This window comes from Pygocentrus nattereri, chromosome 20, assembly GCF_015220715.1.
Source record: "Pygocentrus nattereri isolate fPygNat1 chromosome 20, fPygNat1.pri, whole genome shotgun sequence".
Classification (NCBI taxonomy): domain Eukaryota; kingdom Metazoa; phylum Chordata; class Actinopteri; order Characiformes; family Serrasalmidae; genus Pygocentrus; species Pygocentrus nattereri.
Genome location: NC_051230.1, coordinates 32,087,875 through 32,159,963, shown reverse-complemented (window position 1 = coordinate 32,159,963; position 72,089 = coordinate 32,087,875). Strand labels below are relative to the sequence as shown.

The 72,089-nt window shown below is 41.8% G+C and overlaps 3 protein-coding genes and 1 pseudogene across 4 annotated transcripts; 1 reads left to right on the top strand and 3 right to left on the bottom strand.

The window, feature by feature from the left end:
• Nucleotides 1-9,610: 9,610 nt before the first annotated feature.
• On the top strand, nucleotides 9,611-11,744 carry LOC108440719. Its single transcript, XM_017719748.2, has 6 exons — nucleotides 9,611-9,653; nucleotides 9,745-10,101; nucleotides 10,208-10,255; nucleotides 10,359-10,472; nucleotides 10,703-10,734; nucleotides 11,417-11,744. Exons 1-6 carry the CDS (start codon nucleotides 9,611-9,613, stop codon nucleotides 11,531-11,533), a joined length of 711 nt encoding a protein of 236 aa, XP_017575237.2. The 3' UTR covers nucleotides 11,534-11,744.
• A 5,467-nt stretch (nucleotides 11,745-17,211) lies between these two features.
• On the bottom strand, nucleotides 17,212-23,874 carry LOC119261800 (class I histocompatibility antigen, F10 alpha chain-like). The gene is made up of 6 exons (XM_037531537.1): nucleotides 23,833-23,874; nucleotides 22,995-23,016; nucleotides 20,426-20,710; nucleotides 19,077-19,349; nucleotides 17,387-17,674; nucleotides 17,212-17,294 (listed from the first exon to the last, which is right to left on the bottom strand). The coding sequence occupies exons 1-6, from the start codon at nucleotides 23,872-23,874 to the stop codon at nucleotides 17,212-17,214; spliced, it is 993 nt and encodes a 330-aa protein (XP_037387434.1).
• A 5,445-nt stretch (nucleotides 23,875-29,319) lies between these two features.
• LOC108434251 (class I histocompatibility antigen, F10 alpha chain-like) lies at nucleotides 29,320-42,196 on the bottom strand. Of its 2 annotated transcripts, none has more exons than XM_037531319.1 (5): nucleotides 42,081-42,196; nucleotides 38,429-38,689; nucleotides 37,081-37,353; nucleotides 35,393-35,680; nucleotides 29,320-29,889 (listed from the first exon to the last, which is right to left on the bottom strand). In XM_037531319.1, exons 1-5 carry the CDS (start codon nucleotides 42,139-42,141, stop codon nucleotides 29,855-29,857), a joined length of 918 nt encoding a protein of 305 aa, XP_037387216.1. In that variant the 5' UTR covers nucleotides 42,142-42,196; the 3' UTR covers nucleotides 29,320-29,854. The 2 variants fall into 2 exon arrangements, with proteins under 2 accessions (XP_037387216.1, XP_037387215.1); XM_037531318.1 differs by lacking the exon at nucleotides 29,320-29,889 and adding an exon at nucleotides 34,560-35,300.
• A 5,575-nt stretch (nucleotides 42,197-47,771) lies between these two features.
• On the bottom strand, nucleotides 47,772-60,203 carry LOC119261750 (annotated as a pseudogene).
• Nucleotides 60,204-72,089: the final 11,886 nt, after the last annotated feature.

The following is a 72,089-nucleotide window of genomic DNA, read 5'->3' as shown; positions in this document are numbered from 1 at the left end:
CCCCTTTGCAGCTAAAACAGCCTCCACTCTTCTATGAGGACTTTATACATGTTGTTGGAGTGAGTCTGTGTGTAACGGGGAGCAGGGAGGCTTATCTGAGATAAGCGAATTTATTAGGGGCAAATCCAGGGTCGTAGTCGAGACAGTCCAGGTTCCAATAATCTACTCCAATCCGAGCCAAGGGTGGACAGACAGGACAAATACCACAATCAAACCAACAACACAGATTCAGACAAAACAAACAGACCAATACAACAAACAGAGACCACTACAACAAACAGAGACCACTACAACAAACAGAGACCACTACAACAAACACATCCAACACAAGGGCCCAACACAGGGCTTAAATACACAGGGATAACGAGGGTCAGGTGAAAACAATCAGGGGCGGAGTTACCAAACAAGGGGCAGGACTAGAACACCAAAACAAAGGCACATGGAACAAACCAAAACATGAGCACATGGACAGGACTGGGAGGGGCCAATTGTGACACTGTGAATGAAATAACACTGAATTAGACGCGTCAAAGTGAAGCAAATGCTACATCAAATTAGGACAAATTTTAAGCCATTTAAACTGAAGAATTACGTGAAGAAAGCTGCCACCCAGAAACAGAGTGAGGACAAAATCAGGCCTTTTCTCATATGTCTTATCTATTTGTTTTCTAAATGTGTTCAGAATGTGTTTCTTTTAAATGGAATGGACTGTAATGGAATACATTTAGTACAGTGTGTTCAGTATTCACCCATCACCACTTCAGTATTCCCGTGACCCAGAATGAAAAGCGGCTTAGAAAATGCATGTGTATGTGCATTTTAGTAGTCTTTTTAGTATTTAGTACTAATTTTTGTGTTTTGTGTTTTGTGTAATTGTTGTGATCTTAAATACATTTACATCAGATCATCATAAGGATAGAAAGAGAGTTGTTCTTTCTTCGGGAAATTGTGTTAGTTGCACTGTGCGGAATATTACTGTGTTGTTTTTTTTTTTACTTGTTAAAGAGAAAAAAATGTGCTGTCTTAATATGAACTGCCCAAGTATGTGAATTTTAAATAAAGTCTTAAATGCTTTTTATACTTTTTGTATTCATTTGTGTTCTTCACTGATCCAGACACTGATCTAGAACCGCAGCACTGCTCTGCTGTTCTTCACTGATCCACACGCCGATCATTGGAGATGCTTTAGTGTCTGACATCTGAAACATGGCCTCATTCCTGCAGATGTTTCAGCGAGAGCATTGAGCAGCTCATGAGACAACGGCTGTGCCCCTAGGTGGAGTTTGAGGTGGATCAGTGAATGCACGGCTCCCCTACTGACCAAATTTTATAGTGTTAAAATTAGGATGCCTTGAAGCTCTGAACTAAAGACTGAACTTAAAATATACTTCTGCCTTCACACGCATATGCGATCCCATTCTTAATCCATAGGGTTTCATATGATGTCAGCCCACCCTTTGCAGCTATAACAGCTTCAACTCTTCTGGGAAGGCTTTCCACAAGGGTTAGGAGTGTGTTTATAGGAATTTTTGACCGTTCTTCCAGAAGTGCATTTGGGAGGTCAGACACTGATGTTGGACGAGAAGGCCTGGTTCACAGTCTCTGCTCTAATTCATCCCAAAGGTGTTCTATGGGGTTGAGGTCAGGACTCTGTTCAGGCCAGTCAAGTTCTTCCCCACCAAACTGGCTCATCCGTGTCTTTATGGACCTGCTTTGTGCACTGGTGTGCAGTCATGTTGGAACAGGAAGGGGCCATCCCCAAACTGTTCCCACAAAGTTGGAAGCATGAAATTGTCCAAAATCTCTTGGTGCTGAAGCTTTAAGAGTTCCTTTCACTGGAACTAAGGGGCCGAGCCCAACTCCTTAAAAACAGCCCCACACCATAATCCCCCCTCCACCAAACTTTACACTTTACACGTGATTGGTCACTCCAGAGAACACGTCTCCAGTGCTCTAGAGTCCAGTAGCGGCGCTTTACACCACTGCAGTCCACGCTTTGCATTACACATGGTGATGTAAGGCTTGGATGCAGCTGCTCGGGAACCCATTCCATGATGCTCTCTACACTGTTGTTGAGCTGATCTGAAGGCCACATGACGTTTGGAGGTCTGTAGTGATTGACTCAACAGAAAGTTGGTGACCTCTGCGCACTATGCCCCTCAGCTCTGTCATTTTACATGGCCGACCACTTCGATCCTGAGTTGCTGTCGTTCCCAATCACTTCCTCTTTGTTATAATCCCACTGACAGTTGACTGTGGAATATTTAGTAGTGAGGAAATTTCACGACTGGACTTGTTGCACTCTTCATCTCTCTACATAATGATTCACTCATCTGTTCATTGTATTGATCTGAACTGAAGCAGCAGTGAATCAGGATCTTCTCTCTGACTGGATGTTGCTTCATTTCCTGTATGTAGTGATGAGTGATGAGCTGATGATTGTGTCTCTGTACAGTTCACACAGTGCAGGTGATGATTAGCTGTGAGCTGGATGACGATCACACCATTAGAAAGGACTTTTATTTTGTATATAATGGTGAAGACTTCATCAACTGGAATTTTTTGGAATCTTCAGGATAATTCAGCTGTTCAGTTTAGAGACATTCAGTGTGGTCTGGTGTGAAATGGTTGATTATAGAAACTCAGATTTCTTAGGGTGACAGTGGTGGTGATAGGAACCAGGAGTTGCCATGACTACAACACAAACATAGACATTTATTATTTAGTGGGGGGTGTCAGGAAAACAACAGTTCATAAACAAAAGACATTGTAGGGTTACATTGAAAATGTAGGGTTACAGGTATTGTTTATTTCTGTAGTATCAAAATTAGTAACCCAAGAAGCTTTTGGAGGCTCCCCATCCAGAGAGTGTTTTATGTGAGACCAAATATTCTCTATAGGGTTGAAATCTGGACTCTGGCCAGCCAAAACAATCAGTGAAAATGATTAATATTCTGGCCCATTTTTGTTGTACGGGATAGGACTTCCAACACACCTGCCACCAGCACTACTGTCATGTACAATTGTACGTTCTCCATAGTGAAAATTCACCAAAACCTTTTATTATCATTTCAGTAAACTTGATATTTCACTACATTTTACCAAGAACACTGCTGGCACATTCACGTAAATGGTGTAAATTAAGCAGTCACAGTATTTTACGAGTTCTATCTGACAGCGCAGCTTGCACCACCAAAATAATATACAGAAGGAAAGTCTCCAATCTGGTACTCCATCTTATCAGAATTGCTTAATAGTGAACTGCAGTTTCAGCCCTCATTAAACAGTCTACACTGCCTGTAGCTCCCGTAGCCCCAACAGCCCTCCACTACTGATAGGGGGTTGTAAAACCGCTCTGCTGAGAGACAATAGGTTCAAATGCAAAGACATCTTCAGGAATTTACACATAACTGTAGTTGATGGAGCGACCGATTCATTCATGTTTGTCAACATTTCAGAAATTTGCTCCAAATTTACTATGAAAAACCTTTTAATGGAAACCCAGCTATAGTTAGATCTTCCACCTTCCAAGACCTCTTTAACAAGTCAAGCCCTGCTCTCTCCTTTATAATAGAATAAATCCTTCACATCCCATTCCAAAACCTTGGGTATTAATCTGGAGTCTCCACTCTTCTGGGAAGCTTTCTACAAGATCTTGGAGTGTGCCTGTGCAGATTTGAGCCCATTCAGTCTAAAGAGTGTTTGTGAGGGCAGATGCTGGGCGAGAGGGTCTGGCTCACAGTCGACATTCCAATTCATCCCAAAGGAGCTCAGTGGGGTTGAGGTCACTGAGCTTGTGCTTGAGTCTATATACTTGTTAACAATAGGTGTGGCTGAAACACATGAAATCAATAATTAGGAGTGTCCACATACTTTTGGCCACATTTCTTTTGGTCCTGTGTGGGCAGTTATGCACTGACAGCATTTGTAACCAAGTATTTGTGGCAACACTTATGTAATAGCAATCGTATCACACATAAAGCTGTACACATAACAGAAAAACGAGGCTTTACAATGATAGTGGCGTATTAGGACTAATTATACCACTAGGTGTAAAACACACATCTGCATCTCTTGGCCTTCCAAATACAATATGCTCTTATTCAGTTTGACAAAAATAAAACCTGCCAACAGGGGGCAGTGATACTCTTATCTATATAGCCTAACTCTGCTTTAAAGAAGACTGGACTAATATTAAAGCCACCCAACAGACTGTCTTTTAGAAAGTTCCCCACCATCTGATTACCATCTAAAACTGTTAGAGATTCATGACTTGATGATTGTCTGTTTTTGGCTTTAAACTGTGAATGTAAAAGAAAAAAAAAATAGCTGTTTTTGTGGCTTAATTTAGCAATATAATAAAGAATACATAAACTATGCTATATTATATTATATTATTCTTCAGAATCATTGTCATGGGTTCAAAATTGTGGGACACCATTTCCCAACACGATGGCAGAATGACCCATAAATAGTTATAAATAAAAGTTATAATTAGTAGATTAATTTTCACAATCATTACACCTTCTAATAGTACATACTTTAGTAGCTTTATGTGATGCTGACATACTGCTTGTACGATTAAACTCAGTATTTGCCTGTTTGAAGATTTTTGACCTGTTTACAGGCTCCATCTTTAATTACTTCTTGTAAAAAGTAATTATGATTGAGTGACCCTTATTATATTATATTATATTATATTATATTATATTATATTATATTATATTATATTATATTATATAACCCATCCGTGCAGTGAAATACCACATACACACTAGTGAACGTACACACACTAGGGGGCAGTGAGCACACTCGCCTGGAGCGGTGGGCAGCCCTATCCATAGCGGCCACGGAGCAGTTGGGGGTTAGGTGTCTTGCTCAAGGATACCTCAGTCATGGACTGTCGGCTCTGGGGATCGAATCGGCAACCTTCCGGTCACAAGGCCGGTTCCCTAACCTCCAGCCCACGACTGCCCCAAATGCATAAAAGTCACATTTGCATACAGTGATTAAATACCTGCTTTCCGCCCTGCTAGATCTTCCCCTGATAACCGTAAAGTTATTATTGTGAAATGGAAGCATCTAGGAGCAACAACAGCTAAGCCACCAAGCAGTAGGCCATGCAAACCTACAGAGCGAGGCCACAGAGTGCTGTTAAGGCACAGTACATATAAATGGCCTATTGTCTGTTGCTTCACTTATCAAAGAGTCCCAAACTGCTGCTGAAACCAACATCAGCACAAGAACTATGCTTTGGGTTTATCATGAAATGGGTTTTTATAGCTGAACTGCCACTCTGAAGCCTAAGATCACTAAGCGCCATGACAAGCATCCGTTGTAGTGGTGTAAAGCACACTGTCACTGGACTCTGAAGCAATGGAAATGTGTCCTTTGGAATGATTAATCCCACTTCACTGACTGCATGATGGATGAATCTGGGTTTGGTGACCTACCAGAATGCAGAGTGCCAACAGAAAAGTTTGGTGGAGGAGGGATAATGAGCTGGGGCTGTTTTCAGCTCCTTAGTTCCAGGGGATGAAGGGTGATGTTAATGCTACAGCACACAAAGACATTTTAGATAATTATGCTTCCAACTTTGTAGCAGCAGTTTGGGGAAGAGCACTTTGCTGTTCCAGCCTGACTAAGCTCCTGTGCACAAAATAAGCTCCATTTGATGAGTTTGGTGCAAAGGATCACCAGTGGCCTACACAGAGCCTCCCCATCTCACTACTTCTCTTTTGACTGAATGGCCACAACTTTCCACCAACGCACTTCAAAATCTTATGGAAAGCTTTCCCAGAAGAGTGGAGGCTGTTAAGTTGCAGAAGGGGGAACAACTCCATATTAATGCCATGTTTTTAATGGATTTCCATATACCAAGGCCATATAGATTATTTGCAACTAAAAAAGAATCCGTGAACATAAATATGTGCAGCAAATCCTGTAGACTAGTTACAGCAGCAGAGCAATAAAGAAAGCTTCTGCACTGCTTTTTATTCTAGATGCTTGTGAGTGAAAGTTTACAGCAGTATATTTTGTACAAGCTTCTAGAGGCAAATGGCGAAAAATAGACTCGAAGCTTTGCTCTCAGTGAGATCAAGACCAATGACTCCCTGTAGAGCCAAATGTTGAGGAACAATTTCGCAGTGATAGAATCCAGCTCTGAAATGGTTAAAAGAGCTGTTTGAAGCAATTGGTAGCACCTTGTTTACTTTGTTTTAATCAGTTTCTAAGACATAGTGCTGATATTTTATGCTTAGTGTACATATGCACAGGGACGGATCTTGGTCTCATGAGGTCCCTGGGAATGTACGTCTTTTGAGCCCCGTAACACAGCCAAAAATCCTTCATAAAACTAGCCCTGAAAAACAAGCTTAATAAACAGGTTGCGATTGCTTACACTTGTTTTGCATCTGCAGTTGACAATCCCCAATCTTTGAATAATCTCAGGCCTTGTGCTCTGAGGTCCACCAAGGCCCCTGACCCCACTGACCCAGTCAGTAATCCATCCCTGCATGTCCACTTTTTCGAAGTGACTGGATTTTGTGCACAAGATGTCAATTAAAATGATATTAATCTCATGCAGCATGTTGACTGTACCGAGAGAGTATGAATTTATTTGGACTTTACAGCAGTGATGTTCACTTGCAGCTTTCACTTGCAGTCAAATAAACATCATGGAAGTCACATCTTTTACCTGTTGGGGTTCACAGCTTTGTATGCATGTGCAAACCTGTGTTTGTTTGTCCTTGCAAAGGCAGGTCATTCATGCACAAACCTCATCAAAGGTTTAATCAGAAGCCAGTCCCATCTGGTCCTGGACTAACAGCATGTCTTCTGCACTTTTGCACACTGTGCAACATGTGTGGTCTAGCCCACACATGTTGCATCAGAAACCTCCATACTGCTGCTTGACTTTTTTTAAAGCCCTGTTTCCTGTTTATTGATTGTAGCAGCCCACTTAAGGAGCTTTGAAGGGTCCACTTCACTTGTGCATTGCTACTATTTATGACTGTGGTCTACCTGCATTGTTACTTGTGATAACAGCACTTTTCTGTTGACCATAACTGAGCACTGAGCTTCAGCGAGATGGTATTTGGTCAGATTCTGTAGAAGAGAGTGACCACAGGTGTTTCAATGTGTCATTGGCCCTAGCTTTTCATTTGGCAGCCAAACAAATAAACAAACTGGAATCAGACAGAAATAAAAAGAATACACTTCAGTAAACAAGATGCTTTACAGACTCACTGCAATTAAACCATATTCAGGTACAAAATACAGAAAAAACTGAGCTGAACCTGATATTGTATCAGTTTTATGCCTCTATCTGTAATACAAAAGGGAACTACTTTTATTGGTGGAAGGATTTGCAAATACTGAACACATTTGGTACAAAGTTCAGGGATTCTGGAGGCTGGATGTTATGGTGGATAATATAAGGCCACGGTGATCTACTGGGCTCACCATCAGCTCATACCTATGACCAATCCATAGTCTTAATCTTAATAATAGTGTTTTTGTAATAACACTTGACCTTGGGTGTTCTCTTGCTTAAGTAAGCCTTGTTGTGTGTGCTGTCCATAGAATGGTATTTGGAATAATGACTGAGATGCCTGTCCTGCAGTAAAAACCAGCACAGACCAGCATAAATTCCATGCTCTGCTGCAGGCTTAGCTAGTCACCCAGTATGGTCATGCTGGTTGACCTACATACCAGTATCCACAACATATGCTGATTTTGGTGGTATTAACTTCCAGTGCTGCTGACCACTATACTACCACAAAACACATCATCACTGTGTATAAAATCTCGCATCTTTAAAAAGGTAACTTTACAGGGGAAAACATTCAGAACGTTTAATGGAAGTTAATGGAGAAACTATTTATTCCAAGTCATTTGGGACTATTTCTATTGGTTCATTCATTATGAAATTATAGTCATGTCAAAAAATGAAAAAGAAAACTGGAAATGCATGTTTTGTTTCATTTATGCTTTCTTGTCTCCCATACGCTTGCTAACCGGCGTACTGCGGCTTGATCAGGAGAGATGTTAGCTGTGTGGGCTGTGCGTTAACCACAAGGTCATCTAGCTTAGTTCACTCCTTCACACCTTCAATGTCTCCACAGTGATGTGTCACTACCTCCTCTTTCCATGGAGTTTTTTAGTGATGAGAAAAAAGGTAAATGAAAGAGAATAAAGACCATCTCCAGTCCACTACCAAGTCCTGTTCTTTTAGGTCCACTAAGATTCAGTCAGTGAATTATGGAATCACAGATATTTTTGACAGTGGGAGTTTTACAGTGCAGTTATTAAGCCACCGTTTGAGTTTAATCACTGTTCTGTTTTGTTAATGTACTGTTTATGCCCATCTGAGCACCGGAGAGCAAGATTAATGCATCATAGGAGGGAAAAATGCTGAAAAACGGCCTCCGAGAGACCTGCTTTGAATTTCTTCAAAGACTCAAAAAGGTGGAAGAAGTTGGGATTTTGGTTGCCTGTCTAGGGACAAAACTGAAATCCAAGCATTTTCATACGTTAGTATCCACAGATGGTTTGTCCAGGATTTTATGCTTTTGACAGGCACCAGTAGTGTACCTTGATGACGTGTAGAGGCCTGGTCTTGCAGAACCAGATGTGATCCCACGGCAACCCACAAGGAACTAAAATGTGTGAAATATGTGCCAACATGTGAGTTGTCTTGGCACCAAAATTCCAAATGTGTACATATTTTTATTTACATCTAAAATGTATGTACACGTAAATTGTTGTCAATGGAACAAAATTTTGTACCTCCATATTGATAACTTTACAATAGTGGAAAAAGGCTTGAATGGGGAGTTAATGGAACCAGGTTTTTCTAAGAAATTTTGGAGCATTTCTATTGTTCCTTTCATCATGAATTTTTAACAAAATGTAAAGGCCAACTGGTACTTACAAATATCAAAAAAACAACAAAAATGGATATAGGACTTTGTCCCAACAGCAACGATAAGTAGATTAAATACATGTAAAAATGTGTCAATTTATAATATGTATATATCAGAAATATAAATATATTGCTTTTGCATATGGGAAGAGGGTTTGTTGAAAATCAGATTCTAGCTTGCAGTAAAATCTTTTGTATTCCCCTCCCCTCCCACAGGCTTTGCCTCCTAAAACCTGCCTCAGATTCCTCCAGGACAATAAATAACACAACAAACATACTGCTAGCTTGCAACAAAAGTTCATTATTGTATGTAAAGTGTTTTCCGCACACACACAACTCTTTTCAGCCACGCTCATGTACGTCCAGCTTGTTGTCAGATAGACAATGACAAGCACACAATCACCCCATGTTGATCTGTACCGTTACATAGCAGTGAACTGATTTAGAAATGTTAAACTCAATTGGTTCCCACCTTAATAAGACCACAGGAGTCATCACAGCTGTTTCTAATGAAGGCGCACACACCACTGCAGACATCCAGCGTTAATGAACGATATAATGAATTATATATATGTATATGTAGTCATTAAAATTGTAGACACCTTGTTCAAGACAGTGTACAGGCCACGCCTTCAGCTATATAAAGCACTGCATTGCGTCCGTGTGTCTGGTCTGATAAGAGTGATGGGTTGTGATTCAGTCCTCGATCTGCTGCTCCTCAGTGCTGGTAAGTGTTTAAGCTGTAATGTTCATGTTTTATTATTAACTCCATACAGTCTGTGTGTTGTGTAGAGAGCTGTCTGTATTGTGCGTTGCAGGTTTACTGTCAGTGACTGGGGGCTCTCAGACCCTGTTAACACTGGTGGCTGAACCTGGAGATGATGTGACCATCTGGTCCAATCACACTCTGGATGAACCAGCTCATATATTCTGGTTCAGGCACACAAATGTGTCTGTTCCACATCTCCTCACCTGCCAACAGTACAAACTGTATTCCTCACCAGCATCCTGTAGTTTTATTCCCCAGAGCAGCCGAATGGTGATGACTGCGAACTCTGACAAAACGTCTCTCAGTATAACTGAAGTTAATTACACTGATTCAGGACTTTATTACTGCTGCATTCAGAGGGACATCTACATAACCTTCAGCAACGCCACCTTCCTACTAGTGAGAGGTAACTTTATACTCCAGGCAACTTTAAATAGCATTGCAATTGCACTTATATTTGTTTTACTTTTACTGTGAAGTAGAAATAAACAATATTGAACTTTGTCATACAGATGTGTCGTCCTCATTAGAGGGAAATGAAACACTCTTCAATAACAGAGGTTTGTCATCTTTAATTCTGTCATATTCTCCACTTTACTGTTACTATTTCAGCTTTACTGTTATATAAGTTCCACTATGTATGATGTTAATTTGTTTTTCCAGCTTCCAGCTCTTCAGATCTCTTCTTCATGCTGACCGTGGTCTTCAGTGCTGTCATCGTGATTCTCCTGGGTGCTCTTATCATCATTCTGAAGGGCAGGAAACAGTGCAGAGACGGTAGTGCGGACACTTTTTAATCTGAATTCATTCATTTAAAATGAGCATTTCTTAAAAGCAAACCAAGAAAAGTATCAGTGTGACTGAAATTCTGTCTATGAGTGTTTAAAGAAAATATCTAAACACACCGTATTAAAGTGTCCTTCACTTTAAAGATAAAAGCAGTCTAAAGATGAAAACGTATGTAAATGATGCGCAACTAAATGAGTTCTTATGATTTGTTATTGCAGACGCTGGATCTAAAGTGAAAGAAGAGAAAGAGGTAATTTTTGTACAGTATGTTGTGTGTGTGTGTGTGTGTGTGTGTGTGTGCGCGTGTGTGTGTGCATATATATATATATATATATATATATATATATATATATATATATATATTCAGTTATGAAAAGATACGTTTCTCCTGAGAAAGCTGGCTATTAAAACCATTGTGGTACCTTTGAAGAGACATTTAACTAATAATAATAATAGAACAATAGATACAAATAATAGCATAAGTAAAATCATCTAAAAGCAAGTAAAAATAAATAGAAACAGTGAAAATTGTGCCCTGAAATTTGCTGAAAAATTCCATATTTAAGTGTGTCTCGGTAGAAGATGTGTTAGCTTATTCTCACTTAGAAAAGACCAGTGTTGTTTAAACTTTTGCCACTAAAATAAAAAATACAAAGACATATTTAAAAAACTAAAATAAAATATATAAACACATTAAATTGTATACAAATATGTATTCTGAAAATACTGTAAACATGTGTAATGTGCACAAAATGATTAATTGTTAAGAAATTCAAGCAGATTGTACATAATTGAATCATTTTTATGTCAGTATATTATTTTTTAATTCCATTTATTTTCTTAACCAGTTTTAATATCACTAACACGCTTTATTTTAATGTATTCACTTTCTTTCTTTCTTCCTTATTAATTCTTGTTCTGTTTAACTGCAGGAGCAGGGTGCTGAACAGGTGAACTACGCTGCTCTACAGTTCCCCAGCAAGACAAACAGGAGGTCAGGGGGGCACAGTGAAGAACCCCAAGTCCTGTATTCTTCAGTAAGACATTAAAACTGTGTTTTAACACAACATGCTTCTATATTCTTCAGTGTTTGGAACAGTGTTACATAACTCATTATCATATGCAACTAAAGTTGTGAAAGTTTAGAATTAGTATACGGCAGCGTGCAAAAGTTTGTGCTCCCCCCGTCAAGTGACGTTGTTGATTAATAAGTGAAAATTCATCAGTGAACACGTTTTTTACAGTGAACACACTTAAATATGACATTCTTCAGCTTGTTTTACTGGAACTTATTAGAAAAAATAAAATAGAAAATATATTTTAATATAAAATCTAATTTGATAGATTCAGTAAATAAACAGTAACTGTATATTAAAATGTGCTGAAATGTGCTCAATATAGAGGGTGTGTTCATTTAGTGGTTACTGGTTGCCCACTGTGTTAGTTTGTGGTCAGTGCAGGAGCGAAAAAGTGAGTTATGTTTATGACCATTTTAATTCAGTACGAAAAAATATCTGTATATCTTAAAATATTAAAATCAGGCATCCCTAAACATCAGATGGACTGCGTATGTGTAGGTTAATGACTGAGTATAGAGTATCGAATCAGAAGGCCCTGATTAGCTCACTAAGATCAGTATTTTTAATATGGAATTAATAATTCATTAGCAAGGAGGACATGATGTATTTAATAATTAATAAGTGAACTGACAGTAAACTTTTTACATGGAGTGTTGATTAAAATGTTGTTAAATATTTGATTAAAAGTTAAATAGTGGAAAATCTGGAAAAGTACTTTATATATATATATAGATCATAATCTTTTCAAAACGATCTTCAAACATGTAGTAACTGTGTATTTCTTTATATTTATATAACTGTATATTTATAGATTTTAAACACAGTTGGGTATTTTGTCTATTGTTATTGACTAGTTTGTACAGAATGCTACATTATTATTTTTCATGCTGTTGACCTGCAGTGATTTACTGTAATATCTGGCACAGATATGAATGTAAAAAGTTCAAATGTCAGGCTGTAAGTTTCTTGTTTGCTGTAAATGATGTAGAGAATAAACGATCGACTGTGTGTTTAGTGCGTTTTGCTTGATCTCATGGTTCATTTCCGTTACTGCAAACCTCTCCCACATGTTTCTGTTGGTAATAAATCCTGTGGTCACATTTATTGATGAATATGAGATTTGCTTAAGTGACATCATGACAAATCATGACAATGACATGATTGGATAATATCATTTACATGGTTAACTTATAACGATGATAACTATAGAAATGTGCTATAGAAATTTCAGCTGTTAAAATGTATTTCTAATACAAAAATAAATAAATAAATAAACAAAGAAAGCAGTAAATGAAACTGTGTGTGTGTGTGTGTGCGTGTGTGTGTGTAAAAGGGGGCTGTCTAAGTGACGATTGCAATGGTTAGGTTATCCATAACAGTCCAAACGGTCGGTTAATCACATTGTGGGAAACATTTTAATAAACTTATTATAATGTAAAGGAATGTAGCTTCACACCCAGCCAGGCCATCAGCCCACACTATTTATAGAAAATCATAGCCAAGCACGTTGTGCATCAGGATTGAGCTCATTTTAGGTTGCCCAGGATGACAAACACAAACAACAGAAAAAAACAGAAAAAATCTTATTCACTGTTTGTTTGTTCGTTTGTTTGTTCGTTTGTTTGTTTGTTTTTTTAATAGGAAAAAGTAAAGCAGGTCAAAGCTGATCTTCTGGGTGCTTGGCTGAGGGTTAGGCCTTAGTAATGCACACATACCAAAGTCGATATATATTTTAGTTGAGTCTTAAGTCTCTGGGCTACTTATGGAAATAGCCAGATATTCCCAGAGTCCTAGATTCTGTGAGTCCTATAATCCCAGGGTCCTATATTCCTGCTCTCATATGTGTCCAGAGCCCATCTAATAGTGAACCCTGCAAAAAGATACACTCCTGGATAGTCTGTTATATAGTATATATGAAAGTAGTATATATATATATATATATATATATATATATATATACAAACTGCAGGCTTAACTGCCATTGTAAGTCGTTTGGCTTCTTTCTTTGAATTCGCTGCATGTCGCGCTTATTTTAGTCCACCAGATGAGACGTCTGGGGCAAAGTGGCCAAGTCAAACACGTAAGGTTGAAAATGAAAGTATGTTTACTGCGTTAAGGTTTGTGGTCCCAGTTCAGACAGTTTTTTCCTCACACTCACATTTCACAGGTCTTTCACAGAGTCCAAACTGAGTAGCGCTGTGAGTCAACATGTGAGACCAGTGTGACTGGAGTCCGAGTCCTGTGTCTGACACACACACACACACATAGCAGTCAGTAGTACACAGTCTTTGAGGTCTTCACCAACAAAATCAGGCATCATTTTGCATAGCATGCAACAAATGTTGATGGATGAACCTGGTTTAATGCTTAAACTACATCTCAAAAGGTTTACTGACGACTCAATACCATCACAACTTGATTAACATGCAGCACATCACTTTGTACCTGTGCTGTAAAAGCACGCACAATAAACGTATAACTCCAAGTAAAAGATCAGTTAGAAGCCCAATAAGAGCACAGAGTCACTATTTACAGAACATTCCACTGCTGTCATAACAAAACCATTTTTCAGTTTTTGATGTAATTAGAAAATGCCTGTTGTCCTTTACATTGTCTGTAAATTTCATGAAGAATGGCCCAAAAGAAACGGCCCAAAATGATCTGGAAAAATGTCTGGTTCCATTGACTTACATTGAAAGTAAAGTAGGTTTTTTCCTTCTCCTGTAAAGTTACTATTTTGGAAATATGAGGTTTTCTTCTGACGACAGCGATTTACAGAAATAACGTATATAAAACATTGATAGAGGGAAGCATAACTGGACGTTTCTACTCCCTACCGTGATTTTTTAGTCTCTATATTTATTAAAAACATGCCACTCTTTCTAAGGACATCTGAGGTCCGCTGCTTGGCCGATCTTTGCGTAAACAGTAGCAGTTTGGTGGCTGCTGAGTGTTAACCTCTGGCAGTTTTTCACAGCTTGCTGCGTACCTGTAAGTGTGAAAGTACAATGGGAAGATCAAAAAGATCCAACAGCAGGTCTCACCTTACAGAGAGCATCCTGTAGTACCTTAAAAAACCTGTCAAATACGTTTTAGAGTAAAGGTCTTACTTTTGCCTACCCAAAATCTTGTCAACAGCAGTGCTTTGGTGCAAAAGTAACCCTTACTGAAAATACACGTGGAATACATTCAGAGAAGATAACTCTGTGAATGTACGAGTGTAACGTACTGAACCTGGCTTTAACCCTAACCTTGAATTTAACCTCTACCCAACCCCTGAACCTGGCTTTAACCCTAACCTTGAATTTAACCTCTACCCAAACCCAGAACCTGGCTTTAACCCTAACCTTGACTTTAACCTCTACCCAAACCCTGAACCTGGCTTTAACCCTAACCTTGACTTTAACCTCTACCCAAACCCTGAACCTGGCTTTAACCCTAACCTTGAGAGAGGAGAAAGAGAGAGAGAGAGAGAGAGACACCAGGGGAGGGGGGGAGAGAGAGAGAGGAGAGAGAGACCAGGGGATGGGGGAGAGGGAGAGAGAGAGAGAGAGAGACATCACTATAGTTAGTTCAGGTTAAGCTGGAGTTTTGTCTGTGGCACCCAGTTCTCAGTGTCTCAAACAGGACAGGCCCGTCTTCAGGAGCTTCAGGTCAGCAGCTGGTCCTTCAGACTTTAGCAACCAAATACATCCAAACAGTTGACACCATGAATCCAATGCTATATGTTTATAGTGTCAAGCTGTGGCAATGATAAAGGAATACTGGGTGAATTTCCACAGCTCAGCTAAAAGGAAAAAGCTGACCAGGTTGTACATTTAGAACTAAACAAAAACATTGGTTCAAAAAAATAAATGGAGACTAAAAGTCAGAATTCATACAAACATTTTAATCACAAACATACAGTAATCTCAACACAAACTGCACTAGTAAAGAACCACTACAAATAACATCAACAAAGAGCAGAGAGGGGTCACAGAGCAGGACAACAGGCCCAGTGCTGAGGGGTCTTTGACTGCCTTGGGCCACAAATATTCACAGGAGTAAATAAAAGTGTTAGAATGTTATAACTAATAATAAAAGTTTCTATCATGTTTTAGAAGGTATGTGATTGAGCTTTTGAAATCCTGAGTGAAGTTCATCTTGTTACAATACAAAATATTCTACGTTCTGAGGGACATTAAGGCCAGTTAGGTTGGCTTTCAAAACAAATAAGAAAAATTCGTATGGCACATAAACACAACTGTAAAGCAGGGTTTATATTTTATATATGTTCAGCTTCATGTCAATAGCTTAACACTGTACGATTGCATAAAAAAGTTAACACACACTAAAGAGAACACTACGTAAAAAAAAAAGATGAATATAAATGAAAATAAAAATATATAATACTTTTGCTCAGCCCACATATTTTATTATAGAACATTGAATGCAGCGTTCTGTAAAGAGGATGTTCACTTATTTACACTTAACACAACAAGGGCTTTAACTGAGAATAAGGGAATGAATTGTGGGAGTTTAATACTAGGAGAGATGGTGGAGAGAGAGAGAGAGAATTAGACAGTAAAACAGGTCCCTCCCCACTAATACATCATTTATATCTCCACACAAGGAACTCATACAAGCTTATATCTGACAGGGACGTCACTAGGCAGCAAAAAGTGTGGAGAAAAGTGAAAGTGCAAAAGTACTGAGTTTAAACAGCTTATTTAATGAAACAAAGGAATTTACAGTGTAAACCAGGAAAAAAGTGTACGTAACTGATACCTATAAGGAGAAAGACAACACTTTTGTTAGTTAAAAATCTATGTACAATATAGAAATATATAGAAAAATGTCAGTTCTGTTATGAGATGCGCCTGATTTCATGAATAAAGTGAAAGCCTGAGATAATCACTTAAATACTATGGTTATGGTAATGCAGCAGTAGATGTGGTCATTACTGTAAGCGCCCATCTTGTCTGTATACACAAAGCTGAGTGATCATTAATCAGATGTTTTTGAATTATGATCATTGCATATCATGTTATTTTTGTTATAAGCTTTGTTGCGGCCCTTTTGGCTCTAGTCTCGTATGAGGAGGTGAGGAGAGGAGAGACAAACTGTGGCTGCCTAACCAATACTGAGCTCTGTATTGTTGCTGTTATTAGAATAAAATCCTCATTACAAAAACACAGCGCAGTAAAGCTTAAACCCTCAATCCATAAACCTTCCAGACTAAACGATCATAAAATCAGAAGTTCAGCCCAAGAAGATGATGCGCTGCTTCCTCTGACTCTCTCGACTGAGCATGAAGACTCAGACTTTAAGAGCTGCTGGATGATGAGGCTCCGTCAGAAGCTGTAAAACATGCAAAATATTTAAATCACTCAAATATTCATGAAAAAAGGCGTATAACCCAGCAAATCCATAAAGTTTAGAAATGTACACAAACATTTTACACTTAACCTTTTTAAAAATGTAATAAAAGCTTAATAGATAGTGTAATATCCCATTACATTGCTGAAAACTTATTACATTTACAAGATGATTAATACATATTTACACTATCCGTTCGGGGACAAACTGAAAAAAGATTTACCTAAAAATGGAATAACTGTATGCTACGAAAGGGATAAATGCACAGTCTACACTTTAAGCTCACGTGTTTATCCACATGAGAACTCCAGCCAAAACAATGAGCACGAGGAGCAGAACAGCCACGTGTGCACAAATGCTGATAACCCTCCATCTAAAACATGAGAACGTTTCATCAGTGTAGACTCTGTTAGTTGTATCATGAATACAAGGAATAACAGTAACTTAAAGACAGCAGGTTTGTACCTCCTGACAGGTCAGACACCAACAGCACCACCTGCTCCTCCAGGCTGCTGTGCTGAATGATGCAGGTGTAGTTGTGTCTGTTCAGCTCCTCAGGTGAGACGGTCAGAACGCTCCTCTTCTGGAAGGTTCCATCCTGGTTGGGCAGCGTCTCTCTGAGCTCCACGTCCTTATGCAGATCCTCTCCATCCTTCTGCCAGGAGATCATCACTGCTTTGGGGAAGAAACCTGTAGCATGACACACCACTGGAGAAGAAGAGTCCTTCTGAGACAGAGACATCTCAGGAGAGACTGGAGAGAGAAGGGGAGGGGAGGGGTGGGTCCATCAAACAATGCCACACTTAATTTAAATTAATTTAACTGACAATTCCTAATATTCAAATGAGTAGAAAACATGGTGCCACTTTAATTATGCATTTATTCTTCTTGGATGTTGTAAGCTCCACTAACTGAAAACAGCAAATTCCTACACTGGACACTGGTCTTTATCTTATACTATACTGGCAAAAGTATTCGCTCGTCTGCCTTCACATGCATATGATATAGGGTGAGATCCCATTCTTAGTCCATGATATGGGTTTAATATGTCAGACCACCCTTTGCAGCTATAATAGCTTCAACTCTTCTGGGAAGGTTTTCCACAACGGTTTGGAAAGTGTATATGGGAATTTTTGACCGTTCTTCCAGAAGCACATTTGTGAGGTCAGACACTGATGTTGGACGAGACGGTATGGCTTGCAGCCTGCGATATAATTCTTTCCAAAGGTGGTCTAATGGGTTGAGGTCAGGCAGGCCAGTCAAGTTCTTCCATACCAAACTGGCTCATCCATGTCTTTATGGACCTGCTTTGTGCACTGGTGTGCAGTCATGTTGGAACAGGAAGGGGTCGTCCCCAAACTGTTCCCACAAAGTTGGGAGCATGAAATTGTCCAAAATCTCTTGGTCTGTTGAAGCTTTCACTGGAAGTAAGGGGCCGGGCTCAACTCCTGAAAAACAACCCCACACCATAATCCTCCCGCCACCAAACTTTACACTCAGCACAATGCAGTCACACAAGTACTGTTCTGTTGGCAACCACCAAACCCAGACTCGTCCAGTGGATTCCAACTGCGCTTGATGTAAGGCTTGGATGCAGCTGCTTGGTCATGGAAACCCATTCCATGAAGCTCTCTAAACTGTTCTTGAGCTCATCTGAAGGTCACATGAAGTTTGGAGGTCTGTAGCAATTCATTCTGCAGAAAGTTGGTGACCTCTGCACACTATGCACCTTAGCATCCGCTGACCGCTCTGTCATTTTACATGGCCGACCACTTCGTGGCTGAGTTGCTGTCGTTCCCAATCACTTCCACTTTGTTATAATCCCACTGACAGTTGACTGTGGAATATTTAGTGGAAATTTCACGACTGGACTGCACAGGTGGCGTCCGATCACGGTACCACGCTGGAATTCACTGAGCTCCTGAGAGCGACCCATTCTTTCACTAATGTCTGTAGAAGCAGTCTGCAGGCCTAGGGGCTTGGCTTTATACACCTGTGGCCATGGAAGTGATTGAAACACCTGAATTCAATGATTTGAATGGGTGACTGAATACTTTTGGCAATATAGGGTATATTAAGATTTTTTTTATAAACGATAAACAACAGTTGGGTGCTTCAAGTAGCAGAGGCTGCAGTTACAGTAACAGTACTTTACCTTTCCTGCCCAGAGTGGAGTTGCCATATTCCACATACTTCCTTAAATAGTCGACACAGTCATTGTCCAGATAGTGCTTCCTGAAATGTGGATCTCCAGCAGCCTCCCACTTGAGTTTGGTACCAAGAGCTTTTTGATGAGCTGCAGTCCAGGTTAAAGTTTTCAGATCCAGAATGAGGAATTCTTCTCCATCATAATTAAACTGGAAATATCCTGTGACAGAGCCATTTTTATCTAGGTTACAGCCAGACCTCCTCAGTAAAGTATGAACCCCTACAGAGACACAAAAACAAAAAAAAACATTTCATACAGACTACACATAGTACTGCCTGGAAAGAGTCCTCACACCCATACAACCTTAGATTTTAAAAGTGTACATCATTGTAACATAGGGGCTAAAGCAGGTTGCAATAAGCAGATAGCAGATAAGAGGCTTTATTAAGGACAATCTAAACAACAGGCAGGGGTCAAAACAAGCAGACAATAGCAAAAGCAGACGCATGTTAACAAAATCAGGAGACAAAGCGAGAGTCAAAACAGCACTGGTGGAGCAACTCAGGTAGCTGGCACTGGATCAAAATGGGCAGCTAGCACCGGAGCTGCTTGGAGAACCAGAACTGTAGCCTTGCATGGAGTCCTGTGAGGAGTCAGCACAGGAGACCTGTGAGCTGGAACAGGAGCTGTCCGTTGAGAAGGAACTGGAATCTTCCAGGCACAAGAGCAGGGTCAACTCCAGCTTTGGTTGTCACCCCAATTGGGGTGATTAGAGGAGCCACCACAGGTTAGGCATCTCAGAGAACTACCAAAGGCATGGTACTTTGGGGTTGCATGATAAGGGCAGGCTTTCATGAGCCAGTGCTCATTCCATAGCAGAAGCCTTGGAACCCTCTACTGTCTCACTGGTGTTTTCCAGACCTCTGGGCAGGGCAATGGAACCCAGTGCTGGCTGGCTTGTGTTCTCCAGAGCTCTGGCTGGGGCTGTGTGAAGCCTCTTGATATACTCTCTGTAACATAAATGATGAAGCAGGTTGCAAAAGCAAAAGGGGTCAAAGCACAAGCAAGCAAAACCAAAAGGCATATCCGTATCAGCAGAACAAAGAGACAAAGCGAAGGTCAAAACAAGAAAATACAGGGATGTATGTGAGGCAGGTAACACGTCAAGGATCACCTGCAGGTGTGCAAGTGGAAGGAGCTGGGAAGGAGCTAGAAAAGAGAAAGAATAGAGCACATGGCTTACTACTGCACAGGCCTAGTTTGTGATCGTGTTACAGTGGTAAGAAACATGAATAAGTTTGAAGGGTTTAAGCTCCTCTTTACTGGTACGATCTGTAAGTGAAGGATTCGCTCACCATCTGTCTGATCAAACCTCTTCATTAAGATAGCCAGATTAGCCTTGAAGATCTCTTGAACTCGATCCTGCTTCTGTGTCTCACTGGTCCAGTAATCTTCACGCACATTCTTCTGCATCCACTCTGTCTTTGGAATCATCTTCTTGATGTTGCTGTCATAGTATACAAACTGCTCTTCATCCACCAGACCCACCACAATGTACTCTGGGAAATCTATTCCTGGGGTGGTTGCAGTGATGATGTATTGGAGGGAGTGGAACGCTGTTGAGACAAAAACAGTCAACACTGTAATTGGTAATCAGTGTTAGGGCTTGGAATATTATTATCTAAGGGTCTGAGGTGATGATGATGAGATGATCCATTTGTCTTTGACTTAACACAAAGCACTCCCTGAAGTCCAAGTAGAAAGAATCTCTACATGGTAGCTCTAAAAGAGTTCATTAGTGAAAACTGAACTAAGAAACTGTACAAAATTCAACAGCATAAACACAAACTGCAAATCTGTTATAGAAGAGGGAAAAGAAGATAGCGTTGAATTCAACATATCTAGCCCAGAGACAGAGAGGCTCAGCATTTGACACTGATATTCTGTGATTTAATGAGGCTGTATCATACAGCATCTTTTCTTATCTCAGGTTAGGAAATCTTAACTTTCTCTATTGAAGTCGACAATCAACTGTCACGTCTGTAACCTAGCAACCGACCATACACACACAGCTGAAAGACAAACACACAATCAAGTTAGTCAGACAGCTAACAATAGCTACCGTCACTGGTGTAAAGAAAGCCAAATAAAACTAAAAAACTGAGAGTTAATAATGTTGTGTCAGCTATTCGTGCTGTTTATTCAGAGCATCGCTGCTCTCAGTTTCAGTTTCATTACCCAAACACTTTAGCCGAGCTCACCAACGTTACTCCTCCTAATAAAGACATGTTCAGCTCCGTCTCCTCATCATTCACCACCTTCACTGTAATATTTTATCAATATTAACACGTGAAGGTGATAAGAGGGGACAGTGGAGATCGTGTCTGCAGGCTTTTCAACGCTGTTAGAAAAGAAAAGAAAAAAAAAGAGAAAGTCAAATCACCGTTTTCAGTGTAGATAAATGCATCATCATTATGCTGGATATACTGAACTGTGCTGTCTGTCACCTCATAAAACAGAAAAAGGTGGTCAAAACAGAAGACGCTCTACAGTTTATCTTAAAGTTAAGAAAGTATTTAGGATATTGTGGCAACTTGGGATGTTTCTGTAATACAGTTTTCTTATCCGGAAATAAGATTATAGACTTAAGAGCTGTTCTGTAATGGCCTCTGTCATAACTTCAGTATTAACTAATAAACTAACTAATAAAGCAGATCTCAAACAAGAATTTTCTGTAATATTGCCCCAGGATATTAACATCTCTTAAACGCTGGACGTTACTACCGCCAAAACCAGCCCAAGTTGTGTTTTAGGTGCTGGTTTGTTTTGGTTTTTTTTAGGTTTGTCTTTACTGGTATGATCTTCAATTAAGCATTCACTCACCACTTCATTATAATAGCTAAATTAGCTTTGAAGATCTCGAGCTCCTTCCTTTGTGCATCATACACATTTTGTCGTAGATCTTCAGGCTTGAACTGACTGCCCAATCGCAAGACTGACTGAGGAAATGAACGTATGACTTGGCTACATGGCCTGCAATATAAACCAGCCATGCGCAGCAACAAGTCCTGAACTGCTCCAGCCAGGCCTGGAACCACAACAAAGGAAACTCAAACAAACACTCCAAACATGCATTCGTTACAGATCATCTGATTGCGTGAAATATATACAGCAACATAATGGCAAAAAAATAACCTACCACTATTGGCTACTCGTTTAAAGGCTCAGCACAGTGGTGTCAAAGTCCCCCAGAATATCTGAATGTGTAGACAGCCAAGCTACACATATCACAGCTGCACATACAGGGGGATCTGACCCGCTCATCGCTTTCTGAGATTTTCTGGAGTTTTTATTCGATATTTTGCATGTGCAATTTAAATGTTCATGTTTACAATGTCATCCGTCTTACTTGTCAGTTAAGAAGTTTCAAGTTTTCCTTTGGCAGTATGTCTGGGATCACTGTATTGTTGTAGGATGAAGCACCGCCCAGTGTGTTTGGAGGCTTGAACTTGGGCTGATAGGATGTTTCTATACACTACAGAATTCACTTTATGGCTACTTCATTGTTGAAGATGAGGCCATGACAGCCATACCGGCCCAGGCCATAACACCCCCACCACCATGTTTCACAGATGAGGTTGTCTGCTTTAGATCTTGGGCAGTTCCTTTTCACCTGCACACTTGGTCACTCTGATACAAGTTAATCTTGGTCTCATCTGTCCACGAGACCTTTATCTACAACTCTGCACACTTTAACCTGGCCATCTGTTTTTTGTGTTGCTGGTTTGCGTTATGCAGTGTAGCCTCTGTATGGTACACCAATTAAAAAGCAAATAAAGGCAAAATAAGTCAATTGAACTAAAGGACGAAAACGAAAAAAGGTAGCCTTTTGTGTAGACGTTAGAAAACGATGGGCTGTAATACCTCCAGAGTCCACCAGCACTCTCTGAGAAACAACAGCGTAGATTATTTTTACCTACAGCTTTAAAGCGGTGCTGGAGCGAGAGGAAGTTCTCTGGAGGTTCTGGATGGTAAACAGAACGTCTATATTTGTGTTGTAGTCATGGTGACCCCTGGTTTCCATCACCACCACTGTGAAGACATCTTAAGACTCTGAATGGCTGTCTCTCGCTGAAAATAAATAGATAAGCTTTGCGTGTTTTTTTTTAATGGTTTGACATCACAAAGGATCTTAATGGTTTAGCAGGTGGCCAATTAGTACAAATGCATTTGATGGTTTCCTAATCGGATTTAAGTATTATACAGGAAAACTAGTTCTCTGTTAGATTCCATTAAGGCCAATTCCCGTTAGACGGCAAGACCCTCTCAGCAGGGTTTGGGTCGCAACCACATAATTAAGCAGAAATTTTGAAGAATTGGTGGAATTCCTCTTTAACAGTGCTACTGAAGCTTTTTAAAGATATATATTTAAAAACTCAACTGTAAAACAAGGGCACGCGGCACACTCTCAAGTTATTACAGAACTACGAGTTAAAATGTCCTTTTTCCAAACTAAAGCGGTGCAATTCTCCCACTTCAACCTAAAAGAGGAACGTCGAAAACAGGCTGACTTTCCTAAACGGCAGGCAGGGCTAGCTAGCTGCTCTGAGGAGACACCCAGCCACTTTAGCCTGCTGTTCACTGCAGAAAACCACGGCGGAGCACTCATTTACAGATTCATGCACTGAAATGAAACCTAATGTAAAATAAGGGCTGGAAAAGGAAAGGTAAGTTTTCCCCCCAACAGGCCTTCTGCGTTTACTCTCAGCACCAGCAGTGGGGCTGCCTCACACTTGAGTGCCATATGGACACTGTTCACCCCAGAACCTGACTTCACAGCCTCAAACAGCCGTGTTTTACTGTTACTGTCCATATTTATTCTGTGTGTATTCAGCTCAGCATAAACCAGCTGCTCCTACCGCAGAGCAGAGGCGCCAGGCCCTTTGTTTACAACCTGCAGGTCTGGACCAGCAGCTCCACTTGACTTACCCGCTTCTGCGCTGAGCAGCAGTAGAAGGAGACACTTCTGCACATGTTTATAGTCCATTAACCAGCAACGACGAGTATTTTGTACATGTAACAAATATCCTTTAGCCAGGATTACATGGTTGAGATTGCTTCATCCCAACAGGAGTTCCAGCAGTCCTCAAAGAAAAGATTCAGATTTATGACGGTTTCACCATCAACATTACACACAAAACTCAGACACGTGTAGGTTTACTGGTGGTTTTGGATGGAAAATAAAATGTGTGGTGTGGACATGGCGACCCCTGGTTCTTATGACCACCACTTTTTTTTTTTTTTTTTTTTTAAAGTTGGTAAATTTCTCTACACACAAATTATTTCACCAAATCACTCTGACTGTTTACAGCTTAACCATCGAATTATGTGGGAAATTTTGAAATGAGAAATTGGTGGTGTTCCCCTGTAGACTTAAGTTGTATCTGAATGGTTTAAAAGAGAAACTAATAATTAACATGTTACCACGATAAAGCAGTCTTTTCTGTTATGAAGCTGGTTGCTGGTCTTTACTGTTGGCTTTGGCGCCCTCTGGCGTTGGGTTTTATATTTATCCAAGTCTGACTGACTTAATGTCTTTCTACAAGATGACGTTCAGCACTTCCACTGTTCCTAAGTGACCATTTAAGAATCTCATTTGCTTAAGGAGGCTGACCAGCTAAAGTTTTAATCTTCACAGGTTGTTAAGTTACAGGTTACTTACCTGCTTTTATATTTAAAGAATCAGTTTATTGGTCATGACCCCACATTTTCTCTCAGGCACTGTGGGATCAGCAACAGGCAGCATTAAAAGACTGAACTGGTGGTGGATTAGAAACTGGAGGAACAGGTCAACAGAGCTTCTGAAGCAGTTTTAGTAAAAATCAACCACAATAAAACGGTTACAAAACAAACTTGACCACACCCGCCTACACAAGGAAACAAGCCAGCTACTCTACACTCCCCTACCCAGCATTCAATAGTGCTCTCTGACCTACAGAAGTGGACAGAGTGGACGTCTACATGGTGTGAATGTGTAGGTGGCACCTCTTCCCTGTTTGAAACCCCAGATCGTACAAATAATCAATCACATTGATCAAGTTGAAAGTAGTAAAAGCAGGTAAACCACCAAAACTAACACACCCCCAACACAAAAGCCTGAACCTACACCACAGCACACATTTAGGCCTGTCCAAGGTTCAGCCACCTTGAAGGCCTCTTTTAAAGCATAGGCTCCTCCCCCAACTACATGAGTCAGGCCTCTGATTGGTCAGAGGTCCTCCTCACATGATTGATTGCAAAGCAGGTACACCTGTTAAAATACATGCTTACTAACTGAGCCAGGCTACATTTAATGAAGAATACTAGAAAATAACTTTCGTAAATCCCATCGTCCTGTAAATAATCACTGCAGCTTGTCATTTCTATCACTATAGTTAGTTCAGGTTAAGCTGGAGTTTTGACTGTGGCACCCAGTTCTCAGTGTCTCAAACAGGACAGGCCTTCAGGAGCTTCAGCTCAGCAGCTGGTCCTTTAGACTTTAGTAACCAAACATGTCCAAACATTTAAAACCATGATCCCAAACAGAAACTCATTCAGTCCCAGTGAGCTTCAGAGTGAGTGGATGGCTCAGATCTACATCTGCAGTCATCGCTCAGGCACAGTCAGGGAGAAAGTATACTGTGTCCAGCTGTGGAGATCATAAAGAGAGAGCTGGGTAGATCCCCACAGCTCAGCTAAAAGGCCAAAGTTAAAATAAAAGCATCTGTTCAAATCCTCAATGATGAAGATACACCAAGAAAAAAATTAGCCTTAAAGTCAGGAGACAAATATAACATTTAATCACAAACATAAAGCATTGCTAATGTGAACAGTACAAATAAAGACCCATTAAAAAAAACAGACATGGCTTACACAGCAGGGCACTATATAACTAAATACGTACTGTTAATAAATATTACAAAAGTTTTATTTACAACTTCTGTACAATTGATTTTATGCATTACAATAAAATATTTATTGCATTATTCCATTCTGTTGAATATATTGCACATTTAACACCAATTTTGCTTGCAAAACAAGTCACAAAACAAATGTGTGGCTCAAAACGCAGATAAACCCAAATATAAAGTATCAAATTCTCTCTTTAACATCAATACAACTGTATGTAAAACTGCATTGTTGTTTCTAAGTGAAAGTAACATCCTCTACAGAGAACACGCCTCTACACGTTTTAATGCACTATTTAATTCAATGTTTGAAAAATTATAATGTCATTACTTTTGCTTTGGCTACATGTTGTTTTATTTTTCCTGATATTAAATTCAGTAAGTAAACAGTAATTGTGTATTAAAATGTGCAGAAGTCTGTCTCTGTAGAGGATGTTCCCTTATTTATATATGTTTCAGAAAACTAACAAAACGTGGAATTTAACTATAACTATAGATTAATGGACTGAAATATTTTACCATTTGACCATTTTACACAAGGTAGTGTTAGGAGTCTTGCCCAAGGAGAGGGAGTCTGAGGGCTGGTCTGACCTGGTACTAATCCGTAATCTGACACTGAAGAACATGTTTAGGCCCTGCAGGTTCTCTAATGGCACTGCTTAAAGTTAGGAGTGGGTGGTATACCAGGGAAAAGTGAACCGGTATGGCGTTTTCTCATTATATGAATTTTGCTGCTCTATGGATGCTGTAATTTACATTTACAGCATTTGGCTGACGTGATCATTTCACACAGGTAGGCGAAGGTAGTGTTAGGAGTCTTGCCCAAGGACTCTTATTGGTATAGTGTAGGTTGCTGCCCTGGTGGTGGACTGACCCCCAGTCTACAGTGTAGAAGGCAGAGGTGTTACCCACTACACTATACCGATCCCTGTAATACGGGTGTGCACACGGCGAACATTTGTCCAGATGTGGTGTTACTTTCCAAGTGTTTCCATTTTAACTCCTTTGTTTCGCTCAATTAGACAAAACAGATTAATCCTGTGACTCAGGGTTGCCAGATTTGCAGTTTTTCTGCCATTCATTTACTGATGCTATTATTAATGTTTTCACCTTTTTTTCTGTATTGTAACTATCAGATTGTTACTGTGTGAATAATGGAAAATACTGTGATATGAATAAGTTCATATTGCCCACTCCTACTTGAATTTGAGCCATTTGGTGAATCCACAATAAAGAAATAATATCCTGACCATGAAGACACTCAACTGAGTTGTAACACACATTGAAAGCACTTGATCTGCAACACTGCAAAAACCTCATATTGTGTAAGAAAGACTCTCTGTAATAAACCTGAAGACCTTTGGTCTTTAGGAGCTGATGGATGGTGAGGCTTCCTCAGAAGCTGTAAAACAAGTAAGACAATTAAACACTCAAATACACATGATAAAGAGATGCATAACCCAACAGTGTAATAATGCCCAGAAATGTCATACAAATTTAGCAATTTAGCACTTAACTAGTTCAAAAACCCAATAAGGTACAAACTGCCCCACAATTCAATACGATGTGTCAAGTAATAACGTAATAATATTTGTACTGTTAGTGTAATAACTTCCCATCCATCCATCCATCCATCCATCCATCCATCCATCCATCCATCCATTTTCTAAGCCGCTTCTCCATCAGGGTCGCAGGGGGGTTGCTGGAGCCTATCCCAGCAGTCTTCGGGCGGAAGGCAGGATACACCCTGGACAGGTTGCCAGTCCATCGCAGGGCAGACACACAGACACAGACAGTCACTCACACCTAGGGGCAATTTAGCACGTCCAATTGGCCTGATTGCATGTCTTTGGACTGTGGGAGGAAACCCACACAGACATAGGGAGAACATGCAAACTCCACACAGAGAGGACCCTGGTCACCCGGCCGGGGAATCGAACCCAGGCCCTCCTTGCTGTGAGGCGACAGCGCTACCCACCACGCCACCGTGCCACCCTGTAATAACTTTATTATGAAATTAAAATAAAATAATAATAACAAAATAAATAATAAAATAAAATTATTGGAAATTCACTGTCACTAATTTGAGAACAAAGTGAAAAAAGATCACCCTTAAAATGTGATGAATTCCCATTAATAAAAATGATTATATTATCTGTAAAAATATCACTGCTTAACTGTAGTATATAAGTGTATAAGTTTTTGGGAAATTATTACAACACCGGTTTCTACAAGACAACTAAATGCAAGCTGTGGCAATGATAAAGGAATACTGGGTGAATTTCCACAGCTCAGCTAAAAGGAAAAAGCTGACCAGGTTGTACATTTAGAACTAAACAAAAACATTGGTTAAAAAAAATAAATGGAGACTAAAAGTCAGAATTCATACAAACATTTTAATCACAAACATACAGTAATCTCAACACAAACTGCACTAGTAAAGAACCACTACAAATAAAATCAACAAACAGCAGAGAGGGGTCACAGAGCAGGACAACAGGGCCAGTGCTGAGGGGTCTTTGACTGCCTTGGGCCACAAATATTCACAGGAGTAAATAAAAGTGTTAGAATGTTATAACTAATAATAAAAGTTTCTATCATGTTTTAGAAGGTATGTGACTGAGCTTTTGAAATCCTGACTGAAGTTCATCTTGTTACAATACAAAATATTCTGCACAATATTCTACGTTCTGAGGGACATTAAGGCCAGTTAGGTTGGCTTTCAAAACAAATAAGAAAAATCCGTATGGCACATAAACACAACTGTAAAGCAGGGTTTATATTTTATATATGTTCAGCTTCATGTCAATAGCTTAACACTGTACGATTGCATAAACAAGTTAACACACACTAAAGAGAACACTACGTAAAAAAAAAAGATGAATATAAATGAAAATAAAAATATATAATACTTTTGCTCAGCCCACATATTGTTTTATTATAGAACATTGAATGCAGCTAATGCAGCGTTCTGTAAAGAGGAAGTTCACTTATTTACACTTAACACAACAAGGGCTTTAACTGAGAATAAGGGAATGAATTGTGGGAGTTTAATACTAGGAGAGATGGTGGAGAGAGAGAGAGAGAATTAGACAGTAAAACAGGTCCCTCCCCACTAATACATCATTTATATCTCCACACAAGGAACTCATACAAGCTTATATCTGACAGGGACGTCACTAGGCAGCAAAAAGTGTGGAGAAAAGTGAAAGTGCAAAAGTACTGAGTTTAAACAGCTTATTTAATGAAACAAAGGAATTTACAGTGTAAACCAGGAAAAAAGTGTATGTAAGTGATACCTACAAGGAGAAAGACAACACTTTTGTTAGTTAAAAATCTATGTACAATATAGAAATATATAGAAAAATGTCAGTTCTGTTATGAGATGCGCCTGATTTCATGAATAAAGTGAAAGCCTGAGATAATCACATAAGTACTATGGTTATGGTAATGCAGCAGTAGATGTGGTCGTTACTGTATGCGCCCATCTTTTCTGTATACACAAAGCTGAGTGATCATTAATCAGATGTTTTTGAATTATGATCATTGCATGTCATGTTATTTTTGTTATAAGCTTTGTTGCGGCCCTTTTGGCTCTAGTCTTGTATGAGGAGGTGAGGAGAGGAGAGACAAACTGTGGCTGCCTAACCAATACTGAACTCTGTATTGTTGCTGTTATTAGAATAAAATCCTCATTACAAAAACACAGCGCAGTAAAGCTTAAACCCTCAATCCATAAACCTTCCAGAATAAACGATCACAAAATCGGCAGTTCAGCCCACGAAGATGATGTGCTGCGTCCTCTGACTCTCTCGACTGAGCATGAAGACACAGACTTTAAGAGCTGCTGGATGATGAGGCTCCGTCAGAAGCTGTAAAACATGCAAAATATTTAAAATCACTCAAATATTGTAACGTATGAACAGAATCGCAGACGCTCGCAGGTAAAAGGGGAAGAGATTTATTACCGGAGGTAATCAGGAGAATCCCCAGAGGGAGAAAACATATATCCGAGTCCAATCCAAAGTCGTGACACAATTCAGTCCAGGCAGGCAGAGGTACACAAGGGCAAAACAATACACAAAACCGGGTCAGGAGTAGCGAGAAGTCGATACACAGGAAATATACTATAGTTATACCGCTCAGTAATTGCATGGAACAATACCTCGCAAAGAGTCCAAGTAAAGTCCCAGCTTATAAAGAGAGAAACAGGTGTGCAACATTAGAATTCCGGCGACTGTGATCGCTGACAGGTGTGGGGGAAGATCACGTGATCCTCCCTAGCATTCTGGGAAGTGGAGTCCGACTTCCCCGTTGACTGCGTGACAGTACCCCCCCCCAAAGAGTCCTGACGGACCTGACCACGGGGACGACCAGGACGACCACACCGACCACCACCAGGAACCAGGCCGGAGTCGCCAGAATGCCGGAACGACTGCGATCCTCGCATCCCAGACCCCAGACGGGCTGGCTGGGAGCAGGAGAGTCCCTTGCGTGGGCGGCCTCGTGGACGTGGGGCCGGGCTCTCCGGGTGCCGACTGTGAAAGTCCCGGATGAGACCCAGATCCAGCACATCTTTAGCCGGTACCCAAGACCTTTCCTCTGGACCATAGCCTTCCCAGTCCACGAGGTACTGCAATAGTCCACCACGCCTGCGGGAATCTAGCAGTCTCCGGACAGCGTATACCGGCGTTCCTCCCATCCACTCTGGTGGCGGTGGTGTAGTATCTGGTGTCGCCTCGTCCAATGGTCCTGTAACCACAGGTTTGAGTAGAGAAACATGGAAAGAATTAGATGAACGAAACCTTGGGGGTAAGTCTAGCTTATAAGTAACGTCATTGATTCTCTTCAAGATTTTGAAAGGTCCAGTGTATTTGGGAGATAATTTTTTACAAGTCCCCTCAGGACGTCTGAAGTTCTTGGTGGATAACCACACTCGATCTCCTGGATTGTAGGTGGGTGTTGGACCCCTGTGTTTATCCGACTGTACCTTTTGCCGACGAATAGCCTCTTCTATTCTGCAGTGTGTTTGTTCCCATACCTGCTCACTCCTTTTCATCCATTCATCTACCGCCGGAACATCGGTTCGGACCCCTGTCCAGGGAGCAACAGGTGGCTGGTAACCTAGGATACACTGAAAAGGGGTTATACCGGTCGTAGAGCTAATGAGGGAGTTTTGTGCTATTTCTGCCCAGATTAAATAGCGTGACCAGTCTCTGGGAATTTCATGGCAGAAGAGCCGCAAGAACTTCCCTAGTTCCTGATTAGCTCTTTCACATTGTCCATTCGATTCGGGATGATAACCTGAAGACAGACTGATTGAGACCCCCAAATGTTCAAAAAACGCTGCCCATACCTGAGACGTGAATTGGGGTCCTCTGTCTGAGATGATATCTTCCGGAATTCCATACACCCGGAAGACCACTTGAAATAGGGCTTCTGCTGTCTGAAAGGCACTGGGAAGGGCTTTGAATGTCACAAACCTGACTCCCTTCGAGAATCTGTCAATTATCGTCATTATGGTAGTGAATGTCTGTGAGACTGGCAAGTCTGTTACGAAATCGACAGCGATGTGTGACCATGGCCGGTTGGGAACTGGTAGGGGTAGAAGTCGCCCCGCTGGCAGTACTTTAGGTGTCTTGCATTGGGCACAAATAGAACATGAGGCTACAAAATTATGTACATCTTTGATCATGTCCTCCCACCAATATCTATTAATAAGGAGTTGTTGGGTGCGTGTTTCACCTGGGTGCCCTGATGTTAATGACGAGTGTGCCCAGGTGATAAGTGCAGTTCTGAAGGCAGGGGGTACATACAACTTCTCTGGTGGACACTGTTCAGGTATGCGAATGCTGGGGAGAGCTTTCTCAATCTCCTCGTCTATTCTCCAACGAATGGAGGATATCTTTACCTCGGGGGGAAGAATTGGGTGAGGATCCTCATCTTGCTCATGGTTGATTTGGGTGTGAAATTTCCGGGACAATGCATCTGCCTTGGTGTTGCGACTTCCGGGTCTGTAGGTGATACTAAATTGAAAGCGAGAGAAAAACAAAGACCACCTGGCCTGTCTGGCATTGAGCCTCTTAGCTGTCCGGAGATATTCTAAATTCTTATGATCCGTAAGTACAGTGAACGGATGATTGGCGCCCTCCAGCCAATGTCGCCATTCCTCAAGGGCTAATTTGATAGCCAACAATTCTCTATCTCCTATTCCATAATTTCTTTCTGTCTGTGATAGTTTATGCGAAAAAAATGCTATGGGGTGTAGTTTAATGGGAGACCCGGTCCGTTGCGACAGAACTGCTCCCACCCCGGTTTCAGACGCATCTACTTCTACTACAAAAGGCAGCTTAGGATCAGGATGAGCCAGTATCGGGGCTTGGGTGAAAGCTTTCTTCAAGTCTTGGAAGGCTCTTTCTGCTTGAGCATTCCAATTGAGTCTCTTAGGGTTCCCTTTCAGTAATGAAGTCAATGGAGCCGCAATACCACTGAAATTTCTAACGAAGCGACGATAGAAATTAGCAAAACCCAAAAACTTCTGCAACTCTTTTACGGATGTTGGTTGTGGCCTCTACCTTATGATCGTCCATAACTATCCCCTGTTGACTAATGATATACCCCAAAAAGACAACTGAGCGCAAATGAAATTCACATTTTTCACCTTTTAGATATAAGTTATTCTGTAGTAGTCTCATAAGCACCTCTCTAACGTGATGGATATGTTTGTCAAAGGAAGGTGAATACACCAGGATGTCATCAAGATACGCGATTACAAATTTTCCCAACATGTCTCGCAGTACATCATTAATGAACGCCTGGAACACAGAGGGGGCGACAGAGAGCCCGAAAGGCATAACTAAATATTCATAATGCCCCCTGGTGGTCAAAAATGCGGTTTTGAAATCAAGTCTATAGCACAATCATAGGGTCTGTGGGCTGGTAATTTAGTGGCATTCTTCTTACTAAACACCTCCTTTAAATCTAGATATTCTTGTGGGATTTTGAAGGGAGACTCAGTGTCTGGGCTTTCAATAGTGGTTGATCTAATGGCGATAGATGAATTCTTAAGACAATTTTTGAAACAGTAATCCGACCGTTGTGTAACAGTACGATCAGTCCAAGAAATGGTCGGGTTATGTCTTTCTAACCACGGAAGCCCAAGGATCACGTCAAAGTCAGTTTGATCTAGGATTAGGAAAGACAACTTCTCAGAATGCAAAGCACTAGCGTGTGTTTCAATAGGGATGGTGACATGGGTGATTGGCTGAAATCCCACAGGATCTCCATCTAATGCAGTAAATTCTAATGAATTCCGGAGGTTCTTGACAGGGATGCGTAGCTTCTCCACTATCTGAGCATGTATGAAGTTCCCCTCGGCTCCAGAGTCGATTAGTGCTGAAACGACAACAACCTTGGGGTGAAGGCACAACCTAACAGGTAGCAGTACAGATTTAGAAACCAGCCCCTTCGTGGGAATACTCACCACGTTAGCACGCGGAGTGAACTCCACGTGCTTTCCTGGGGTTGGTGCCTTATTTTGAGAGGTTCTCTTGCGACAGTCTCTGATGCGGTGACCAGGTTGTCCACAAAAAAAACACAACTGCTGGGAAAAATGGTGTTGCCTCTCTTCCTCTGACAACCGGGATGATTCACATACCATGGGTTCCGGAATCTCAACGTCCCTTGGAACCCTAACAGGATGTGATATGTTTCGTGGGCCTCGTGCGCTTCCCTTCTTCCTTCTGGAGTTCATTAAATGATCTAGCTTGATGGCCAGTGATATCAGTTGATCTAAACTCAATCCATCATCCTTACTGGCAAGCTCATTGAGAACTTCCGGGTTCAGTCCGTGTCTAAACATTACTAGAAGGGCCGTCTCATTCCAACCGCTACTGGCTGCGAGTGTTCTGAATTCCAGCGCGTATTCCACTACCAAGCGTGGGCCCTGACGTAGTTGGGTTAACAGTTCTCCGCTTACTTTTCCCTCATAGGGGTGATCAAAAACTAGTTTAAACTCCTTCAAAAAACGCTCATACGTCCATCCATTGAAGGCAGGCCAGCTAGCTGTAGCCCATTCTAATGCCTTTTCTGATAATCGGGACACCACGAAAGAAATCTTAGCTTGGTCTGACCCTACTGGCGAATTGTCAAAGAAAACTGAGCATTGCAACAAAAAACCTCTGCATAGATCAGGATTGCCTGTAAATTTATCGGGTTTACTAACCGGAAACGTTGTTAGGGTCGGCGTTGTCACTGGGTTAACGGGAGCCGTCCTGAGTGTCGAATCTGTCGGCTGCATTCCCCGAAGCTGGCTGGTCATTTCCTTGATGCTGTCTACAAGCTGTACCAACTGAGCTTGCTGTACTGCTTGTTGGTTAGTTAGGGACTCCAGTGAACTCGTTACTCCTGAGAGAACCTGCTGATGTTGTCCCAGAAGTTGACCCTGTTCCGTAAGTGCCCTTCGAAAAACATCCCCTTCCGCCGTCTGCATGGTAGGCGAGGTATTCTGTAACGTATGAACAGAATCGCAGACGCTCGCAGGTAAAAGGGGAAGAGATTTATTACCGGAGGTAATCAGGAGAATCCCCAGAGGGAGAAAACATATATCCGAGTCCAATCCAAAGTCGTGACACAATTCAGTCCAGGCAGGCAGAGGTACACAAGGGCAAAACAATACACAAAACCGGGTCAGGAGTAGCGAGAAGTCGATACACAGGAAATATACTATAGTTATACCGCTCAGTAATTGCATGGAACAATACCTCGCAAAGAGTCCAAGTAAAGTCCCAGCTTATAAAGAGAGAAACAGGTGTGCAACATTAGAATTCCGGCGACTGTGATCGCTGACAGGTGTGGGGGAAGATCACGTGATCCTCCCTAGCATTCTGGGAAGTGGAGTCCGACTTCCCCGTTGACTGCGTGACAAATATTCATGAAAAAAGGCGTATAACCCAGCAAATCCATAAAGTTTAGAAATGTACACAAACATTTTACACTTAACCTTTTTTAAAATGTAATAAAAGCTTTATAGATAGTGTAATATCCCATTACATTGCTGAAAACTTATTACATTTACAAGATGATTAATACATATTACACTATCCGTTCGGGGACAAACTGAAAAAAGATTTACCTAAAAATGGAATAACTGTATGCTACGAAAGGGATAAATGCACAGTCTACACTTTAAGCTCACGTCTTTATCCAAATGAGAACTCCAGCGAAAACAATGAGCACGAGGAGCAGAACAGCCACGTGTGCACAAATGCTGATAACCCTCCATCTAAAACATGAGAACGTTTCATCAGTGTAGACTCTGTTAGTTGTATCATGAATACAAGGAATAACAGTAACTTAAAGACAGCAGGTTTGTACCTCCTGACAGGTCAGACACCAACAGCACCACCTCCTCCTCCAGGCTGCTGTGCTGAATGATGCAGGTGTAGTTGTGTCTGTTCAGCTCCTCAGGTGAGACGGTCAGAACGCTCCTCTTCTGGAAGGTTCCATCCTGGTTGGGCAGCGTCTCTCTGAGCTCCACGTCCTTATGCAGATCCTCTCCATCCTTCTGCCAGGAGATCATCACTGCTTTGGGAAAGAAACCTGTGGCATGACACACCACTGGAGAAGAAGAGTCCTTCTGGAACAGAGACGCCTCAGGAGAGACTGGAGAGAGAAGGGGAGGGGTGGGTCCATCAAACAATGCCACACTTAATTTAAATTAATTTAACTGACAATTCCTAATATTCAAATGAGTAGAATACATGGTGCCACTTTAATTATGCATTTATTCTTCTTGGATGTTGTAAGCTCCACTAACTGAAAACAGCAAATTCCTACACTGGACACTGGTCTTTATCTTATACTATACTGGAAAAGTATTCGCTCGTCTGCCTTCACATGCATATGATATAGGGTGAGATCCCATTCTTAGTCCATGATATGGGTTTAATATGTCAGACCACCCTTTGCAGCTATAATAGCTTCAACTCTTCTGGGAAGGCTTTCCACAACGGTTTGGAAAGTGTATATGGGAATTTTTGACCGTTCTTCCAGAAGCACATTTGTGAGGTCAGACACTGATGTTGGACGAGACGGTTTGGCTTGCAGCCTGCGATATAATTCCTTCCAAAGGTGGTCTAATGGGTTGAGGTCAGGCAGGCCAGTCAAGTTCTGCCATACCAAACTGGCTCATCCATGTCTTTATGGACCTGCTTTGTGCACTGGTGTGCAGTCATGTTGGAACAGGAAGGGGTCGTCCCCAAACTGTTCCCACAAAGTTGGGAGCATGAAATTGTCCAAAATCTCTTGGTCTGTTGAAGCTTTCACTGGAAGTAAGGGGCCGAGCTCAACTCCTGAAAAACAACCCCACACCATAATCCTCCCGCCACCAAACTTTACACTCAGCACAATGCAGTCACACAAGTACTGTTCTGTTGGCAACCACCAAACCCAGACTCGTCCAGTGGATTCCAACTGCGCTTGATGTAAGGCTTGGATGCAGCTGCTTGGTCATGGAAACCCATTCCATGAAGCTCTCTAAACTGTTCTTGAGCTCATCTGAAGGTCACATGAAGTTTGGAGGTCTGTAGCAATTCATTCTGCAGAAAGTTGGTGACCTCTGCACACTATGCGCCTCAGCATCCGCTGACCCCGCTCTGTCATTTTACATGGCCGACCACTTCGTGGCCGAGTTGCTGTCGTTCCCAATCACTTCCACTTTGTTATAATCCCACTGACAGTTGACTGTGGAATATTTAGTGGAAATTTCACGACTGGACTGCACAGGTGGCGTCCGATCACGGTACCACGCTGGAATTCACTGAGCTCCTGAGAGCGATCCATTCTTTCACTAATGTCTGTAGAAGCAGTCTGCAGGCCTAGGGGCTTGGTTTTATACACCTGATGCCAGTGATGTGATTGGAACACCTGAATTCAATGATTTGAATGGGTGACTGAATACTTTTGGCAATATAGGGTATATTAAGATTTTTTTTTTATAAACGATAAACAACAGTTGGGTGCTTCAAGTAGCAGAGGCTGCAGTTACAGTAACAGTACTTTACCTTTCCTGCCCAGAGTGGAGTTGCCATATTCCACATACTTCCTTAAATAGTCGACACAGTCATTGTCCAGATAGTGCTTCCTGAAATGTGGATCTCCAGCAGCCTCCCACTTGAGTTTGGTACCAAGAGCTTTTTGATGAGCTGCAGTCCAGGTTAAAGTTTTCAGATCCAGAATGAGGAATTCTTCTCCATCATAATTAAACTGGAAATATCCTGTGACAGAGCCATTTTTATCTAGGTTACAGCCAGACCTCCTCAGTAAAGTATGAACCCCTACAGAGACACAAAAACAAAAAAAAACATTTCATACAGACTACACATAGTACTGCCTGGAAAGAGTCCTCACACCCATACAACCTTAGATTTTAAAAGTGTACATCATTGTAACGTAAGGGCTAAAGCAGGTTGCAATAAGCAGATAGCAGATAAGAGGCTTTATTAAGGACAATATAAACAACAGGCAGGGGTCAAAACAAGCAGACAATAGCAAAACAGACGCATGTTAACAAAATCAGGAGACAAAGCGAGGGTCAAAACAGCAATGGTGGAGCAACTCAGGTAGCTGGCACTGGATCAAAACGGGCAGCTAGCACCGGAGCTGCTTGGAGAACCAGAACTGTTGCCTTGCATGGAGTCCTGTGAGGAGTCAGCACAGGAGACCTGTGAGCTGGAACAGGAGCTGTCCGTTGGGAAGGAACTGGAATCTTCCAGGCACAAGAGCAGGGTCAACTCCAGCTTTGGTTGTCACCCCAGTTGGGGTGATTAGAGGAGCCACCACAGGTTAGGCATCTCGGAGAACTACCAAAGGCATGGTACTTTGGGGTTGCATGATAAGGGCAGGCTTTGATGAGCCAGTGCTCAATCCATAGCAGAAGCCTTGGAACCCTCTACTGTCTCACTGGTGTTTTCCAGACCTCTGGGCAGGGCAATGGAACCCAGTGCTGGCTGGCTTGTGTTCTCCAGAGCTCTGGCTGGAGCTGTGTGAAGCCTCTTGATATGCTCTCTGTAACATAAATGATGAAGCAGGTTGCAAAAGCAAAAGGGGTCAAAGCACAAGCAAGCAAAACCAAAAGGCATATCCGTATCAGCAGAACAAAGAGACAAAGCGAAGGTCAAAACAAGAAAATACAGGGATGTATGTGAGGCAGGTAACACGTCAAGGATCACCTGCAGGTGTGCAAGTGGAAGGAGCTGGGAAGGAGCTAGAAAAGAGAAAGAATAGAGCACATGGCTTACTACTGCACAGGCCTAGTTTGTGATCGTGTTACAGTGGTAAGAAACATGAATAAGTTTGAAGGGTTTAAGCTCCTCTTTACTGGTACGATCTGTAAGTGAAGGATTCGCTCACCATCTGTCTGATCAAACCTCTTCATTAAGATAGCCAGATTAGCCTTGAAGATCTCTTGAACTCGATCCTGCTTCTGTGTCTCACTGGTCCAGTAATCTTCACGCACATTCTTCTGCATCCACTCTGTCTTTGGAATCATCTTCTTGATGTTGCTGTCATAGTATACAAACTGCTCTTCATCCACCAGACCCACCACAATGTACTCTGGGAAATCTATTCCTGGAGTGGTTGCAGTGATGATGTATTGGAGGGAGTGGAACGCTGTTGAGACAAAAACAGTCAACACTGTAATTGGTAATCAGTGTTAGGGCTTGGAATATTATTATCTAAGGGTCTGAGGTGATGATGATGAGATGATCCATTTGGCTTTGACTCAACACAAAGCACTCCCTGAAGTAGAATCTCAAGTAGAAAGATCTCTACATGGCATCTCTAAAAGAGTTCATTAGTGAAAACTGAACTAAGAAACTGTACAAAATTCAACAGCATAAACACAAACTGCAAATCTGTTATAGAAGAGGGAAAAGAAGATAGCGTTGAATTCAACATATCTAGCCCAGAGACAGAGAGGCTCAGCATTTGACACTGATATTCTGTGATTTAATGAGGCTGTATCGTACAGCATCTTTTCTTATCTCAGGTTAGGAAATCTTAACTTTCTCTATTGAAGTCGACAATCAACTGTCACGTCTGTAACCTAGCAACCGACCATACACACACAGCTGAAACACAAACACACAATCAAGTTAGTCAGACAGCTAACAATAGCTACCGTCACTGGTGTAAAGAAAGCCAAATAAAACTAAAAAACTGAGAGTTAATAATGTTGTGTCAGCTATTCGTGCTGTTTATTCAGAGCATCGCTGCTCTCAGTTTCAGTTTCATTACCCAAACACTTTAGCCGAGCTCACCAATGTTACTCTTCCTAATAAAGACATGTTCAGCTCCGTCTCCTCATCATTCACCACCTTCACTGTAATATTTTATCAATATTAACACGTGAAGGTGATAAGAGGGGACAGTGGAGATCGTGTCTGCAGGCTTTTCAACGCTGTTAGAAAAGAAAAGAAAAAAAAAGAGAAAGTCAAATCACCGTTTTCAGTGTAGATAAATGCATCATCATTATGCTGGATATACTGAACTGTGCTGTCTGTCACCGCATAAAACAGAAAAAGGTGGTCAAAACAGAAGACGCTCTACAGTTTATCTTAAAGTTAAGAAAGTATTTAGGATATTGTGGCAACTTGGGATGTTTCTGCAATACAGTTTTCTTATCCGGAAATAAGATTATAGACTTAAGAGCTGTTCTGTAATGGCTTCTGTCATAACTTCAGTATTAACTAATAAACTAACTAATAAAGCAGATCTCAAACAAGAATTTTCTGTATTATTGCCCCAGGATATTAACGTCTCTTAAACGCTGGATGTTACTACCGCCAAAACCAGCCCAAGTTGTGTTTTAGGTGCTGGTTTGTTTTGTTTTTTTTTAGGTTTGTCTTTACTGGTATGATCTTCAATTAAGCATTCCCTCACCACTTCATTATAATAGCTAAATTAGCTTTGAAGATCTCGAGCTCCTTCCTGCTTCTATGCAATTTGTGCATCATACACATTTTGTCGTAGATCTTCAGGCTTGAACTGACTGCCCAATCGCAAGACTGACTGAGGAAATGAACGTATGACTTGGCTACATGGCCTGCAATATAAACCAGCCATGCGCAGCAACAAGTCCTGAACTGCTCCAGCCAGGCCTGGAACCACAACAAAGGAAACTCAAACAAACACTCCAAACATGCATTCGTTACAGATCATCTGATTGCGTGAAATATATACAGCAACATAATGGCAAAAAAATAACCTACCACTATTGGCTACTCGTTTAAAGGCTCAGCACAGTGGTGTCAAAGTCCCCCAGAATATCTGAATGTGTAGACAGCCAAGCTACACATATCACAGCTGCACATACAGGGGGATCTGACCCGCTCATCGCTTTCTGAGATTTTCTGGAGTTTTTATTCGATATTTTGCATGTGCAATTTAAATGTTCATGTTTACAATGTCATCCGTCTTACTTGTCAGTTAAGAAGTTTCAAGTTTTCCTTTGGCAGTATGTCTGGGATCACTGTATTGTTGTAGGATGAAGCACCGCCCAGTGTGTTTGGAGGCTTGAACTTGGGCTGATAGGATGTTTCTATACACTACAGAATTCACTTTATGGCTACTTCATTGTTGAAGATGAGGCCATGACAGCCATACCGGCCCAGGCCATAACACCCCCACCACCATGTTTCACAGATGAGGTTGTCTGCTTTAGATCTTGGGCAGTTCCTTTTCACCTGCACACTTGGTCACTCTGATACAAGTTAATCTTGGTCTCATCTGTCCACGAGACCTTTATCTACAACTCTGCACACTTTAACCTGGCCATCTGTTTTTTGTGTTGCTGGTTTGCGTTATGCAGTGTAGCCTCTGTATGGTACACCAATTAAAAAGCAAATAAAGGCAAAATAAGTCAATTGAACTAAAGGACGAAAACGAAAAAAGGTAGCCTTTTGTGTAGACGTTAGAAAACGATGGGCTGTAATACCTCCAGAGTCCACCAGCACTCTCTGAGAAACAACAGCGTAGATTATTTTTACCTACAGCTTTAAAGCGGTGCTGGAGCGAGAGGAAGTTCTCTGGAGGTTCTGGATGGTAAACAGAACGTCTATATTTGTGTTGTAGTCATGGTGACCCCTGGTTTCCATCACCACCACTGTGAAGACATCTTAAGACTCTGAATGGCCGTCTCTCGCTGAAAATAAATAGATAAGCTTTGCGTGTTTTTTTTTAATGGTTTGACATCACAAAGGATCTTAATGGTTTAGCAGGTGGCCAATTAGTACAAATGCATTTGATGGTTTCCTAATCGGATTTAAGTATTATACAGGAAAACTAGTTCTCTGTTAGATTCCATTAAGGCCAATTCCCGTTAGACGGCAAGACCCTCTCAGCAGGGTTTGGGTCGCAACCACATAATTAAGCAGAAATTTTGAAGAATTGGTGGAATTCCTCTTTAACAGTGCTACTGAAGCTTTTTAAAGATATATATTTAAAAACTCAACTGTAAAACAAGGGCACGCGGCACACTCTCAAGTTATTACAGAACTACGAGTTAAAATGTCCTTTTTCCAAACTAAAGCGGTGCAATTCTCCCACTTCAACCTAAAAGAGGAACGTCGAAAACAGGCTGACTTTCCTAAACGGCAGGCAGGGCTAGCTAGCTGCTCTGAGGAGACACCCAGCCACTTTAGCCTGCTGTTCACTGCAGAAAACCACGGCGGAGCACTCATTTACAGATTCATGCACTGAAATGAAACCTAATGTAAAATAAGGGCTGGAAAAGGAAAGGTAAGTTTTCCCCCCAACAGGCCTTCTGCGTTTACTCTCAGCACCAGCAGTGGGGCTGCCTCACACTTGAGTGCCATATGGACACTGTTCACCCCAGAACCTGACTTCACAGCCTCAAACAGCCGTGTTTTACTGTTACTGTCCATATTTATTCTGTGTGTATTCAGCTCAGCATAAACCAGCTGCTCCTACCGCAGAGCAGAGGCGCCAGGCCCTTTGTTTACAACCTGCAGGTCTGGACCAGCAGCTCCACTTGACTTACCCGCTTCTGCGCTGAGCAGCAGTAGAAGGAGCCACTTCTGCACATCGTGTTTATAATCCATTACCCAGCAACGACGAGTATTTTGTACATGTAACAAATATCCTTTAGCCAGGATTACATGGTTGAGATTGCTTCATCCCAACAGGAGTTCCAGCAGTCCTCAAAGAAAAGATTCAGATTTATGACGGTTTCACCATCAACATTACACACAAAACTCAGACACGTGTAGGTTTACTGGTGGTTTTGGATGGAAAATAAAATGTGTGGTGTGGACATGGCGACCCCTGGTTCTTATGACCACCACTTTTTTTTTTTTTTTTTTTTTAAAAGTTGGTAAATTTCTCTACACACAAATTATTTCACCAAATCACTCTGACTGTTTACAGCTTAACCATCGAATTATGTGGGAAATTTTGAAATGAGAAATTGGTGGTGTTCCCCTGTAGACTTAAGTTGTATCTGAATGGTTTAAAAGAGAAACTAATAATTAACATGTTACCACGATAAAGCAGTCTTTTCTGTTATGAAGCTGGTTGCTGGTCTTTACTGTTGGCTTGGCGCCCTCTGGCGTTGGGTTTTATATTTATCCAAGTCTGACTGACTTAATGTCTTTCTACAAGATGACGTTCAGCACTTCCACTGTTCCTAAGTGACCATTTAAGAATCTCATTTGCTTAAGGAGGCTGACCAGCTAAAGTTTTAATCTTCACAGGTTGTTAAGTTACAGGTTACTTACCTGCTTTTATATTTAAAGAATCAGTTTATTGGTCATGACCCCACATTTTCTCTCAGGCACTGTGGGATCAGCAACAGGCAGCATTAAAAGACTGAACTGGTGGTGGATTAGAAACTGGAGGAACAGGTCAACAGAGCTTCTGAAGCAGTTTTAGTAAAAATCAACCACAATAAAACGGTTACAAAACAAACTTGACCACACCCGCCTACACAAGGAAACAAGCCAGCTACTCTACACTCCCCTACCCAGCATTCAATAGTGCTCTCTGACCTACAGAAGTGGACAGAGTGGACGTCTACATGGTGTGAATGTGTAGGTGGCACCTCTTCCCTGTTTGAAACCCCAGATCGTACAAATAATCAATCACATTGATCAAGTTGAAAGTAGTAAAAGCAGGTAAACCACCAAAACTAACACACCTCCCAACACAAGCCTGAACCTACACCACAGCACACATTTAGGCCTGTCCAACGTTCAGCCACCTTGAAGGCCTCTTTTAAAGCATAGGCTCCTCCCCCAACTACATGAGTCAGGCCTCTGATTGGTCAGAGGTCCTCCTCACATGATCGATTGCAAAGCAGGTACACCTGTTAAAATACATGCTTACTAACTGAGCCAGGCTACATTTAATGAAGAATACTAGAAAATAACTTTCGTAAATCCCATCGTCCTGTAAATAATCACTGCAGCTTGTCATTTCTATCACTATAGTTAGTTCAGGTTAAGCTGGAGTTTTGACTGTGGCACCCAGTTCTCAGTGTCTCAAACAGGACAGGCCTTCAGGAGCTTCAGCTCAGCAGCTGGTCCTTTAGACTTTAGTAACCAAACACGTCCAAACATTTAAAACCATGAACCCAATCAGAAACTCATTCAGTCCCAGTGAGCTTCAGAGTGAGTGGATGGCTCAGATCTACATCTGCAGTCATCGCTCAGGCACAGTCAGGGAGAAAGTATACTGTGTCCAGCTGTGGAGATCATAAAGAGAGAGCTGGGTAGATCCCCACAGCTCAGCTAAAAGGCCAAAGTTAAAATAAAAGCATCTGTTCAAATCCTCAATGATGAAGATACACCAAGAAAAAAATTAGCCTTAAAGTCAGGAGACAAATATAACATTTAATCACAAACATAAAGCATTGCTAATGTGAACAGTACAAATAAAGACCCATTAAAAAAAACAGACATGGCTTACACAGCAGGGCACTATATAACTAAATACGTACTGTTAATAAATATTACAAAAGTTTTATTTACAACTTCTGTACAATTGATTTTATGCATTACAATAAAATATTTATTGCATTATTCCATTCTGTTGAATATATTGCACATTTAACACCAATTTTGCTTGCAAAACAAGTCACAAAACAAATGTGTGGCTCAAAACGCAGATAAACCCAAATATAAAGTATCAAATTCTCTCTTTAACATCAATACAACTGTATGTAAAACTGCATTGTTGTTTCTAAGTGAAAGTAACATCCTCTACAGAGAACACGCCTCTACACGTTTTAATGCACTATTTAATTCAATGTTTGAAAAATTATAATGTCATTACTTTTGCTTTGGCTACATGTTGTTTTATTTTTCCTGATATTAAATTCAGTAAGTAAACAGTAATTGTGTATTAAAATGTGCAGAAGTCTGTCTCTGTAGAGGATGTTCCCTTATTTATATATGTTTCAGAAAACTAACAAAACGTGGAATTTAACTATAACTATAGATTAATGGACTGAAATATTTTACCATTTGACCATTTTACACAAGGTAGTGTTAGGAGTCTTGCCCAAGGAGAGGGAGTCTGAGGGCTGGTCTGACCTGGTACTAATCCGTAATCTGACACTGAAGAACATGTTTAGGCCCTGCAGGTTCTCTAATGGCACTGCTTAAAGTTACGAGTGGGTGGTATACCAGGGAAAAGTGAACCGGTATGGCGTTTTCTCATTATATGAATTTTGCTGCTCTATGGATGCTGTAATTTACATTTACAGCATTTGGCTGACGTGATCATTTCACACAGGTAGGCGAAGGTAGTGTTAGGAGTCTTGCCCAAGGACTCTTATTGGTATAGTGTAGGTTGCTGCCCTGGTGGTGGACTGACCCCCAGTCTACAGTGTAGAAGGCAGAGGTGTTACCCACTACACTATACCGATCCCTGTAATACGGGTGTGCACACGGCGAACATTTGTCCAGATGTGGTGTTACTTTCCAAGTGTTTCCATTTTAACTCCTTTGTTTCGCTCAATTAGACAAAACAGATTAATCCTGTGACTCAGGGTTGCCAGATTTGCAGTTTTTCTGCCATTCATTTACTGATGCTATTATTAATGTTTTCACCTTTTTTTCTGTATTGTAACTATCAGATTGTTACTGTGTGAATAATGGAAAATACTGTGATATGAATAAGTTCATATTGCCCACTCCTACTTGAATTTGAGCCATTTGGTGAATCCACAATAAAGAATATCCTGACCATGAAGACACTCAACTGAGTTGTAACACACATTGAAAGCACTTGATCTGCAACACTGCAAAAACCTCATATTGTGTAAGAAAGACTCTCTGTAATAAACCTGAAGACCTTTGGTCTTTAGGAGCTGATGGATGGTGAGGCTTCCTCAGAAGCTGTAAAACAAGTAAGACAATTAAACACTCAAATACACATGATAAAGAGATGCATAACCCAACAGTGTAATAATGCCCAGAAATGTCATACAAATTTAGCAATTTAGCACTTAACTAGTTCAAAAATGTAATAAAACCCAATAAGGTACAAACTGCCCCACAATTCAATACGATGTGTCAAGTAATAACGTAATAATATTTGTACTGTTAGTGTAATAACTTCCCATCCATCCATCCATCCATCCATCCATCCATCCATCCATCCATTTTCTAAGCCGCTTCTCCATCAGGGTCGCAGGGGGGTTGCTGGAGCCTATCCCAGCAGTCTTCGGGCGGAAGGCAGGATACACCCTGGACAGGTTGCCAGTCCATCGCAGGGCAGACACACAGACACAGACAGTCACTCACACCTAGGGGCAATTTAGCACGTCCAATTGGCCTGATTGCATGTCTTTGGACTGTGGGAGGAAACCCACACAGACATAGGGAGAACATGCAAACTCCACACAGAGAGGACCCTGGTCACCCGGCCGGGGAATCGAACCCAGGCCCTCCTTGCTGTGAGGCGACAGCGCTACCCACCACGCCACCGTGCCACCCTGTAATAACTTTATTATGAAATTAAAATAAAATAATAATAACAAAATAAATAATAAAATAAAATTATTGGAAATTCACTGTCACTAATTTGAGAACAAAGTGAAAAAAGATCACCCTTAAAATGTGATGAATTCCCATTAATAAAAATGATTATATTATCTGTAAAAATATCACTGCTTAACTGTAGTATATAAGTGTATAAGTTTTTGGGAAATTATTACAACACCGGTTTCTACAAGACAACTAAATGCAAGCTGTGGCAATGATAAAGGAATACTGGGTGAATTTCCACAGCTCAGCTAAAAGGAAAAAGCTGACCAGGTTGTACATTTAGAACTAAACAAAAACATTGGTTAAAAAAAATAAATGGAGACTAAAAGTCAGAATTCATACAAACATTTTAATCACAAACATACAGTAATCTCAACACAAACTGCACTAGTAAAGAACCACTACAAATAAAATCAACAAACAGCAGAGAGGGGTCACAGAGCAGGACAACAGGGCCAGTGCTGAGGGGTCTTTGACTGCCTTGGGCCACAAATATTCACAGGAGTAAATAAAAGTGTTAGAATGTTATAACTAATAATAAAAGTTTCTATCATGTTTTAGAAGGTATGTGACTGAGCTTTTGAAATCCTGACTGAAGTTCATCTTGTTACAATACAAAATATTCTGCACAATATTCTACGTTCTGAGGGACATTAAGGCCAGTTAGGTTGGCTTTCAAAACAAATAAGAAAAATCCGTATGGCACATAAACACAACTGTAAAGCAGGGTTTATATTTTATATATGTTCAGCTTCATGTCAATAGCTTAACACTGTACGATTGCATAAACAAGTTAACACACACTAAAGAGAACACTACGTAAAAAAAAAAGATGAATATAAATGAAAATAAAAATATATAATACTTTTGCTCAGCCCACATATTGTTTTATTATAGAACATTGAATGCAGCTAATGCAGCGTTCTGTAAAGAGGAAGTTCACTTATTTACACTTAACACAACAAGGGCTTTAACTGAGAATAAGGGAATGAATTGTGGGAGTTTAATACTAGGAGAGATGGTGGAGAGAGAGAGAGAGAATTAGACAGTAAAACAGGTCCCTCCCCACTAATACATCATTTATATCTCCACACAAGGAACTCATACAAGCTTATATCTGACAGGGACGTCACTAGGCAGCAAAAAGTGTGGAGAAAAGTGAAAGTGCAAAAGTACTGAGTTTAAACAGCTTATTTAATGAAACAAAGGAATTTATAGTGTAAACCAGGAAAAAAGTGTACGTAACTGATACCTACAAGGAGAAAGACAACACTTTTGTTAGTTAAAAATCTATGTACAATATAGAAATATATAGAAAAATGTCAGTTCTGTTATGAGATGCGCCTGATTTCATGAATAAAGTGAAAGCCTGAGATAATCACATAAGTACTATGGTTATGGTAATGCAGCAGTAGATGTGGTCGTTACTGTATGCGCCCATCTTTTCTGTATACACAAAGCTGAGTGATCATTAATCAGATGTTTTTGAATTATGATCATTGCATGTCATGTTATTTTTGTTATAAGCTTTGTTGCGGCCCTTTTGGCTCTAGTCTTGTATGAGGAGGTGAGGAGAGGAGAGACAAACTGTGGCTGCCTAACCAATACTGAACTCTGTATTGTTGCTGTTATTAGAATAAAATCCTCATTACAAAAACACAGCGCAGTAAAGCTTAACCCTCAATCCATAAACCTTCCAGAATAAACGATCACAAAATCGGCAGTTCAGCCCACGAAGATGATGTGCTGCGTCCTCTGACTCTCTCGACTGAGCATGAAGACACAGACTTTAAGAGCTGCTGGATGATGAGGCTCCGTCAGAAGCTGTAAAACATGCAAAATATTTAAAATCACTCAAATATTGTAACGTATGAACAGAATCGCAGACGCTCGCAGGTAAAAGGGGAAGAGATTATTACCGGAGGTAATCAGGAGAATCCCCAGAGGGAGAAAACATATATCCGAGTCCAATCCAAAGTCGTGACACAATTCAGTCCAGGCAGGCAGAGGTACACAAGGGCAAAACAATACACAAAACCGGGTCAGGAGTAGCGAGAAGTCGATACACAGGAAATATACTATAGTTATACCGCTCAGTAATTGCATGGAACAATACCTCGCAAAGAGTCCAAGTAAAGTCCCAGCTTATAAAGAGAGAAACAGGTGTGCAACATTAGAATTCCGGCGACTGTGATCGCTGACAGGTGTGGGGGAAGATCACGTGATCCTCCCTAGCATTCTGGGAAGTGGAGTCCGACTTCCCCGTTGACTGCGTGACAGTACCCCCCCCCAAAGAGTCCTGACGGACCTGACCACGGGGACGACCAGGACGACCACACCGACCACCACCAGGAACCAGGCCGGAGTCGCCAGAATGCCGGAACGACTGCGATCCTCGCATCCCAGACCCCAGACGGGCTGGCTGGGAGCAGGAGAGTCCCTTGCGTGGGCGGCCTCGTGGACGTGGGGCCGGTCTCTCCGGGTGCCGACTGTGAAAGTCCCGGATGAGACCCAGATCCAGCACATCTTTAGCCGGTACCCAAGACCTTTCCTCTGGACCATAGCCTTCCCAGTCCACGAGGTACTGCAATAGTCCACCACGCCTGCGGGAATCTAGCAGTCTCCGGACAGCGTATACCGGCGTTCCTCCCATCCACTCTGGTGGCGGTGGTGTAGTATCTGGTGTCGCCTCGTCCAATGGTCCTGTAACCACAGGTTTGAGTAGAGAAACATGGAAAGAATTAGATGAATGAAACCTTGGGGGTAAGTCTAGCTTATAAGTAACGTCATTGATTCTCTTCAAGATTTTGAAAGGTCCAGTGTATTTGGGAGATAATTTTTTACAAGTCCCCTCAGGACGTCTGAAGTTCTTGGTGGATAACCACACTCGATCTCCTGGATTGTAGGTGGGTGTTGGACCCTGTGTTTATCCGACTGTACCTTTTGCCGACGAATAGCCTCTTCTATTCTGCAGTGTGTTTGTTCCCATACCTGCTCACTCCTTTTCATCCATTCATCTACCGCCGGAACATCGGTTCGGACCCCTGTCCAGGAGCAACAGGTGGCTGGTAGCCTAGGATACACTGAAAAGGGGTTATACCGGTCGTAGAGCTAATGAGGGAGTTTTGTGCTATTTCTGCCCAGATTAAATAGCGTGACCAGTCTCTGGGAATTTCATGGCAGAAGAGCCGCAAGAACTTCCCTAGTTCCTGATTAGCTCTTTCACATTGTCCATTCGATTCGGGATGGTAACCTGAAGACAGACTGATTGAGACCCCCAAATGTTCAAAAAACGCTGCCCATACCTGAGACGTGAATTGGGGTCCTCTGTCTGAGATGATATCTTCCGGAATTCCATACACCCGGAAGACCACTTGAAATAGGGCTTCTGCTGTCTGAAAGGCACTGGGAAGGGCTTTGAATGTCACAAACCTGACTCCCTTCGAGAATCTGTCAATTATCGTCATTATGGTAGTGAATGTCTGTGAGACTGGCAAGTCTGTTACGAAATCGACAGCGATGTGTGACCATGGCCGGTTGGGAACTGGTAGGGGTAGAAGTCGCCCCGCTGGCAGTACTTTAGGTGTCTTGCATTGGGCACAAATAGAACATGAGGCTACAAAATTATGTACATCTTTGATCATGTCCTCCCACCAATATCTATTAATAAGGAGTTGTTGGGTGCGTGTTTCACCTGGGTGCCCTGATGTTAATGACGAGTGTGCCCAGGTGATAAGTGCAGTTCTGAAGGCAGGGGGTACATACAACTTCTCTGGTGGACACTGTTCAGGTATGCGAATGCTGGGGAGAGCTTTCTCAATCTCCTCGTCTATTCTCCAACGAATGGAGGATATCTTTACCTCGGGGGGAAGAATTGGGTGAGGATCCTCATCTTGCTCATGGTTGATTTGGGTGTGAAATTTCCAGGACAATGCATCTGCCTTGGTGTTGCGACTTCCGGGTCTGTAGGTGATACTAAATTGAAAGCGAGAGAAAAACAAAGACCACCTGGCCTGTCTGGCATTGAGCCTCTTAGCTGTCCGGAGATATTCTAAATTCTTATGATCCGTAAGTACAGTGAACGGATGATTGGCGCCCTCCAGCCAATGTCGCCATTCCTCAAGGGCTAATTTGATAGCCAACAATTCTCTATCTCCTATTCCATAATTTCTTTCTGTCTGTGATAGTTTATGCGAAAAAAATGCTATGGGGTGTAGTTTAATGGGAGACCCGGTCCGTTGCGACAGAACTGCTCCCACCCCGGTTTCAGACGCATCTACTTCTACTACAAAAGGCAGCTTAGGATCAGGATGAGCCAGTATCGGGGCTTGGGTGAAAGCTTTCTTCAAGTCTTGGAAGGCTCTTTCTGCTTGAGCATTCCAATTGAGTCTCTTAGGGTTCCCTTTCAGTAATGAAGTCAATGGAGCCGCAATACCACTGAAATTTCTAACGAAGCGACGATAGAAATTAGCAAAACCCAAAAACTTCTGCAACTCTTTTACGGATGTTGGTTGTGGCCTCTACCTTATGATCGTCCATAACTATCCCCTGTTGACTAATGATATACCCCAAAAAGACAACTGAGCGCAAATGAAATTCACATTTTTCACCTTTTAGATATAAGTTATTCTGTAGTAGTCTCATAAGCACCTCTCTAACGTGATGGATATGTTTGTCAAAGGAAGGTGAATACACCAGGATGTCATCAAGATACGCGATTACAAATTTTCCCAACATGTCTCGCAGTACATCATTAATGAACGCCTGGAACACAGAGGGGGCGACAGAGAGCCCGAAAGGCATAACTAAATATTCATAATGCCCCCTGGTGGTCAAAAATGCGGTTTTGAAATCAAGTCTATAGCACAATCATAGGGTCTGTGGGCTGGTAATTTAGTGGCATTCTTCTTACTAAACACCTCCTTTAAATCTAGATATTCTTGTGGGATTTTGAAGGGAGACTCAGTGTCTGGGCTTTCAATAGTGGTTGATCTAATGGCGATAGATGAATTCTTAAGACAATTTTTGAAACAGTAATCCGACCGTTGTGTAACAGTACGATCAGTCCAAGAATGGTCGGGTTATGTCTTTCTAACCACGGAAGCCCAAGGATCACGTCAAAGTCAGTTTGATCTAGGATTAGGAAAGACAACTTCTCAGAATGCAAAGCACTAGCGTGTGTTTCAATAGGGATGGTGACATGGGTGATTGGCTGAAATCCCACAGGATCTCCATCTAATGCAGTAAATTCTAATGAATTCCGGAGGTTCTTGACAGGGATGCGTAGCTTCTCCACTATCTGAGCATGTATGAAGTTCCCCTCGGCTCCAGAGTCGATTAGTGCTGAAACGACAACAACCTTGGGGTGAAGGCACAACCTAACAGGTAGCAGTACAGATTTAGAAACCAGCCCCTTCGTGGGAATACTCACCACGTTAGCACGCGGAGTGAACTCCACGTGCTTTCCTGGGGTTGGTGCCTTATTTTGAGAGGTTCTCTTGCGACAGTCTCTGATGCGGTGACCAGGTTGTCCACAAAAAAACACAACTGCTGGGAAAAATGGTGTTGCCTCTCTTCCTCTGACAACCGGGATGATTCACATACCATGGGTTCCGGAATCTCAACGTCCCTTGGAACCCTAACAGGATGTGATATGTTTCGTGGGCCTCGTGCGCTTCCCTTCTTCCTTCTGGAGTTCATTAAATGATCTAGCTTGATGGCCAGTGATATCAGTTGATCTAAACTCAATCCATCATCCTTACTGGCAAGCTCATTGAGAACTTCCGGGTTCAGTCCGTGTCTAAACATTACTAGAAGGGCCGTCTCATTCCAACCGCTACTGGCTGCGAGTGTTCTGAATTCCAGCGCGTATTCCACTACCAAGCGTGGGCCCTGACGTAGTTGGGTTAACAGTTCTCCGCTTACTTTTCCCTCATAGGGGTGATCAAAACTAGTTTAAACTCCTTCAAAAAACGCTCATACGTCCATCCATTGAAGGCAGGCCAGCTAGCTGTAGCCCATTCTAATGCCTTTTCTGATAATGGGACACCACGAAAGAAATCTTAGCTTGGTCTGACCCTACTGGCGAATTGTCAAAGAAAACTGAGCATTGCAACAAAAAACCTCTGCATAGATCAGGATTGCCTGTAAATTTATCGGGTTTACTAACCGGAAACGTTGTTAGGGTCGGCGTTGTCACTGGGTTAACGGGAGCCGTCCTGAGTGTCGAATCTGTCGGCTGCATTCCCCGAAGCTGGCTGGTCATTTCCTTGATGCTGTCTACAAGCTGTACCAACTGAGCTTGCTGTACTGCTTGTTGGTTAGTTAGGGACTCCAGTGAACTCGTTACTCCTGAGAGAACCTGCTGATGTTGTCCCAGAAGTTGACCCTGTTCCGTAAGTGCCCTTCGAAAAACATCCCCTTCCGCCGTCTGCATGGTAGGCGAGGTATTCTGTAACGTATGAACAGAATCGCAGACGCTCGCAGGTAAAAGGGGAAGAGATTTATTACCGGAGGTAATCAGGAGAATCCCCAGAGGGAGAAAACATATATCCGAGTCCAATCCAAAGTCGTGACACAATTCAGTCCAGGCAGGCAGAGGTACACAAGGGCAAAACAATACACAAAACCGGGTCAGGAGTAGCGAGAAGTCGATACACAGGAAATATACTATAGTTATACCGCTCAGTAATTGCATGGAACAATACCTCGCAAAGAGTCCAAGTAAAGTCCCAGCTTATAAAGAGAGAAACAGGTGTGCAACATTAGAATTCCGGCGACTGTGATCGCTGACAGGTGTGGGGAAGATCACGTGATCCTCCCTAGCATTCTGGGAAGTGGAGTCCGACTTCCCCGTTGACTGCGTGACAAATATTCATGAAAAAAGGCGTATAACCCAGCAAATCCATAAAGTTTAGAAATGTACACAAACATTTTACACTTAACCTTTTTTAAAATGTAATAAAAGCTTTATAGATAGTGTAGTATCCCATTAAATTGCTGAAAACTTATTACATTTACAAGATGATTAATACATATTTACACTATCCGTTCGGGGACAAACTGAAAAAAGATTTACCTAAAAATGGAATAACTGTATGCTACGAAAGGGATAAATGCACAGTCTACACTTTAAGCTCACGTCTTTATCCAAATGAGAACTCCAGCCAAAACAATGAGCACGAGGAGCAGAACAGCCACGTGTGCACAAATGCTGATAACCCTCCATCTAAAACATGAGAACGTTTCATCAGTGTAGACTCTGTTAGTTGTATCATGAATACAAGGAATAACAGTAACTTAAAGACAGCAGGTTTGTACCTCCTGACAGGTCAGACACCAACAGCACCACCTGCTCCTCCAGGCTGCTGTGCTGAATGATGCAGGTGTAGTTGTGTCTGTTCAGCTCCTCAGCTGAGATGGTCAGAACGCTCCTCTTCTGGAAGGTTCCATCCTGGTTGGGCAGCGTCTCTCTGAGCTCCACGTCCTTATGCAGATCCTCTCCATCCTTCTGCCAGGAGATCATCACTGCTTTGGGGAAGAAACCTGTAGCATGACACACCACTGGAGAAGAAGAGTCCTTCTGAGACAGAGACGCCTCAGGAGAGACTGGAGAGAGAAGGGGAGGGGTGGGTCCATCAAACAATGCCACACTTAATTTAAATTAATTTAACTGACAATTCCTAATATTCAAATGAGTAGAATACATGGTGCCACTTTAATTATGCATTTATTCTTCTTGGATGTTGTAAGCTCCACTAACTGAAAACAGCAAATTCCTACACTGGACACTGGTCTTTATCTTATACTATACTGGCAAAAGTATTCGCTCGTCTGCCTTCACATGCATATGATATAGGGTGAGATCCCATTCTTAGTCCATGATATGGGTTTAATATGTCAGACCACCCTTTGCAGCTATAATAGCTTCAACTCTTCTGGGAAGGTTTTCCACAACAGTTTGGAAAGTGTATATGGGAATTTTTGACCGTTCTTCCAGAAGCACATTTGTGAGGTCAGACACTGATGTTGGACGAGACGGTTTGGCTTGCAGCCTGCGATATAATTCTTTCCAAAGGTGGTCTAATGGGTTGAGGTCAGGCAGGCCAGTCAAGTTCTTCCATACCAAACTGGCTCATCCATGTCTTTATGGACCTGCTTTGTGCACTGGTGTGCAGTCATGTTGGAACAGGAAGGGGTCGTCCCCAAACTGTTCCCACAAAGTTGGGAGCATGAAATTGTCCAAAATCTCTTGGTCTGTTGAAGCTTTCACTGGAAGTAAGGGGCCGGCTCAACTCCTGAAAAACAACCCACACCATAATCCTCCCGCCACCAAACTTTACACTCAGCACAATGCAGTCACACAAGTACTGTTCTGTTGGCAACCACCAAACCCAGACTCGTCCAGTGGATTCCAACTGCGCTTGATGTAAGGCTTGGATGCAGCTGCTTGGTCATGGAAACCCATTCCATGAAGCTCTCTAAACTGTTCTTGAGCTCATCTGAAGGTCACATGAAGTTTGGAGGTCTGTAGCAATTCATTCTGCAGAAAGTTGGTGACCTCTGCACACTATGCACCTTAGCATCCGCTGACCCCGCTCTGTCATTTTACATGGCCGACCACTTCGTGGCTGAGTTGCTGTCGTTCCCAATCACTTCCACTTTGTTATAATCCCACTGACAGTTGACTGTGGAATATTTAGTGGAAATTTCACGACTGGACTGCACAGGTGGCGTCCGATCACGGTACCACGCTGGAATTCACTGAGCTCCTGAGAGCGACCCATTCTTTCACTAATGTCTGTAGAAGCAGTCTGCAGGCCTAGGGGCTTGGCTTTATACACCTGTGGCCATGGAAGTGATTGAAACACCTGAATTCAATGATTTGAATGGGTGACTGAATACTTTTGGCAATATAGGGTATATTAAGATTTTTTTTTATAAACGATAAACAACAGTTGGGTGCTTCAAGTAGCAGAGGCTGCAGTTACAGTAACAGTACTTTACCTTTCCTGCCCAGAGTGGAGTTGCCATATTCCACATACTTCCTTAAATAGTCGACACAGTCATTGTCCAGATAGTGCTTCCTGAAATGTGGATCTCCAGCAGCCTCCCACTTGAGTTTGGTACCAAGAGCTTTTTGATGAGCTGCAGTCCAGGTTAAAGTTTTCAGATCCAGAATGAGGAATTCTTCTCCATCATAATTAAACTGGAAATATCCTGTGAAGAGCCATTTTTATCTAGGTTACAGCCAGACCTCCTCAGTAAAGTATGAACCCCTACAGAGACACAAAAAAAAAAAAAAAACATTTCATACAGACTACACATAGTACTGCCTGGAAAGAGTCCTCACACCCATAACCTTAGATTTTAAAAGTGTACATCATTGTAACATAGGGGCTAAAGCAGGTTGCAATAAGCAGATAGCAGATAAGAGGCTTTATTAAGGACAATCTAAACAACAGGCAGGGGTCAAAACAAGCAGACAATAGCAAAAGCAGACGCATGTTAACAAAATCAGGAGACAAAGCGAGAGTCAAAACAGCACTGGTGGAGCAACTCAGGTAGCTGGCACTGGATCAAAATGGGCAGCTAGCACCGGAGCTGCTTGGAGAACCAGAACTGTAGCCTTGCATGGAGTCCTGTGAGGAGTCAGCACAGGAGACCTGTGAGCTGGAACAGGAGCTGTCCGTTGAGAAGGAACTGGAATCTTCCAGGCACAAGAGCAGGGTCAACTCCAGCTTTGGTTGTCACCCCAATTGGGGTGATTAGAGGAGCCACCACAGGTTAGGCATCTCAGAGAACTACCAAAGGCATGGTACTTTGGGGTTGCATGATAAGGGCAGGCTTTCATGAGCCAGTGCTCATTCCATAGCAGAAGCCTTGGAACCCTCTACTGTCTCACTGGTGTTTTCCAGACCTCTGGGCAGGGCAATGGAACCCAGTGCTGGCTGGCTTGTGTTCTCCAGAGCTCTGGCTGGGCTGTGTGAAGCCTCTTGATATACTCTCTGTAACATAAATGATGAAGCAGGTTGCAAAAGCAAAAGGGGTCAAAGCACAAGCAAGCAAAACCAAAAGGCATATCCGTATCAGCAGAACAAAGAGACAAAGCGAAGGTCAAAACAAGAAAATACAGGGATGTATGTGAGGCAGGTAACACGTCAAGGATCACCTGCAGGTGTGCAAGTGGAAGGAGCTGGGAAGGAGCTAGAAAAGAGAAAGAATAGAGCACATGGCTTACTACTGCACAGGCCTAGTTTGTGATCGTGTTACAGTGGTAAGAAACATGAATAAGTTTGAAGGGTTTAAGCTCCTCTTTACTGGTACGATCTGTAAGTGAAGGATTCGCTCACCATCTGTCTGATCAAACCTCTTCATTAAGATAGCCAGATTAGCCTTGAAGATCTCTTGAACTCGATCCTGCTTCTGTGTCTCACTGGTCCAGTAATCTTCACGCACATTCTTCTGCATCCACTCTGTCTTTGGAATCATCTTCTTGATGTTGCTGTCATAGTATACAAACTGCTCTTCATCCACCAGACCCACCACAATGTACTCTGGGAAATCTATTCCTGGAGTGGTTGCAGTGATGATGTATTGGAGGGAGTGGAACGCTGTTGAGACAAAAACAGTCAACACTGTAATTGGTAATCAGTGTTAGGGCTTGGAATATTATTATCTAAGGGTCTGAGGTGATGATGATGAGATGATCCATTTGGCTTTGACTCAACACAAAGCACTCCCTGAAGTAGGAATCTCAAGTAGAAAGATCTCTACATGGCATCTCTAAAAGAGTTCATTAGTGAAAACTGAACTAAGAAACTGTACAAAATTCAACAGCATAAACACAAACTGCAAATCTGTTATAGAAGAGGGAAAAGAAGATAGCGTTGAATTCAACATATCTAGCCCAGAGACAGAGAGGCTCAGCATTTGACACTGATATTCTGTGATTTAATGAGGCTGTATCGCTACAGCATCTTTCTTATCTCAGGTTAGGAAATCTTAACTTTCTCTATTGAAGTCGACAATCAACTGTCACGTCTGTAACCTAGCAACCGACCATACACACACAGCTGAAACACAAACACACAATCAAGTTAGTCAGACAGCTAACAATAGCTACCGTCACTGGTGTAAAGAAAGCCAAATAAAACTAAAAACCTGAGAGTTAATAATGTTGTGTCAGCTATTCGTGCTGTTTATTCAGAGCATCGCTGCTCTCAGTTTCAGTTTCATTACCCAAACACTTTAGCCGAGCTCACCAATGTACTCTTCCTAATAAAGACATGTTCAGCTCCGTCTCCTCATCATTCACCACCTTCACTGTAATATTTTATCAATATTAACACGTGAAGGTGATAAGAGGGGACAGTGGAGATCGTGTCTGCAGGCTTTTCAACGCTGTAGAAAAGAAAAGAAAAAAAAAGAGAAAGTCAAATCACCGTTTTCAGTGTAGATAAATGCATCATCATTATGCTGGATATACTGAACTGTGCTGTCTGTCACCGCATATAAACAGAAAAAGGTGGTCAAAACAGAAGACGCTCTACAGTTTATCTTAAAGTAAGAAAGTATTTAGGATATTGTGGCAACTTGGGATGTTTCTGCAATACAGTTTTCTTATCCGGAAATAAGATTATAGACTTAAGAGCTGTTCTGTAATGGCTTCTGTCATAACTTCAGTATTAACTAATAAACTAACTAATAAAGCAGATCTCAAACAAGAATTTTCTGTATTATTGCCCCAGGATATTAACGTCTCTTAAACGCTGGATGTTACTACCGCCAAAACCAGCCCAAGTTGTGTTTTAGGTGCTGGTTTGTTTTGTTTTTTTTTAGGTTTGTCTTTACTGGTATGATCTTCAATTAAGCATTCCCTCACCACTTCATTATAATAGCTAAATTAGCTTTGAAGATCTCGAGCTCCTTCCTGCTTCTATGCAATTTGTGCATCATACACATTTTGTCGTAGATCTTCAGGCTTGAACTGACTGCCCAATCGCAAGACTGACTGAGGAAATGAACGTATGACTTGGCTACATGGCCTGCAATATAAACCAGCCATGCGCAGCAACAAGTCCCTGAACTGCTCCAGCCAGGCCTGGAACCACAACAAAGGAAACTCAAACAAACACTCCAAACATGCATTCGTTACAGATCATCTGATTTGCGTGAAATATATACAGCAACATAATGGCAAAAAAATAACCTACCACTATTGGCTACTCGTTTAAAGGCTCAGCACAGTGGTGTCAAAGTCCCCCAGAATATCTGAATGTGTAGACAGCCAAGCTACACATATCACAGCTGCACATACAGGGGGATCTGACCCGCTCATCGCTTTCTGAGATTTTCTGGAGTTTTTATTCGATATTTTGCATGTGCAATTTAAATGTTCATGTTTACAATGTCATCCGTCTTACTTGTCAGTTAAGAAGTTTCAAGTTTTCCTTTGGCAGTATGTCTGGGATCACTGTATTGTTGTAGGATGAAGCACCGCCCAGTGTGTTTGGAGGCTTGAACTTGGGCTGATAGGATGTTTCTATACACTACAGAATTCACTTTATGGCTACTTCATTGTTGAAGATGAGGCCATGACAGCCATACCGGCCCAGGCCATAACACCCCCACCACCATGTTTCACAGATGAGGTTGTCTGCTTTAGATCTTGGGCAGTTCCTTTTCACCTGCACACTTGGTCACTCTGATACAAGTTAATCTTGGTCTCATCTGTCCACGAGACCTTTATCTACAACTCTGCACACTTTAACCTGGCCATCTGTTTTTTGTGTTGCTGGTTTGCGTTTATGCAGTGTAGCCTCTGTATGGTACACCAATTAAAAGCAAATAAAGGCAAAATAAGTCAATTGAACTAAAGGACGAAAACGAAAAGGTAGCCTTTTGTGTAGACGTTAGAAACGATGGGCTGTAATACCTCCAGAGTTCCACCAGCACTCTCTGAGAAACAACAGCGTAGATTATTTTTACCTACAGCTTTAAAGCGGTGCTGGAGCGAGAGGAAGTTCTCTGGAGGTTTCTGGATGGTAAACAGAACGTCTATATTTGTGTTGTAGTCATGGTGACCCCTGGTTTTCCATCACCACCACTGTGAAGACATCTTAAGACTCTGAATGGCCGTCTCTCGCTGAAATAAATAGATAAGCTTTGCGGTGTTTTTTTTTAATGGTTTGACATCACAAAGGATCTTAATGGTTTAGCAGGTGGCCAATTAGTACAAATGCATTTGATGGTTTCCTAATCGGATTTAAGTATTATACAGGAAAACTAGTTCTCTGTTAGATTCCATAAGGCCAATTCCCGTTAGACGGCAAGACCCTCTCAGCAGGGTTTGGGTCGCAACCACATAATTAAGCAGAAATTTTGAAGAATTGGTGGAATTCCTCTTAACAGTGCTACTGAAGCTTTTTAAAGATATATATTAAAACTCAACTGTAAAACAAGGGCACGCGGCACACTCTCAAGTTATTACAGAACTACGAGTTAAAATGTCCTTTTTCCAAACTAAAGCGGTGCAATTCTCCCACTTCAACCTAAAAGAGGAACGTCGAAAACAGGCTGACTTTCCTAAACGGCAGGCAGGCTAGCTAGCTGCTCTGAGGAGACACCCAGCCACTTTAGCCTGCTGTTCACTGCAGAAAACCACGGCGGAGCACTCATTTACAGATTCATGCACTGAAATGAAACCTAATGTAAAATAAGGGCTGGAAAAGGAAAGGTAAGTTTTCCCCCCAACAGGCCTTCTGCGTTTACTCTCAGCACCAGCAGTGGGGCTGCCTCACACTTGAGTGCCATATGGACACTGTTCACCCCAGAAACCTGACTTCACAGCCTCAAACAGCCGTGTTTTACTGTTACTGTCCATATTTATTCTGTGTGTATTCAGCTCAGCATAAACCAGCTGCCTCCTACCGCAGAGCAGAGGCGCCAGGCCCTTTGTTTACAACCTGCAGGTCTGGACCAGCAGCTCCACTGGACTTACCCGCTTCTGCGCTGAGCAGCAGTAGAAGGAGCCACTTCTGCACATCGTGTTTATAATCCATTACCCAGCAACGACGAGTATTTTGTACATGTAACAAATATCCTTTAGCCAGGATTACATGGTTGAGATTGCTTCATCCCAACAGGAGTTCCAGCAGTCCTCAAAGAAAAGATTCAGATTTATGACGGTTTCACCATCAACATTACACACAAAACTCAGACACGTGTAGGTTTACTGGTGGTTTTGGATGGAAAATAAAATGTGTGGTGTGGACATGGCGACCCCTGGTTCTTATGACCACCACTTTTTTTTTTTTTTTTTTAAAGTTGGTAAATTTCTCTACACACAAATTATTTCACCAAATCACTCTGACTGTTTTACAGCTTAACCATCGAATTATGTGGGAAATTTTGAAATGAGAAATTGGTGGTGTTCCCCTGTAGACTTAAGTTGTATCTGAATGGTTTAAAAGAGAAACTAATAATTAACATGTTACCACGATAAAGCAGTCTTTTCTGTTATGAAGCTGGTTGCTGGTCTTTACTGTTGGCTTTGGCGCCCTCTGGCGTTGGGTTTTATATTTATCCAAGTCTGACTGACTTAATGTCTTTCTACAAGATGACGTTCAGCACTTCCACTGTTCCTAAGTGACCATTTAAGAATCTCATTTGCTTAAGGAGGCTGAACAGCTAAAGTTTTAATCTTCACAGGTTGTTAAGTTACAGGTTACTTACCTGCTTTTATATTTAAAGAATCAGTTTATTGGTCATGACCCCACATTTTCTCTCAGGCACTGTGGGATCAGCAACAGGCAGCATTAAAGACTGAACTGGTGGTGGATTAGAAACTGGAGGAACAGGTCAACAGAGCTTCTGAAGCAGTTTTAGTAAAAATCAACCACAATAAAACGGTTACAAAACAAACTTGACCACACCCGCCTACACAAGGAAACAAGCCAGCTACTCTACACTCCCCCTACCCAGCATTCAATAGTGCTCTCTGACCTACAGAAGTGGACAGAGTGGACGTCTACATGGTGTGAATGTGTAGGTGGCACCTCTTCCCTGTTTGAAACCCCAGATCGTACAAATAATCAATCACATTGATCAAGTTGAAAGTAGTAAAAGCAGGTAAACCACCAAAACTAAACACACCTCCCAACACAAGCCTGAACCTACACCACAGCACACATTTAGGCCTGTCCAACGTTCAGCCACCTTGAAGGCCTCTTTTAAAGCATAGGCTCCTCCCCCAACTACATGAGTCAGGCCTCTGATTGGTCAGAGGTCCTCCTCACATGATCGATTGCAAAGCAGGTACACCTGTTTAAAATACATGCTTACTAACTGAGCCAGGCTACATTTAATTGAAGAATACTAGAAAATAACTTTCGTAAATCCCATCGTCCTGTAAATAATCACTGCAGCTTGTCATTTCTATCACTATAGTTAGTTCAGGTTAAGCTGGAGTTTTGACTGTGGCACCAGTTCTCAGTGTCTCAAACAGGACAGGCCTTCAGGAGCTTCAGCTCAGCAGCTGGTCCTTTAGACTTTAGTAACCAAACACGTCCAAACATTTAAAACCATGAACCCAATCAGAAAACTCATTCAGTCCCAGTGAGCTTCAGAGTGAGTGGATGGCTCAGATCTACATCTGCAGTCATCGCTCAGGCACAGTCAGGGAGAAAGTATACTGTGTCCAGCTGTGGAGATCATAAAGAGAGAGCTGGGTAGATCCCCACAGCTCAGCTAAAAGGCCAAAGTTAAAATAAAAGCATCTGTTCAAATCCTCAATGATGAAGATACACCAAGAAAAAAATTAGCCTTAAAGTCAGGAGACAAATATAACATTTAATCACAAACATAAAGCATTGCTAATGTGAACAGTACAAATAAAGACCCATTAAAAAAAACAGACATGGCTTACACAGCAGGGCACTATATAACTAAATACGTACTGTTAATAAATATTACAAAAGTTTTATTTACAACTTCTGTACAATTGATTTTATGCATTACAATAAAATATTATTGCATTATTCCATTCTGTTGAATATATTGCACATTTAACACCAATTTTGCTTGCAAAACAAGTCACAAAACAAATGTGTGGCTCAAAACGCAGATAAACCCAAATATAAAGTATCAAATTCTCTCTTTAACATCAATACAACTGTATGTAAAACTGCATTGTTGTTTTCTAAGTGAAAGTAACATCCTCTACAGAGAACACGCCTCTACACGTTTTAATGCACTATTTAATTCAATGTTTGAAAAATTATAATGTCATTACTTTTGCTTTGGCTACATGTTGTTTTATTTTTCCTGATATTAAATTCAGTAAGTAAACAGTAATTGTGTATTAAAATGTGCAGAAGTCTGTCTCTGTAGAGGATGTTCCCTTATTTATATATGTTTCAGAAAACTAACAAAACGTGGAATTTAACTATAACTATAGATTAATGGACTGAAATATTTTACCATTTGACCATTTTACACAAGGTAGTGTTAGGAGTCTTGCCCAAGGAGAGGGAGTCTGAGGGCTGGTCTGACCTGGTACTAATCCGTAATCTGACACTGAAGAAATGTTTAGGCCCTGCAGGTTCTCTAATGGCACTGCTTAAAGTACGAGTGGGTGGTATACCAGGGAAAGTGAACCGGTATGGCGTTTTCTCATTATATGAATTTTGCTGCTCTATGGATGCTGTAATTTACATTTACAGCATTTGGCTGACGTGATCATTTCACACAGGTAGGCGAAGGTAGTGTTAGGAGTCTTGCCCAAGGACTCTTATTGGTATAGTGTAGGTTGCTGCCTGGTGGTGGACTGACCCCCAGTCTACAGTGTAGAAGGCAGAGGTGTTACCCACTACACTATACCGATCCCTGTAATACGGGTGTGCACACGGCGAACATTTGTCCAGATGTGTGTTACTTTCCAAGTGTTTCCATTTTAACTCCTTTGTTTCGCTCAATTAGACAAAACAGATTAATCCTGTGACTCAGGGTTGCCAGATTTGCAGTTTTTCTGCCATTCATTTACTGATGCTATTATTAATGTTTTCACCTTTTTTTCTGTATTGTAACTATCAGATTGTTACTGTGTGAATAATGGAAAATACTGTGATATGAATAAGTTCATATTGCCCACTCCTACTTGAATTTGAGCCATTTGGTGAATCACAATAAAGAATATCCTGACCATGAAGACACTCAACTGAGTTGTAACACACATTGAAAGCACTTGATCTGCAACACTGCAAAAACCTCATATTGTGTAAGAAAGACTCTCTGTAATAAACCTGAAGACCTTTGGTCTTTAGGAGCTGATGGATGGTGAGGCTTCCTCAGAAGCTGTAAACAAGTAAGACAATTAAACACTCAAATACACATGATAAAGAGATGCATAACCCAACAGTGTAATAATGCCCAGAAATGTCATACAAATTTAGCAATTTAGCACTTAACTAGTTCAAAAATGTAATAAAACCCAATAAGGTACAAACTGCCCCACAATTCAATACGATGTGTCAAGTAATAACGTAATAATATTTGTACTGTTAGTGTAATAACTTCCCATCCATCCATCCATCCATCCATCCATCATCATCATCCATTTTCTAAGCCGCTTCTCCATCAGGGTCGCAGGGGGGTTGCTGGAGCCTATCCCAGCAGTCTTCGGGCGGAAGGCAGGATACACCCTGGACAGGTTGCCAGTCCATCGCAGGGCAGACACACAGACACAGACAGTCACTCACACCTAGGGGCAATTTAGCACGTCCAATTGGCCTGATTGCATGTCTTTGGACTGTGGGAGGAAACCCACACAGACATAGGGAGAACATGCAAACTCCACACAGAGAGGACCCTGGTCACCCGGCCGGGGAATCGAACCCAGGCCCTCCTTGCTGTGAGGCGACAGCGCTACCCACCACGCCACCGTGCCACCCTGTAATAACTTTATTATGAAATTAAAATAAAATAATAATAACAAAATAAATAATAAAATAAAATTATTGGAAATTCACTGTCACTAATTTGAGAACAAAGTGAAAAAAGATCACCCTTAAAATGTGATGAATTCCCATTAATAAAAATGATTATATTATCTGTAAAAATATCACTGCTTAACTGTAGTATATAAGTGTATAAGTTTTTGGGAAATTATTACAACACCGGTTTCTACAAGACAACTAAATGCAAGCTGTGGCAATGATAAAGGAATACTGGGTGAATTTCCACAGCTCAGCTAAAGGAAAAAGCTGACCAGGTTGTACATTTAGAACTAAACAAAAACATTGGTTAAAAAAAATAAATGGAGACTAAAAGTCAGAATTCATACAAACATTTTAATCACAAACATACAGTAATCTCAACACAAACTGCACTAGTAAAGAACCACTACAAATAAAATCAACAAAGAGCAGAGAGGGGTCACAGAGCAGGACAACAGGCCCAGTGCTGAGGGGTCTTTGACTGCCTTGGGCCACAAATATTCACAGAAGTAAATAAAAGTGTTAGAATGTTATAACTAATAATAAAAGTTTCTATCATGTTTTAGAAGGTATGTGACTGAGCTTTTGAAATCCTGACTGAAGTTCATCTTGTTACAATACAAAATATTCTGCACAATATTCTACGTTCTGAGGGACATTAAGGCCAGTTAGGTTGGCTTTCAAAACAAATAAGAAAAATCCGTATGGCACATAAACACAACTGTAAAGCAGGGTTTATATTTTATATATGTTCAGCTTCATGTCAATAGCTTAACACTGTACGATTGCATAAACAAGTTAACACACACTAAAGAGAACACTACGTAAAAAAAAAAGATGAATATAAATGAAAATAAAAATATATAATACTTTTGCTCAGCCCACATATTGTTTTATTATAGAACATTGAATGCAGCTAATGCAGCGTTCTGTAAAGAGGAAGTTCACTTATTTACACTTAACACAACAAGGGCTTTAACTGAGAATAAGGGAATGAATTGTGGGAGTTTAATACTAGGAGAGATGGTGGAGAGAGAGAGAGAGAATTAGACAGTAAAACAGGTCCCTCCCCACTAATACATCATTTATATCTCCACACAAGGAACTCATACAAGCTTATATCTGACAGGGACGTCACTAGGCAGCAAAAAGTGTGGAGAAAAGTGAAAGTGCAAAAGTACTGAGTTTAAACAGCTTATTTAATGAAACAAAGGAATTTATAGTGTAAACCAGGAAAAAAGTGTACGTAACTGATACCTACAAGGAGAAAGACAACACTTTTGTTAGTTAAAAATCTATGTACAATATAGAAATATATAGAAAAATGTCAGTTCTGTTATGAGATGCGCCTGATTTCATGAATAAAGTGAAAGCCTGAGATAATCACATAAGTACTATGGTTATGGTAATGCAGCAGTAGATGTGGTCGTTACTGTATGCGCCCATCTTTTCTGTATACACAAAGCTGAGTGATCATTAATCAGATGTTTTTGAATTATGATCATTGCATGTCATGTTATTTTTGTTATAAGCTTTGTTGCGGCCCTTTTGGCTCTAGTCTTGTATGAGGAGGTGAGGAGAGGAGAGACAAACTGTGGCTGCCTAACCAATACTGAACTCTGTATTGTTGCTGTTATTAGAATAAAATCCTCATTACAAAAACACAGCGCAGTAAAGCTTAAACCCTCAATCCATAAACCTTCCAGAATAAACGATCACAAAATCGGCAGTTCAGCCCACGAAGATGATGTGCTGCGTCCTCTGACTCTCTCGACTGAGCATGAAGACACAGACTTTAAGAGCTGCTGGATGATGAGGCTCCGTCAGAAGCTGTAAAACATGCAAAATATTTAAAATCACTCAAATATTGTAACGTATGAACAGAATCGCAGACGCTCGCAGGTAAAAGGGGAAGAGATTTATTACCGGAGGTAATCAGGAGAATCCCCAGAGGGAGAAAACATATATCCGAGTCCAATCCAAAGTCGTGACACAATTCAGTCCAGGCAGGCAGAGGTACACAAGGGCAAAACAATACACAAAACCGGGTCAGGAGTAGCGAGAAGTCGATACACAGGAAATATACTATAGTTATACCGCTCAGTAATTGCATGGAACAATACCTCGCAAAGAGTCCAAGTAAAGTCCCAGCTTATAAAGAGAGAAACAGGTGTGCAACATTAGAATTCCGGCGACTGTGATCGCTGACAGGTGTGGGGGAAGATCACGTGATCCTCCCTAGCATTCTGGGAAGTGGAGTCCGACTTCCCCGTTGACTGCGTGACAGTACCCCCCCCCAAAGAGTCCTGACGGACCTGACCACGGGGACGACCAGGACGACCACACCGACCACCACCAGGAACCAGGCCGGAGTCGCCAGAATGCCGGAACGACTGCGATCCTCGCATCCCAGACCCCAGACGGGCTGGCTGGGAGCAGGAGAGTCCCTTGCGTGGGCGGCCTCGTGGACGTGGGGCCGGTCTCTCCGGGTGCCGACTGTGAAAGTCCCGGATGAGACCCAGATCCAGCACATCTTTAGCCGGTACCCAAGACCTTTCCTCTGGACCATAGCCTTCCCAGTCCACGAGGTACTGCAATAGTCCACCACGCCTGCGGGAATCTAGCAGTCTCCGGACAGCGTATACCGGCGTTCCTCCCATCCACTCTGGTGGCGGTGGTGTAGTATCTGGTGTCGCCTCGTCCAATGGTCCTGTAACCACAGGTTTGAGTAGAGAAACATGGAAAGAATTAGATGAACGAAACCTTGGGGGTAAGTCTAGCTTATAAGTAACGTCATTGATTCTCTTCAAGATTTTGAAAGGTCCAGTGTATTTGGGAGATAATTTTTTACAAGTCCCCTCAGGACGTCTGAAGTTCTTGGTGGATAATCACACTCGATCTCCTGGATTGTAGGTGGGTGTTGGACCCCTGTGTTTATCCGACTGTACCTTTTGCCGACGAATAGCCTCTTCTATTCTGCAGTGTGTTTGTTCCCATACCTGCTCACTCCTTTTCATCCATTCATCTACCGCCGGAACATCGGTTCGGACCCCTGTCCAGGGAGCAACAGGTGGCTGGTAGCCTAGGATACACTGAAAAGGGGTTATACCGGTCGTAGAGCTAATGAGGGAGTTTTGTGCTATTTCTGCCCAGATTAAATAGCGTGACCAGTCTCTGGGAATTTCATGGCAGAAGAGCCGCAAGAACTTCCCTAGTTCCTGATTAGCTCTTTCACATTGTCCATTCGATTCGGGATGGTAACCTGAAGACAGACTGATTGAGACCCCCAAATGTTCAAAAAACGCTGCCCATACCTGAGACGTGAATTGGGGTCCTCTGTCTGAGATGATATCTTCCGGAATTCCATACACCCGGAAGACCACTTGAAATAGGGCTTCTGCTGTCTGAAAGGCACTGGGAAGGGCTTTGAATGTCACAAACCTGACTCCCTTCGAGAATCTGTCAATTATCGTCATTATGGTAGTGAATGTCTGTGAGACTGGCAAGTCTGTTACGAAATCGACAGCGATGTGTGACCATGGCCGGTTGGGAACTGGTAGGGGTAGAAGTCGCCCCGCTGGCAGTACTTTAGGTGTCTTGCATTGGGCACAAATAGAACATGAGGCTACAAAATTATGTACATCTTTGATCATGTCCTCCCACCAATATCTATTAATAAGGAGTTGTTGGGTGCGTGTTTCACCTGGGTGCCCTGATGTTAATGACGAGTGTGCCCAGGTGATAAGTGCAGTTCTGAAGGCAGGGGGTACATACAACTTCTCTGGTGGACACTGTTCAGGTATGCGAATGCTGGGGAGAGCTTTCTCAATCTCCTCGTCTATTCTCCAACGAATGGAGGATATCTTTACCTCGGGGGGAAGAATTGGGTGAGGATCCTCATCTTGCTCATGGTTGATTTGGGTGTGAAATTTCCAGGACAATGCATCTGCCTTGGTGTTGCGACTTCCGGGTCTGTAGGTGATACTAAATTGAAAGCGAGAGAAAAACAAAGACCACCTGGCCTGTCTGGCATTGAGCCTCTTAGCTGTCCGGAGATATTCTAAATTCTTATGATCCGTAAGTACAGTGAACGGATGATTGGCGCCCTCCAGCCAATGTCGCCATTCCTCAAGGGCTAATTTGATAGCCAACAATTCTCTATCTCCTATTCCATAATTTCTTTCTGTCTGTGATAGTTTATGCGAAAAAAATGCTATGGGGTGTAGTTTAATGGGAGACCCGGTCCGTTGCGACAGAACTGCTCCCACCCCGGTTTCAGACGCATCTACTTCTACTACAAAAGGCAGCTTAGGATCAGGATGAGCCAGTATCGGGGCTTGGGTGAAAGCTTTCTTCAAGTCTTGGAAGGCTCTTTCTGCTTGAGCATTCCAATTGAGTCTCTTAGGGTTCCCTTTCAGTAATGAAGTCAATGGAGCCGCAATACCACTGAAATTTCTAACGAAGCGACGATAGAAATTAGCAAAACCCAAAAACTTCTGCAACTCTTTTACGGATGTTGGTTGTGGCCTCTACCTTATGATCGTCCATAACTATCCCCTGTTGACTAATGATATACCCCAAAAAGACAACTGAGCGCAAATGAAATTCACATTTTTCACCTTTTAGATATAAGTTATTCTGTAGTAGTCTCATAAGCACCTCTCTAACGTGATGGATATGTTTGTCAAAGGAAGGTGAATACACCAGGATGTCATCAAGATACGCGATTACAAATTTTCCCAACATGTCTCGCAGTACATCATTAATGAACGCCTGGAACACAGAGGGGGCGACAGAGAGCCCGAAAGGCATAACTAAATATTCATAATGCCCCCTGGTGGTCAAAAATGCGGTTTTGAAATCAAGTCTATAGCACAATCATAGGGTCTGTGGGCTGGTAATTTAGTGGCATTCTTCTTACTAAACACCTCCTTTAAATCTAGATATTCTTGTGGGATTTTGAAGGGAGACTCAGTGTCTGGGCTTTCAATAGTGGTTGATCTAATGGCGATAGATGAATTCTTAAGACAATTTTTGAAACAGTAATCCGACCGTTGTGTAACAGTACGATCAGTCCAAGAAATGGTCGGGTTATGTCTTTCTAACCACGGAAGCCCAAGGATCACGTCAAAGTCAGTTTGATCTAGGATTAGGAAAGACAACTTCTCAGAATGCAAAGCACTAGCGTGTGTTTCAATAGGGATGGTGACATGGGTGATTGGCTGAAATCCCACAGGATCTCCATCTAATGCAGTAAATTCTAATGAATTCCGGAGGTTCTTGACAGGGATGCGTAGCTTCTCCACTATCTGAGCATGTATGAAGTTCCCCTCGGCTCCAGAGTCGATTAGTGCTGAAACGACAACAACCTTGGGGTGAAGGCACAACCTAACAGGTAGCAGTACAGATTTAGAAACCAGCCCCTTCGTGGGAATACTCACCACGTTAGCACGCGGAGTGAACTCCACGTGCTTTCCTGGGGTTGGTGCCTTATTTTGAGAGGTTCTCTTGCGACAGTCTCTGATGCGGTGACCAGGTTGTCCACAAAAAAAACACAACTGCTGGGAAAAATGGTGTTGCCTCTCTTCCTCTGACAACCGGGATGATTCACATACCATGGGTTCCGGAATCTCAACGTCCCTTGGAACCCTAACAGGATGTGATATGTTTCGTGGGCCTCGTGCGCTTCCCTTCTTCCTTCTGGAGTTCATTAAATGATCTAGCTTGATGGCCAGTGATATCAGTTGATCTAAACTCAATCCATCATCCTTACTGGCAAGCTCATTGAGAACTTCCGGGTTCAGTCCGTGTCTAAACATTACTAGAAGGGCCGTCTCATTCCAACCGCTACTGGCTGCGAGTGTTCTGAATTCCAGCGCGTATTCCACTACCAAGCGTGGGCCCTGACGTAGTTGGGTTAACAGTTCTCCGCTTACTTTTCCCTCATAGGGGTGATCAAAAACTAGTTTAAACTCCTTCAAAAAACGCTCATACGTCCATCCATTGAAGGCAGGCCAGCTAGCTGTAGCCCATTCTAATGCCTTTTCTGATAATCGGGACACCACGAAAGAAATCTTAGCTTGGTCTGACCCTACTGGCGAATTGTCAAAGAAAACTGAGCATTGCAACAAAAAACCTCTGCATAGATCAGGATTGCCTGTAAATTTATCGGGTTTACTAACCGGAAACGTTGTTAGGGTCGGCGTTGTCACTGGGTTAACGGGAGCCGTCCTGAGTGTCGAATCTGTCGGCTGCATTCCCCGAAGCTGGCTGGTCATTTCCTTGATGCTGTCTACAAGCTGTACCAACTGAGCTTGCTGTACTGCTTGTTGGTTAGTTAGGGACTCCAGTGAACTCGTTACTCCTGAGAGAACCTGCTGATGTTGTCCCAGAAGTTGACCCTGTTCCGTAAGTGCCCTTCGAAAAACATCCCCTTCCGCCGTCTGCATGGTAGGCGAGGTATTCTGTAACGTATGAACAGAATCGCAGACGCTCGCAGGTAAAAGGGGAAGAGATTTATTACCGGAGGTAATCAGGAGAATCCCCAGAGGGAGAAAACATATATCCGAGTCCAATCCAAAGTCGTGACACAATTCAGTCCAGGCAGGCAGAGGTACACAAGGGCAAAACAATACACAAAACCGGGTCAGGAGTAGCGAGAAGTCGATACACAGGAAATATACTATAGTTATACCGCTCAGTAATTGCATGGAACAATACCTCGCAAAGAGTCCAAGTAAAGTCCCAGCTTATAAAGAGAGAAACAGGTGTGCAACATTAGAATTCCGGCGACTGTGATCGCTGACAGGTGTGGGGGAAGATCACGTGATCCTCCCTAGCATTCTGGGAAGTGGAGTCCGACTTCCCCGTTGACTGCGTGACAAATATTCATGAAAAAAGGCGTATAACCCAGCAAATCCATAAAGTTTAGAAATGTACACAAACATTTTACACTTAACCTTTTTTAAAATGTAATAAAAGCTTTATAGATAGTGTAATATCCCATTACATTGCTGAAAACTTATTACATTTACAAGATGATTAATACATATTACACTATCCGTTCGGGGACAAACTGAAAAAAGATTTACCTAAAAATGGAATAACTGTATGCTACGAAAGGGATAAATGCACAGTCTACACTTTAAGCTCACGTCTTTATCCAAATGAGAACTCCAGCGAAAACAATGAGCACGAGGAGCAGAACAGCCACGTGTGCACAAATGCTGATAACCCTCCATCTAAAACATGAGAACGTTTCATCAGTGTAGACTCTGTTAGTTGTATCATGAATACAAGGAATAACAGTAACTTAAAGACAGCAGGTTTGTACCTCCTGACAGGTCAGACACCAACAGCACCACCTCCTCCTCCAGGCTGCTGTGCTGAATGATGCAGGTGTAGTTGTGTCTGTTCAGCTCCTCAGGTGAGACGGTCAGAACGCTCCTCTTCTGGAAGGTTCCATCCTGGTTGGGCAGCGTCTCTCTGAGCTCCACGTCCTTATGCAGATCCTCTCCATCCTTCTGCCAGGAGATCATCACTGCTTTGGGAAAGAAACCTGTGGCATGACACACCACTGGAGAAGAAGAGTCCTTCTGGAACAGAGACGCCTCAGGAGAGACTGGAGAGAGAAGGGGAGGGGTGGGTCCATCAAACAATGCCACACTTAATTTAAATTAATTTAACTGACAATTCCTAATATTCAAATGAGTAGAATACATGGTGCCACTTTAATTATGCATTTATTCTTCTTGGATGTTGTAAGCTCCACTAACTGAAAACAGCAAATTCCTACACTGGACACTGGTCTTTATCTTATACTATACTGGAAAAGTATTCGCTCGTCTGCCTTCACATGCATATGATATAGGGTGAGATCCCATTCTTAGTCCATGATATGGGTTTAATATGTCAGACCACCCTTTGCAGCTATAATAGCTTCAACTCTTCTGGGAAGGCTTTCCACAACGGTTTGGAAAGTGTATATGGGAATTTTTGACCGTT

What these genes read in the sequence shown, in the direction of transcription:
- LOC108440719 (XM_017719748.2), top strand. Translation starts at nt 9,611, where the DNA reads ATGGGTTGTGATTCAGTCCTCGATCTGCTGCTCCTCAGTGCTG. An exon ending in AACACTCTTCAATAACAGAG is followed by an intron (nt 10,256 to 10,358) that starts GTTTGTCATCTT and finishes TTGTTTTTCCAG; the next exon opens with CTTCCAGCTCTTCAGATCTC. An exon ending in AAGTGAAAGAAGAGAAAGAG is followed by an intron (nt 10,735 to 11,416) that starts GTAATTTTTGTA and finishes GTTTAACTGCAG; the next exon opens with GAGCAGGGTGCTGAACAGGT.
- LOC119261800 (XM_037531537.1), bottom strand. Translation starts at nt 23,874, where the DNA reads ATGGCACTCAAGTGTGAGGCAGCCCCACTGCTGGTGCTGAGA. An exon ending in GAGGTTTGATCAGACAGATG is followed by an intron (nt 19,350 to 20,425) that starts GTGAGCGAATCC and finishes GTGTCTCTGTAG; the next exon opens with GGGTTCATACTTTACTGAGG. An exon ending in GGTGTCTGACCTGTCAGGAG is followed by an intron (nt 17,295 to 17,386) that starts GTACAAACCTGC and finishes CTCATGTTTTAG; the next exon opens with ATGGAGGGTTATCAGCATTT.
- LOC108434251 (XM_037531318.1), bottom strand. Translation starts at nt 42,141, where the DNA reads ATGGATTATAAACACGATGTGCAGAAGTGGCTCCTTCTACTGCTGCTC. An exon ending in GAGGTTTGATCAGACAGATG is followed by an intron (nt 37,354 to 38,428) that starts GTGAGCGAATCC and finishes GTGTCTCTGTAG; the next exon opens with GGGTTCATACTTTACTGAGG. An exon ending in CTCCACTCTGGGCAGGAAAG is followed by an intron (nt 35,681 to 37,080) that starts GTAAAGTACTGT and finishes TTCTCTCTCCAG; the next exon opens with TCTCTCCTGAGGCGTCTCTG.